General features: G+C 58.9%; 4 protein-coding genes across 6 annotated transcripts in view; 2 read left to right on the top strand and 2 right to left on the bottom strand.

Moving 5' to 3' along the window:
* PXDN (peroxidasin) overlaps positions 1-6,972 on the top strand; it is a 59,919-nt gene extending 52,947 nt beyond the window's left edge. For both annotated transcript variants that reach the window (XM_054728326.1, XM_054728325.1), the window contains 7 exons: positions 1-1,128; positions 1,637-1,771; positions 2,615-2,823; positions 3,707-3,821; positions 3,959-4,091; positions 4,753-4,866; positions 5,211-6,972. The exon at positions 1-1,128 is cut by the window's left edge and continues 376 nt beyond it. In XM_054728326.1, the coding sequence (XP_054584301.1) occupies positions 1-1,128; positions 1,637-1,771; positions 2,615-2,823; positions 3,707-3,821; positions 3,959-4,091; positions 4,753-4,866; positions 5,211-5,330 (1,954 nt within the window). In that variant the 3' untranslated portion in view covers positions 5,331-6,972. The remainder of the gene's footprint in view (positions 1,129-1,636; positions 1,772-2,614; positions 2,824-3,706; positions 3,822-3,958; positions 4,092-4,752; positions 4,867-5,210) is intronic.
* Positions 6,973-16,174: 9,202 nt separating this feature from the next.
* TPO (thyroid peroxidase) lies at positions 16,175-40,704 on the bottom strand. Its single transcript, XM_054728101.1, has 15 exons — positions 40,587-40,704; positions 38,641-38,725; positions 37,880-38,031; positions 36,613-36,745; positions 35,402-35,531; positions 34,823-35,026; positions 33,220-33,729; positions 26,457-26,709; positions 25,158-25,328; positions 23,788-24,025; positions 22,447-22,652; positions 21,583-21,753; positions 20,055-20,186; positions 19,469-19,568; positions 16,175-16,292 (listed from the first exon to the last, which is right to left on the bottom strand). The coding sequence occupies exons 1-15, from the start codon at positions 40,687-40,689 to the stop codon at positions 16,229-16,231; spliced, it is 2,652 nt and encodes an 883-aa protein (XP_054584076.1). The 5' UTR covers positions 40,690-40,704; the 3' UTR covers positions 16,175-16,228.
* Positions 40,705-52,815: 12,111 nt separating this feature from the next.
* SNTG2 (syntrophin gamma 2) lies at positions 52,816-56,988 on the bottom strand. Of its 2 annotated transcripts, none has more exons than XM_054728069.1 (2): positions 56,758-56,988; positions 52,816-53,464 (listed from the first exon to the last, which is right to left on the bottom strand). In XM_054728069.1, the coding sequence occupies exons 1-2, from the start codon at positions 56,825-56,827 to the stop codon at positions 52,884-52,886; spliced, it is 651 nt and encodes a 216-aa protein (XP_054584044.1). In that variant the 5' UTR covers positions 56,828-56,988; the 3' UTR covers positions 52,816-52,883. The 2 variants fall into 2 exon arrangements, 1 of the variants encoding a protein (XP_054584044.1); XR_008558513.1 differs by lacking the exon at positions 52,816-53,464 and adding an exon at positions 56,166-56,325.
* Positions 56,989-62,474: 5,486 nt separating this feature from the next.
* Positions 62,475-65,461, top strand: TMEM18 (transmembrane protein 18). Its single transcript, XM_008162442.3, has 5 exons — positions 62,475-62,639; positions 63,718-63,838; positions 64,514-64,568; positions 65,072-65,165; positions 65,248-65,461. The coding sequence occupies exons 1-5, from the start codon at positions 62,583-62,585 to the stop codon at positions 65,341-65,343; spliced, it is 423 nt and encodes a 140-aa protein (XP_008160664.3). The 5' UTR covers positions 62,475-62,582; the 3' UTR covers positions 65,344-65,461.
* Positions 65,462-67,566: the final 2,105 nt, after the last annotated feature.

The raw sequence follows: 67,566 nt of genomic DNA, 5'->3' as shown, positions 1-67,566 counted from the left end.
CGACCTGGACTCCACGGTGGTGGCGCTGAGCCAGGCGCGCTTCTCGGACGGGCAGCACTGCAGCTCCGCCTGCAGCAACGACCCGCCCTGCTTCTCGCTCGCCATCCCGCCCAACGACCCGCGCGTGCGCAACGGCGCGCGCTGCATGTTCTTCGTGCGCTCCAGCCCCGTGTGCGGCAGCGGCATGACCTCGCTGCTCATGAACTCCGTGTACCCGCGCGAGCAGATCAACCAGCTCACCTCCTACATCGACGCCTCCAACGTCTACGGGAGCTCGGAGCACGAGGCGCGCGCCGTGCGCGACCTGGCCAGCCAGCGCGGGCTGCTGCGCCAGGGCATCGTGCAGCGCTCGGGGAAGCCGCTGCTGCCCTTCGCCGCGGGGCCGCCCACCGAGTGCATGCGGGACGAGAGCGAGAGCCCCATCCCCTGCTTCCTGGCCGGCGACCACCGCGCCAACGAGCAGCTGGGCCTCACCAGCATGCACACGCTCTGGTTCCGCGAGCACAACCGCGTGGCGGCCGAGCTGCTGGCGCTGAACCCGCACTGGGACGGCGACACGCTGTACCACGAGGCCCGCAAGATCGTGGGCGCGCAGATGCAGCACATCACCTACCGGCACTGGCTGCCCAAGGTGCTGGGCGAGGTGGGCATGAAGATGCTGGGCGAGTACCGCGGCTACGACCCCGGCGTCAACGCGGGCATCTTCAACGCCTTCGCCACGGCCGCCTTCCGCTTCGGCCACACGCTCATCCACCCGCTGCTCTACCGGCTGGACGAGGCCTTCCAGCCCGTGGCGCAGGGCCACGTGCCGCTGCACAAGGCCTTCTTCTCGCCCTTCCGCATCGTCAACGAGGGCGGCATCGACCCGCTGCTGCGCGGCCTGTTCGGCGTGGCGGGCAAGATGCGGGTGCCCTCGCAGCTGCTGAACACGGAGCTCACCGAGCGCCTCTTCTCCATGGCGCACACGGTGGCGCTGGACCTGGCGGCCATCAACATCCAGCGCGGCCGCGACCACGGCATCCCGCCCTACCACGACTTCCGCGTCTACTGCAACCTGTCGGCCGCGCACGACTTCGAGGACCTCAGGAACGAGATCCAGGACCCCGAGGTCCGGGAGAAGCTGCGCCGGTGGGTGCCGCCCGAGGCCCCGGGTCGCATGTTTGTTTTTGCTTGTTTACTTTTTCCTTTTTTTCACCTTTTTGTTTGTTTGTTAATCCTCACACGAGGATGTTTTTATTGGTTTATTTAGAGAGAGTGGGAAGGAGAGGGAGAGGCAGAGAGAAACATCCATGTGAGAGACACGTGGATCCGATGCCTCCTGCACGCCCCGCACCGGGGATCGAGCCCGCAAACCGGGCATGTGCCCTGACCTCCTGGGTCATAGGTCGACGCTCACCACTGAGCCACACCGGCCGGACAACTACTGTATTATTTTCCATACAAACAGGGATACACGAGGAGCAGGAGGGGTTACTGGAAGCATAAAGAGGAGTGCGTTAAGGGGAGACATTTGACGTCTGTGTTAAGGGCGGTCTGAGGAACGTAGGAGCGTGACGGAAAGGGGCTTTCTTGTGCTGTTCGCCGTGCTTCCCCAGAGAAGCCGGTCAGCGCATTGAGGGCCTCGCTTGTCGTCTAGGTTATACGGGTCCCCCCTCAACATCGACCTGTTCCCCGCCCTCATGGTGGAGGACCTGGTGCCCGGCAGCCGCCTGGGGCCCACGCTCATGTGCCTGCTCAGCACGCAGTTCCAGCGCCTGCGGGACGGGGACAGGTGAGCGCGGGGGCGGAGAGGCGAGGCCGGGCTTCGGGCTCCTTGTGGGGACTCGGGAGCGAGGAACCGTGGGCAGCGGCCGTGTCCCCGCCGAGTGCTGGGAGTGAAGGCGGCGTCACGCCCGGTGCTGTCTCTTGTGTGGGTTTTTAATGACTTCTTCTTACCAACGTCAGAGAGGAAGGGAGCGGGATAGAGAGAAACGTCAGTGATGAGAGGGAATCCTGGGCCGGCTGCCCCCTGCACACCCCCTACTGGGGATGGAGCCTGCAACCCGGGCCTGTGCCCTGACCGGGAATCGAACCCGGGACCTCTTGGTCCACAGGACGACACTCCACCCACTGAGCCACGCCAGCCAGGCTGTGCTGTTAATTTGTGGCCACGCCCGGCTGCCGGCCCTGCCACACGCAGAGGATTCGCCCTGACGGCTCAGCCGCCTTCCCGCCCCTGTGGCTGTTGAGAGGGTTTCTGTCCCTCGAAGTGGACGGTCTGCCGGTTAAACCGCGCCGGGTGCCGAGCCGCCGGAGCTCCTGGCGGGATGGCGAGGTGCGGCGCGGTCGCTGTGGCCCGTTAGCTCAGCAGGTGGCAGGCAGTCCCCCTGTCGCCGAGCCGTCCGGCTGGGGCCACGGGCCGGTCACCGCTGCTGCAGGGCCTGTGCTGCCGTCAGGGCCGCCTCGGGGGCTCTCGGTCGTCCTGCTTTGTTTCGAGCGGGAGTGTGAGCCGTTGTCCACCGCACGTGGCCCCGGTTAAACCAGGGGCGTCGGCGTTGGGAGCGAGCCGAGGATGCGGAGTTCGGTCGCTGGGGTTTGAGTCCCCGCTTCTCCATCTCGTTCTCCCGGGACACAGGCTGTGGTACGAGAACCCGGGGGTGTTCTCGCCGGCCCAGCTGACGCAGATCAAGCAGACGTCGCTGGCCCGCATCCTGTGCGACAACTCGGACAACATCACGCGTGTGCAGAGGGACGTGTTCCGGGTGGCGGAGTTCCCCCACGGCTACAGCAGCTGCGAGGACATCCCCCGGGTGGACCTGCGGGTCTGGCAGGACTGCTGCGAAGGTAACGCCCGGGCCCTCCGCCTGCCCGCGACGGAGACGGCTCGCGAGCTGGCGGACGGCGGTGCCAGCAGAGGGCTGGCGGGGGGCAGGCGCGGCTGCGACCTTGCTGGGTTGGGCGTGTCCGTGCCGAGGCATCCGTGGGACCTGCACCAAGTCGGGGGAGGGTTTTCAATGACGGCTCGTGTTTAGCGTGACGGCTCGTGTGACAGCATCTCTGTGCTTCCTTCGGGGTCATCAGTCGTTCACGTTTTACCTCGTGTTCCGTGTTGCTCTTGTGTGTGTACACGTGTCTGTATGCCAGGTTTAATTTTTAATATATTTTTATCGACTTCAGAGAGGGAGAGAGAGAAACATCAGTGATGAGAAGGAATCATGATCAGCTGCCCCCTGCACGCCCCACACGGGATGGAGCCCACAACCCGGGTTCATAGGCCGATGCTCAACCCGGAGCCACAGCAGCCAGGCTGTGCGCGTGTTTACGTAAACGTCACGTTCCTTTAGGGGCTGAGGACGCTGTAGGCATCGTGCTGCTCCTCCATCATTTACTCCCGTTTTAGGCTCAGAACCGAGAGGTTCTGTGTGGACAGAGCCTTGTTGGCCGTCCGGGGCCACGGGCTCCCTTCCTGCCGTTTCACCGCTCGCGGCAGCGTCCTGGTCTGACCACCAGTCGATCTTTCCGTGGCACCTCCCTCCGCAGACCTCCCTCCGACCAGACGCAGCCCTGCCCGCCCTGACGCTCTGGGGCGAGCAGGGCTGTCGCCAGGCCCCCGCCGGCCGTGAGGATCGGGATTCGTCCCAGGCGAGCGAGAGACCGGGACGCTCTGACTTTGTCCTGAAGTCGGAGCTGCTAACGCCTTACCCTCCCCCCGCCCCCCCCCCCCCAGACTGCAGGACCCGCGGGCAGTTCGGCGCCTTCTCCTACCATTTCCGAGGCCGGCGGTCCCTTGACTTCAGTTACCGGGAGGGCGAGCCCCCCACGGAAGCCGGGAAGACTCTGAGGTACGGCGTCCCCGAGGGTCAGACCGTCCACACCGCGGGCCGACCTGGGCCCTGGGTAGGGATTTCCTGCCGGCCGCCGGGTGGGTCTTGGCCTGCGGCGTGAGTGTGTGCGACGCCTCCTGTCTCCCCTCCTGCAGCGTCGGGAAGCCCGGCCAGCGCCCCAGGAACGCCACGGCTGCCTCCGCTGAGCACCCCCAGGCCCTGGGGCCCAGCGACTTCCGGGACTTGGTGCTGGGGATGCAGCAGACCATCACGGACCTCCGGACACAGGTGCCGCCCCGCCACGCCCCGCTCCTCAGCTCGCGTCCCCCACAAACTCATCTCTGTGACCCCGGTGTGACCTCTGCAGTGCCCCTGACCTGGGCCAGGGCTTCACCGCCTGCTGGCTCTTCTCCTGCTGGTCCTGGGCTGGCACATCGAGTTCCTCCGTTTCCGGTGATCAGGACCCTCAGTGGGACCCAGGCTCCCGGGCAGGACCTCGGGGTGACCCCAGGCTCCCGGGCAGGGCCTTGGGGGCCCCAGGCTCCCGGGCAGGGCCTTGGGGGCCCCAGGCTCGCAGGGCAGGGCCTCCTTTCCAGAGCCCACAGCTGCGCCCGCCTGGCTGTGGGCCCCACGTCCCCCTCTTCCTCCACCTGTGAGACCCGAGTGTCTGAGGCCGGGCGACTTGGGTGCAAGGGGGCTTCAGACTTCCCCAGGAGCTTCGTTCTAGGAACCACTAACACTCGGGGTGGGCGCCCACCTGAGGCGACGCGGGCAGGGCCGTCCCAGAGCTCGGGTGAAGCCATCGGCTGTCAAGGGAGCACATTTGAGCCCCACAGCATCCTGCAGAGACGTGCCTGCGTCCCTGCCCGTCGCGAGACGCCGTGTCCCGGGGAGGGCAGGGCGAGGGCCACACTCCCGTGGACTGACCGCGCACACGCTGGCTTTGCAGATAAAGAAACTTGAGTCTCGGCTCAGCACGGCCGAGTGCACCGGTGTGGATGGCGAGCCCCACGCGGATGGCGCTCGGTGGAAGCGAGACGTGTGCACCGTCTGTGAATGCCGCGTGAGTACGGCTCTGTCTCGGGGACCTGGGGCCTGGACCACGGACTCGGCTGCAGAGTCCCGGCCGCCCACTGGGTCAGCGAGGCCCGGCTCACCGGTGGGGTCTCCTCCCTCTTCCCTGGGCAGCCACGGGGGTGCACACCCGCAGGGACAGTGGGCAGGCGCTGGGCGTCCTCCGTGGCCGGCGTCTGGCTGCAGCCGGGCCGGGCAGGCAGCTCTGGGAAGACCCCTGGGGACAGGAAGAACCGAAGGGTCAGACCCGGGCACCGGCTGGAACACGGGCGGGAAGCGAGGTGATGCTCGGGGGTCGTCGGGAACTGACCCGCTGGCGCCGTCTCCCTCCAGGACGGGCAGATCACCTGCTTCGTGGAGGCCTGCCAGCCCGCCGACTGCCCGGCCCCCGTGAGAGTCGATGGCGCCTGCTGTCCGGTCTGCCTGAGGGAGCCCGCGGGAACGCAGCCGTAGATCCCCCGCTCCTCGCCGGTCCGCAGGCGTCCCCCCAGGTCACCGGCCGGTGCAGGGAGCGCAGACTGGCGGGCGCCGAGGACTGCACGGCTCACGGCCGGACCGGGGCGTCCGGGAAGCCGCACGGGCTCAGACTGGAGCGTCCACGGAGCCGAGGCCACGCAGTGGACAGACACGAGTCCTAACTTCATGTTAGATTCTCAGGTTTTTATTTAATTTTTTTAATGAAAAAGTGGTGCTACTATTAAACCGCACAGTTAAGTCATTTAGGCTCCCAGAGTGCTGTCCCCCATCCCACCGCTTCCCTGGACCCTGGACGGAGAGCCACTCCGCTCGGCGGTCCGGAGCCCGCGGACCCGCCGCCAGAGGCACGCACGTGTGAAGAGAACGTCGGCGTTTGGCAGACGGAACAGGCTCCTGGCGCGGAGCCCCGACCCCTTCCCGGCCTCTGCCACGGTCCACGCGCACCAGCAGCTCCTCACGGCAGATCCCCGCTCCCCACGCACTCCTGTCCCCGTGACTGAGGCTGCCGGCCGCTGAGAAACAGGCCTGTTTTCCCGGTAACCCTGCCGCCCCGTGGTGGGCCGGGAGTGAAACGCCCTTCACGGTGGCCACGCCGGGCTCGCGCTCCCCGGAGCCGCCGCCCGGCGGGACGGCCCTCCTCCCTGACCCAGCGATGAGTGCCTTAGAGACAACGCCCGTACCTCGTCCATGTGCAAGCGCAGGCGTGTGTGAACGCCGACCGAGCGTCTAGCGCTCGATGCGGCAGAGAAGCCGCTGCCCCGCAGGCCTTTGGGGTTCAGTGAAAAGCACCTCGTACCTCATGGCCGCGCTCGCCTGGACCCACCAAAACCTCCCATTCTGTCTGAACGCAGAGATCCGTGTCCTGAGACGCGTGTCCCTGAACACGCAGGTTCCGGGCGCTGAGTGGGATCCGGAGGGGCCCGCCCGCCCGCCCGCCCTCCCCGCAGGGACACGGCGCCCGCCCTGGGCGTCGAGGTGCGGCGTGGGGGCGTCTCGCAGCATCCCGCAGGCAGCGAGCAGCTCAGAGCCGGCTCCGGTCCAGGGTGGGCGGCAGGCTGCCCCGTCCCCGGGGTGGTGTGCGAATATCGCCGCCGGAGCGTAAAGCTTAAACGCGGCCCGCTTGACCTCGGCCCCGGGTCGCGGCGTGGCAGGGAGCAGCTGGCGCCGTAGCTCAGGACATGGGCTTCCGCTGAAATGCCAAGTCCGGTTGAGTCAGGACCTCGGACCCGTGTCCGGAACTAGAAGGTGGAGGCGGTGGTTCTGTGAGGTGCTCGGTGTCAGGCGGCGGCAGACCATCCGTGAGGGTGTCGGCGCCTCAGGGTTACCTGTGGCTTCGGGCAGAGGTGACGGGCACGGCGTCGGGGGAGGCCAGCCCCCAGGGAAGTCTGCGGCTGCAGGTGGCGTGTCTGCGGGACCGAGGGGGAGTCTCAGCGCGTGGGGCGCCGTGGACAGGGCGGACGCGCCGCGGGGCGCCGTGGGGGGAAGCCAAGTGTACATGTTTATTTTCCTGCCTGACTGGCAGCAGCCAGATGCCATATCTGTCCCTGTAACCAGTTCATTACCAAAGAAACGTTTGCACTATGTAACGACGCCTTTCGTTCGAATAAACGGCCACGTGTTCCCACGGAGGAGGCACGGCGTCTTCTTTTGCGCAGAGCCATGCTCGGGCTGCGCCCTGCGGGGTCAGAGCGTGGTGCAGAGGAGGCGGCGTCTGAGAGATTTTAAGTACATTTTCCAGGTATTTGATATTTAGGGGGAAATGTATTTTCTGACAAACTTTGAGGAAGTCACCCGATTTGCACAAACTGAGTTTTATAAAAGTAACATTTTATTCTGGTTTCGCCACTTCCCGACCAGCTACAGCCACGAGACCCGGGGGTCGGGGAGGAGGATGAGCAGGGACGGCCGCAGCCCCAAACCCGCCGGAGGCTTGAGGAGGTCTGAGGTGTAGCCTGTGGTTACAGGGCGGGGACCTGGGCCTGGTGTCGGCAGCCGCCTGACCCACGGGCCCGTCTGTCCACACTGGTTCCCGTCTCATTGGCCTCCCTCCCTCCCTCTCTTTTCTTAAGAACATATGTTTATTGATCTCAGAGAGGACGGGAGAGGGAGAGAGAGATGGAGACACCAACGATGAGAGAGAATCATGGATCAGCTGCCTCTTGCACGCCCCACACTGGGGACTGAGCCCACAACCCGGGCCTGTGCCCTGACCGGACTCTACCTGACCTCCTGGTTCAGAGGCTCAACCCCTGAGCCGTGCCGCCGGGCGGTGTCCGGCTCTGCAGAGGCCCGTCCCCCACGCGTCCCGTGTCCCAGCCTGAGCTGCTCGCATCATCGTGACGAGCAGCCCCGCGTGGACCACGTCCTCCCTCCCGGGTGTGGAGCTGGGCCCCAGCGGTGACCTCGGCCAGTTGTGTCCGAGGAAGGAAGCCCAGCCCGGAGGGCCCCCCTTCCCCATCCTACCCCTCCCCCCCCCCGCCCCCCGTCCCTCCTCTCGGCCTGACCGCTTCCCTGACTGACAGTCTGAGCGTCGCCTCATGGTTGGGCTTTTCCGGGGGGGGGGATCGCCTCGTCCTCATCGCTCACGCTTTCCTTCTCCACATCCGAGCACAGGTTCCATTTCCTGCGAGATGTCGTTTCCAACGGGAACGTATTTTTAAAAATATAATTTTATTGGTTTCAGAGAGGAAGGGAGAGAAACACCCATGATGGGAGAGAATCACTGATCGGCTGCCTCCTGCACGCCCCGCACTGGGGATGGAGCCTGCAACCCGGGCCTGTGCCGTGACCGGGAATCGAATGGTGTATAGGTCAACACTCAACCCCTGAGCCACACCAGTCGGGCCAGAATCGGATCTATTTCATGGCTGCTAACCCTCCTTCAAAAGGCTGGATGTCCCAGCCCTGGCCGGTGTGGCTCAGTGGATAGAGCATCGGCCTGCACAGGAAAGGGTCCCGGGTTTGATTCTGGTCAAGGGCACGACCTCGGTTGCAGGCTCTTCCCCGGCCCTGGTCGGGGCGTGTGCAGGAGGCAACTAATCGATGCGTTTCTCTCACATCGATGTTTCTCTCTGTCTCTCCCTGTGTCTTCCTCTCTCTCTCAAAATCAATGGAAAAACGTCCTTGGGTGAGGATTAACAACAACAGTAAATAAAATAGAAGCCTGAATGTCCCAGCTGCACGGCACACGCTTCTTAAATCATCTGCGTCCTCACGCACACGCTGGGTTTCTCGTTCTGTCCTCACTCGCAGCACAAACCAGGACACGGCCGCGGAGGCCGCGGACGGCTTAGCGCACAGCTGTCCGCGGAGGACATGCCGGAATCTCGAGTGTCTGTGCTTCGGAAATCACTGCACCGACAATTAACTGGGTGAACGCCACCCCTCCTTGTCTGAGATTCGGAGCAGACACACAGGGAAGGGAAGGGGCGCTATGCCCGCCGCGTGTCCCCGGCCCATCTGAGCGTGGCCCGCCGTGTCCCCGCCCCTCAGGTTCGTGGCGTCGGGTCTGAGGCTGACGGACCAGCCTCTCCGTGGAGGCCGGTGATTGCGAGCATTCGTCAGGCGGTGTGTCACGTGCAGTCGCTGTGACTCGTTCACTAACGAGTTCACCGGCTCCTCTGTGTGCTGGTCCGCCCTGCCCTTCACAGCGCGTCGGTGAGTCTCCCGAGCCCCGGGGAATCGAACTTCCTCCGATAAGGCCACGTGTGCCCTTTGCTCCACAGGATGTTAGTGACCCGTGGAGCCCGGGAGCCGGAGAGGATGTCCGCTCCCATCGCAGTCTTCCGGAACCTTCCACCAGGGCCGGTTGCCATGGGTACTTCTCTGTAGGAGGAGGAGGCCCTGCACCTGGGAGCCTGGGGTCTCGAGTTTTGTGGCCGCGGGAGCCGCTGGGGCTGAGGGTCAGCCTGGACCCCGGGGCTGCTGGGCGGGTTCCTCCCCAAGTGGCCCAGGCTCCTCTCCGGCCCCGGGTCGGCCGGGTGGGGACCGCCCATGGGCAGCAGCCGCGGCCGCAGCTCCTTGTCTGCAGGCGAGGCTGCTAGAGATGACCTCTGACCTTCCCAGCCGTTTCTCAGGGTCGGGCAGCCGCCATCGGCCGGGAAGCCAGGCCCCCTGCCGGGTCCCCCGTCACAAAAGCCCGTTGTGTCTGTTCCCTTCGGCCCGAGGGCTGTTCCGGCTGCGGTCTCAGCGGCGCTGCCCCCGGGCCACGGGCAGCCAGGGGGCGGGGCTCAGGGACAGAGGTCACGGCCACACGGAGTGAGTCTGCAGACAGCAGTGGGGCCGGGTTGGGGAAGTGAGTGGCCCAGGGGCTGATTAAACACCGCTGAGCACACGCCTGGGTCAGCTTGAGACTGGGAGGCAAGAGCAGACGGCGAGGCAACCCCGAGACCCCAGGACGCTCGGCACTGAGCCAGGGGGCCGCCGGGCGGCCTGGCCCCTTCGCTGCTGCTGCTCCCCGGGAGGCGGGGACTCGCTCACCCGCTAGGAAAGCCTCTGGGCCCACAGGAGAGTCACAGATACCAAGCGAGGCCAGTGCCAGGCTCAGCCCGTGGCCACACAGCTGGTCACGGCACCCGAAGGCTGGCCGGGCACCGTCGTGCGAACCCCTCGTGTCCGGCACCTGCTCGAGCCCAGCAGGCACAGCTCCCCCCAAGGTCATGTGGCCTCCGGGCGGGGACTCATCCCCCCGAGGCACGCCCTCCCTCTCCTGGGTCAGCTTAACTCGGTAGCAGCGATGGCTTCACATCGACCCGGAGGAGTAAGCTTCTCCGTCACCGGTGTCCCAGGGCAGGGCCGGGTCCCGTGCCACACGCTTCTCTGAGGAGCGGCCCCACGCGGCTCCACCCCTTGGTCACGTGCAGGCGGCCGAGGGGCCACTGCGGTCACTGCCCCCGAGTCCTCCATTCGGGTTCATTCTTAACAACTAATCCTCCCATTCACACGCATGACCTGGTTCTGCCTTTCCTTCTTACTTCTTTGTAATGTTTACTGGAGGCTCGGTGCACGAAATTCGTGCACGGGGAGGGCCCCTAGGCCTGGCTGATCGGGGCCTGCCGGCTTCCGGACGGGGCCTTCCTTTGTCCCATGCCACCCCCTGGTGGTCAGCACACGTCACAGTGAGCAGTCGAACTCCCGCGGGGACAGTTTGCACATTAGCCTTTTATTAGATAGGATAGTCTTTTCTAAAGGCTGTGCACGTTTTTCTGACTTACTGTTATGCTGTTGTAAACACTTTTTTAAACAATGTACTTCCTAGTTGTGTGTTGTTTGTACATAGAAATGCAATTGAATTTTGGGTGTTGACTTCATATCCCCAAGTCCTGACACATCCAGTTACTAATGCTCATAGCTTTGAAATGATTGTTAGATTTTCCACATCTACAGTGACTTTGGGGGTAATTAGTGACTGTTTGTTTCCAAGCCTCCCTGGTGCGGGCGCGCGCGTGGCGGTGGCCGGCAGGTCTCCCCGGGGGAGGGGGGGGGGGGGGGCGGGGGGGAGGCCCCGCTGGCCCAGCTCGCGCAGTTGGTGCTCATAGAGCTTGTTGCGCGAGTATTTTTGAATCTAAATATTGAACGTGGGATTGTTTCTGTCCCGTTAGCACAGCTATGAAGGGTTTCCTCTGGGGTATGTGACTGCACGGCGCTCGGCACAGCCTTGTCAGGATGCTGAGTGTCCTGTGCAGAGACCAGGATTCGGGACCAGGACAAGCCACAGCCGCTCGTCAGCCCCCAGGGACCCGCCAAGTGGCCGGCTCTCTGCTCTGGACCAAGCCCGCAGCCTGGTCCCCCTGCAGAGCACGGAGGTTGGTCCGGCCGGCGTGGCTCAGTGGCTGAGCATCAACCCAGGAACCAGGAGGTCACGGTTTGATTCCAGCGCGGGGCGTGCAGGAGGCAGCCGATCAATGATTCTCTTTCATCGATGTTCCTCTCTCCTCTCTCCTCTCTCTCTCTCTCCCTCCCGTCCCCGCCCCCTCCCTCCCTCTCTGAAATAAATAAAATATATTTTTAAAAAAGACTAGAATCTGAGGTCATCTTTACCAAGAAGATTTCCCTGACCCTCCCTTCCTTCTTAAAAAAGAATAATTTTTTTTAAAGTGTGAGGCTGTCACCATACAGCCATTTGCTGTATTAGAGGGGCTGTCTCGGGGGAGGGGTGTGGGGGAGGGAGAAGCCGGGCCCCCGGGCGCTGCTCCGCTCCAGGCCCTCACACAGCCCGTCCCCCAGCCACTGCTGACTCCCGCCTCCAGCTGACCAGGGCTGCCCCAATGAAACCTGCCGTGGGGCCGCAGGGGTGGTGCCCATAGACAATGGAATGTGAGGGCAACAGGAAAGCGTGACACCTCACATCTGGGAGCATGGACGCACCTGGGTGTTACACGGAGTGAAGTGAGGGAGTGGGAGAACGACACCGGATTCTGTGGAATCTAAAGGAAAAATAAGTGAAAACAAACTCACAGGCACAGAGAACAGACTGGTGGGAAGGGGAGTTGGTAGTTGGGTGAAAGTGGTGAAGGATTAGGTTTTACTGTTAAAGTTGCTTTTAGGGTTAGGGTTCGGTTTCAGTGTTAAGGTGAGAGTTAGCTGTTAGGGTTAGGGTTAAGTTTTAGCTTTAGGGTTAGGTTTTAGCAATAGGGTTAGGATTAGATTTTAGGGTTAGCTTTTACTGTTAGGGTTAGCTTTTAGAGTTAGGGTTAGGGTTAAATTTCAGCATTAAGGTGAGAGCTTTTAGGGTTAGGGTTTGCTTTTAGGGTAAGGGTTAGATTTTAGAGTTAGATTTTACTGTTGGGGAAGGAAACAGCATTAGGGTTAGGGTTAGGTTTTAGCATTAGGGTTGGGGTTAGGTTTTAGCGTTAGGGTTAGGGTTAGGTTTTAGCAATAGGGTTAGCTTTTAGGGTTAGGATTAGATTTTAGGGTTAGCTTTTACTGTTAGGGTTAGCTTTTAGAGTTAGGGTTAGGGTTAAATTTCAGCATTAAGGTGAGAGCTTTTAGGGTTAGGGTTTGCTTTTAGGGTAAGGGTTAGATTTTAGAGTTAGATTTTACTGTTGGGGAAGGATTTAGCATTAGGGTTAGGGTTAGGTTTTAGCATTAGGGTTGGGGTTAGGTTTTAGCATTAGGGTTAGGTTTTAGGGTTAGGGTTAGGTTTTAGGGTTAGGGTTAGGTTTTAGCATTAGGGTTAGGGTTAGGGTTAGGTTTTAGCATTAGGGTTAGGTTTTAGGGTTAGGGTTAGGTTTTAGCATTAGGGTTAGGTTTTAGCATTAGGGTTAGGTTTTAGGGTTAGGGTTAGGTTTTAGCATTAGGGTTAGGTTTTAGCATTAGGGTTAGGGTTAGGGTTAGGTTTTAGCATTAGGGTTAGGTTTTAGCATTAGGGTTAGGGTTAGGTTTTAGCATTAGGGTTAGGTTTTAGCATTAGGGTTAGGGTTAGGTTTTAGCATTAGGGTTAGGTTTTAGCATTAGGGTTAGGGTTAGGGTTAGGTTTAGCATTAGGGTTAGGTTTTAGCATTAGGGTTAGGGTTAGGTTTTAGCATTAGGGTTAGGTTTTAGCATTAGGGTTGGGGTTAGGTTTTAGCATTAGGGTTAGGGTTAGGGTTAGGTTTTAGCATTAGGGTTAGGGTTAGGTTTTAGCATTAGGGTTAGGGTTAGGTTTTAGCATTAGGGTTAGGTTTTAGCGTTAGGGTTAGGGTTAGGTTTTAGCATTAGGGTTAGGTTTTAGCATTAGGGTTAGGGTTAGGGTGTTTCAGCATTAGGGTTAGGTTTTAGGATTAGGGTTAGGGTTAGGGTGTTTCAGCATTAGGGTTAGGTTTTAGGATTAGGGTTAGGGTTAGGGTGTTTCAGCATTAGGGTTAGGTTTTAGGATTAGGGTTAGGGTTAGGGTGTTTTAGCATTAGGGTTAGGTTTTAGGATTAGGGTTAGGTTTTAGCGTTAGGGTTAGTGTTAGGTTTTAGCATTAGGGTTAGGTTTTAGCATTAGGGTTAGGGTTAGGTTTTAGCATTAGGGTTAGGTTTTAGCATTAGGGTTAGGTTTTAGCATTAGGGTTAGGTTTTAGCATTAGGGTTGGGGTTAGGTTTTAGCATTAGGGTTAGGGTTAGGGTTAGGTTTTAGCATTAGCATTAGGGTTTAGGTTTTAGCATTAGGGTTAGGGTTAGGTTTTAGGATTAGGGTTAGGTTTTAGCGTTAGGGTTAGCTCTAGATTTTAGCATTAGGGTTAGGTTTTAGCATTAGGGTTAGGTTTTAGCATTAGGGTTAGGGTTAGGGTTAGGGTTAGGGTTAGGCTTTAGTGTTAGGGTTAGGGTTAGGGTTAGGTTTTAGCATTAGGGTTAGGGTTAGGGTTAGGGTTAGCATTAGGGTTAGGTTTTAGCATTAGGGTTAGGGTTAGGGTTAGGGTTAGGGTTAGGGTTAGGTTTTAGCATTAGGGTTAGGGTTGTCTTTTAGGGTTTTAGCATTAGGGTTAGGGTTAGGGTGTTAGTATTTTTGTTAGGGTTAGGCCTAGGGTTAGCTTTTAAGGTTAGGGATAGGGTTTGGTTTTATAGTTAGGGTTAAGGTTAGAGTTAGGGTTACATTTTAGTGTTAGGGCTTTGTTTAGAGGTGGTTTTTTGTTTTTTGTTTTGTTTTTTTTAATTTCAGAGGAAGGGAGAGGGAGAGATAGAAACATCAATGATAAGAGAATCATGGGTCGGCTGCCTCCTGCACGTCCCACACTGGCGATGGAGCCCACAACCCAGGCATGTGCCCCGACCAGGAATCAAACCGTGAACTCTGGGTTCACCAGTCGACTCTAAACCTCTGAGTCACACCGGCCGGGCTTTTCCCACTTTTGAAAGTTCTGAAGTCTGACCTACATCCTAAAGGTGTCAAACACGATGCGTGTGTGTACAATGAGGCGTGAACATCCGGGCAGCTGCCTGCGTCCCAGGTGGACGTGGGGTGAGGGACCACAGCGCTGACCTGTGAGCCTGGATTTCCGGTCCCCTCACCGAGAGAAAACACTTCGTGCAAATAAAATGAACGACCGTCGCTGTACGCGTTGCTTTTATAGACTCACCAGGGGTTCTCTGAGCCCAGCAGGGCCCGTAAGACGTGGACTCAGGCCATCTGTGTCTCCCCGCAGGGCCCGGTTGGTTCTGAGGGCTCCCGTGTCGTCTGGGTTTTAGCCCAAAGACACACCTGCCACGTGGGCACGGTGATGCCCGGGGAACCACAGACCCTCGTCCCTCGCTGCTCTGCCCCCCGTGCAGGGCCCACGCCCCTGCCTGTCCGTGTGAGCTGACACGACACCGTGTTTTCGTCACAAAGCTGCCTTGTGGACCGTTCACCCAGTCGGACAGCATTTTGTGTTTTCTGCCGAGAGCCCGGGCGTCGGTGTTTTGTCCGAATTGGAGGCAGACTGAGGGCTGCAATGTGTTATTTTCCACCTGCTGTTTGCTCAGGAGCCAGCCTGGCAGACGTGCGATTCGGGGTAAAAACTCGTGACCTGCGGCATTGCTCTAAGCCGACCGAAAGGACCAAGTGGCCTGTGGAGAATGCAGAACCGGCAAAGTCGCCTTTTTCTGTCTAAAGGAACGAAGCCTCAGTAACGCTCTTTCTCCACCACAAGGTGCGACCACGTGAACTGTGACCAGAAGGAAAGCTGTCGGACGACTGTGGTGAGAAAAAGCTAATAACGCCATGTTTTATAAGACCTTTATTTTTGTTTTTCACAATTTGTGTTACTGCATCCACAGATCCAGACTGTTCTTTCTCCAAATTAAAAACAAATGCAGAACGATTTAAAGAAGACTCTGTTCAAACAGATTTGGCCGTTAGGCCCTAGAGGCATCTAAAAATAAAAATAAAAAGCCATGACATCCATCAACAGTTGTGTTAAAGCTAAATCACCCAGCAGCTTAAATGCTTTACAGATTGATCGTTGTTTTCCTTTAAATCTCAGTGTCTGACTCTGTGTCTATGGCAACTTGTTCTTTCATCACGAAGGACTCTCCTGGCTCTGACAGCCGTGAACCGACCGACCGACCGACCGGAGGGGCTGGCAGCTGAGTGACAGGCGGCAATGTGTCTCCAGGAAGAGGAGGCCGGGGAGGACCGGGCGGGAAATGATGGGTAGAAGGTAAGGCCCTGGATCAGGATGCGATGGCCATGCCCGCGCTCCCCACATGGGCCACCAGGTGGCGCCGTCTGCCTTTGTCATGAAGGAAAGGCCAGTCCTGTCCAGGGGACCCCCAGCCTTGTGGCCGGAGGGGAGTCTAAGGCCTGGGGGAGGCCTGGCCCTGGCTCTGGACAGTGCATGCGTCCTGAGTGGGTTTGTGAGAACAGCAGCCCACGTGGATATCGGGGCTTTGAGGGACCGTTTGTCCACGGAGCGGCCAGCGGCTCCCACAGGGGTCGCTGTAAGGGGGTGGTCATCTCTCTTTGAACCTTAATTTGCTGCGAAGCCAACTCCCTCCACGCGGGGACCCGATGGTCCCTCCGCCAACCACGGGCTGCACCGTGACCTTCAGGGTGACCTCCAGGGCTGCGCACGGAGCTGTTAGCCGTCAGGGCCAGCGCGTGCCCGTTCTCACGCTGTCAGGATTCCGAGCCACGGCACCTGGTTATTCCGGGACCCGTGGCAGGGACAAGGCTGGCTCCTTCTTGTCCGAGGCAGAAATCCATCCCCCAGGGACCCGCAGACGCAGACGGCAGACACCACCCCCGTGGGCAGCGGGCCTGAGGCGGCACAGGGCTTCGTGGGAATGGCCCCAAACGCGGAGCCGCCCCCCTTACTGGCGGGTGGTGAGGAGCTACGGGTCACCCCACCCCCCGTGGCTCCTCTGCAGACGCCAGGCGAGTCTCAGCGACAGAGGGAGGTCGGTGAACGCGGCCGAGACGTCCTCGTCGGGTCACAGACCGGCTTCCCAGGAACGACCATCGCCATTTGGGGACAGAGACGCCGTCACCGAGGACCTACGAGGAACAGCGTTCCCGGTGAGGAGGGTGCGAGCTGCTGCTGCGGAAGGTGAGCGACAGACCCTCGCCCTGTCCTCCTCCGGGTGCGGCTCACGGAGCAGCTCACCCCGTGGGGCCTCAAGGAAACGTGGAGAACGAGGAGAGAAGGGACAGACGAGAGAAACTGAGATAAAGAGGAGAGACGAGAGAGAGCCAAGAAAATGGAGAGACGGGGACAGAAGCAAGAGAGGAGAGAATGAAAACCAAAGGGAGCGAAGGGAGGAAATAGAGAGAATGAGGAGAGAAGCGGGAAATCCAAGAAAATACAGAGAATAAAGAGAGAAGACAGGGATGGGGGAAATGGAGAGATTGAGGAGAAGAGCGAGAGACCCAAGAAAATACAGAGAATAAAGAGAGAAGACAGGGATGGGGGAAATGGAGAGATTGAGGAGAAGAGCGAGAGACCCAAGAAAAGTGAGGGAATGGGGAGAGAAGTGAGAGATGAGAGAAACGTGGGAGATCGAGGAGAACAACGAGAGATCCACGAAAATGGACGGAATGAGGGGAGAAGGGAGAGATGAGAGAAACGTGGGAGATCGAGGAGAACAACGAGAGATCCACGAAAATGGACGGAATGAGGGGAGAAGGGAGAGAGGAGAGAAACGTGGGAGATCGAGGAGAACAACGAGAGATCCACGAAAATGGACGGAATGAGGGGAGAAGGCAGAGAGGAGAGAAACGTGGGAAATCGAGGAGAACAACGAGAGATCCACGAAAATGGACGGAATGAGGGGAGAAGGGAGAGAGGAGAGAAACGTGGGCGATCGAGGAGAACAATGAGAGATCCACGAAAATGGACGGAATGAGGGGAGAAGGGAGAGAGGAGAGACACGTGGGAGATCGAGGAGAACAACGAGAGATCCACGAAAATGGACGGAATGAGGGGAGAAGGGAGAGAGGAGAGAAACGTGGGAGATCGAGGAGAACAACGAGAGATCCACGAAAATGGACGGAATGAGGGGAGAAGGGAGAGAGGAGAGAAACGTGGGAGATGGAGGAGAACAACGAGAGATCCACGAAAATGGACGGAATGAGGGGAGAAGGGAGAGAGGAGAGAAACGTGGGAGATCGAGGAGAACAACGAGAGATCCACGAAAATGGACGGAATGAGGGGAGAAGGGAGAGAGGAGAGAAACGTGGGAGATCGAGGAGAACAACGAGAGATCCACGAAAATGGACGGAATGAGGGGAGAAGGGAGAGAGGAGAGAAACGTGGGAGATCGAGGAGAACAACGAGAGATCCACGAAAATGGACGGAATGAGGGGAGAAGGGAGAGAGGAGAGAAACGTGAGAGATCGAGGAGAACAACGAGAGATCCACGAAAATGGACGGAATGAGGGGAGAAGGGAGAGAGGAGAGAAACGTGGGAGATCGAGGAGAACAACGAGAGATCCACGAAAATGGACGGAATGAGGGGAGAAGGGAGAGAGGAGAGAAACTTGGGAGATCGAGGAGAACAACGAGAGATCCACGAAAATGGACGGAATGAGGGGAGAAGGGAGAGATGAGAGAAACGTGGGAGATCGAGGAGAACAACGAGAGATCCACGAAAATGGACGGAATGAGGAGAGAAGGGAGAGAGGAGAGAAACGTGGGAGATCGAGGAGAACAACGAGAGATCCACGAAAATGGACGGATTGAGGGGAGAAGGGAGAGATGAGAGAAACGTGGGAGATCGAGGAGAACAACGAGAGATCCACGAAAATGGACGGAATGAGGGGAGAAGGGAGAGAGGAGAGAAACGTGGGAGATCGAGGAGAACAACGAGAGATCCACGAAAATGGACGGAATGAGGGGAGAAGGGAGAGAGGAGAGAAACGTGGGAGATCGAGGAGAACAACGAGAGATCCACGAAAATGGACGGAATGAGGGGAGAAGGGAGAGAGGAGAGAAACGTGGGAGATCGAGGAGAACAACGAGAGATCCACGAAAATGGACGGAATGAGGGGAGAAGGGAGAGAGGAGAGAAACGTGGGAGATCGAGGAGAACAACGAGAGATCCACGAAAATGGACGGAATGAGGGGAGAAGGGAGAGAGGAGAGAAACGTGGGAGATCGAGGAGAACAACGAGAGATCCACGAAAATGGACGGAATGAGGGGAGAAGGGAGAGAGGAGAGAAACGTGGGAGATGGAGGAGAACAACGAGAGATCCACGAAAATGGACGGAATGAGGGGAGAAGGGAGAGAGGAGAGAAACGTGGGAGATGGAGGAGAACAACGAGAGATCCACGAAAATGGACGGAATGAGGGGAGAAGGGAGAGAGGAGAGAAACGAGGGAGATCGAGGAGAACAACGAGAGATCCACGAAAATGGACGGAATGAGGGGAGAAGGGAGAGAGGAGAGAAACGTGGGAGATCGAGGAGAACAACGAGAGATCCACGAAAATGGACGGAATGAGGGGAGAAGGCAGAGAGGAGAGAAACGTGGGAGATAGAGGAGAACAACGAGAGATCCACGAAAATGGACGGAATGAGGGGAGAAGGGAGAGAGGAGAGAAACGTGGGAGATCGAGGAGAACAACGAGAGATCCACGAAAATGGACGGAATGAGGGGAGAAGGGAGAGAGGAGAGAAACGTGGGAGATCGAGGAGAACAACGAGAGGTCCACGAAAATGGACGGAATGAGGGGAGAAGGGAGAGAGGAGAGAAAATGGAAAGAACGAGGAGAGAAGCGATTGATGCAAGAAAATTGAGAGAATGGGGACAGAAGCAAGAAATCCGAGAAAATTTAGAGAATGTGTAGAGAAGTGAGAGATAAATAGAGAAAATTAGGAGAGAAGCAAGAGTTGGAAGAAAATGGAGAACAGGAGGAGAAAAGCTAGAAATACAGGAAATTTGAGAGAATGAGGAGAGAAGCAAGAGATGAGAGAAAATTAAAAGAATAAGGAGAAAAGCGAGAGATCCACGAAAATGGAGAGAATGAGAGGAGAAGCGTGAGATGGGAGAAAATTTTGAGAATGAGGGGAGGAGCCAGAGATCTAAGAAAACGGAGAGAAGAGGAGCGAGGCGACAGATGAGAGAAACTTGAGCGTCCTCGTGTGCAGAGGACGCAGAGGTGGGGCCTGGCAGCGCGGTCACCAGCCTCCACGGGGAGAACGGGGGCTCCTGGTCCCTGAAGACGGGACTTACCACCTGCAAATCACCGTCCAGGCGGCGGCTGCCAGGACGCAGACCAGCAGGGCGCCCAGCGCGATGGACACCAAGGACGCCTTCGGGAGCCGCCCGGAGTCTGGGTGAGAGCCAGCCGGTCAGCAAGCCGTGGGTCTCAGGCAGTGTCAGTGTGCCTGACCCTGAGCCTGACCTGACCCTGACCCTGACCCTGAGCTGACTGTGACCCCGACCCTGACCTGACCCCAACCCTGACCGGACCTGAGCCTGACCCCGATCCCAAGTCTGTCCACCGTGCCTCTGCTGCCTTCCCTTCGCCCTCGCTCCGCCTCTGGCTGTGCACCCTGGTCTTTGCTGGACTTGGGGTTAAGCTCAGTCCTGCACGGCGGCCCCTCCCCTCTGCGGGAGGGGGATAAATCTGTCTTTCCGTTTAACATGTATCTGCACGTTGTTCTTCTTTTACAGGAGCTAGAAGCCGCGTTACGAATCCTAGATCTGCCTCAGGCTGTGTGGTCCTGAGCGAGTCGCCCACCCTCTCTGTTCTGTACACGATGAAACACCCTGCTGAGCTCCCAGGATAACTCGGGGCCCCGAGGGGTGGGCTCACCGACACAGGTCCGCCCGTCGTCTCCCAGCGCGTACGGCTCCGAGCACTCGCACCGGAAGCTGCCCTGGGTGTTCCTGCAGCGGGCGGGCGCCGGGCAGGGTGGCCTCCGCTCGTCTTCACACTCATCAACGTCTGCACAGAGCACGGAGGTCAGGACCCGGCTGAGGACCCGCCACAGCCCCCTCCCCCTCCCCGAGCCTGACCCCGAGCCTGACCCTGAGCCTGACCCTGAGCCTGACCCCGAGCCTGACCCTGAGCCTGACCCCGAGCCTGACCTGAGCCTGACCTGAGCCTGACCTGAGCCTGACCTGAGCCTGACCCCGAGCCTGACCTGAGCCTGACCTGAGCCTGACCCTGAGTCTGACCTGAGCTTGACTCTGAGTCTGACCTGAGCCTGACCTGAGCCTGATGCCAAGACTGACCCTGAGCCTGACCCCGAGCCTGACCTGAGCCTGACCTGAGCCTGACCTGAGCCTGACCCCGAGCCTGACCTGAGCCTGACCCTGAGCCTGACCTGGGCCTGACCCCGAGCCTGACCTGAGCCTGACCTGAGCCTGACCCCGAGCCTGACCCCGAGCCTGACCTGAGCCTGACCCTGAGCCTGACCTGAGCCTGACCTGGGCCTGACCCCGAGCCTGACCTGAGCCTGATGCCAAGACTGACCCTGAGCCTGACCCCAAGCCTGACCTGAGCCTGACCTGAGCCTGACCCTGAGCCTGACCTGAGCCTGACCCCGAGCCTGACCTGAGCCTGACCTGAGCCTGACCCCGAGCCTGACCTGAGCCTGACCTGAGCCTGACCCCGAGCCTGACCCCGAGCCTGACCCTGAGTCTGACCTGAGCCTGACCTGAGCCTGACCTGAGCCCGCTGTGACTCATGTGGGTGGCCCCTTCCCCCAGGGAGCCCGCTGCCCCACTCCGTCCCCTCCTGGAGGAGGACGGTCACCGCGCTGGGAGCTGTGGTCCCTGGCCCTGTCCTCGGTGTCCCGCCACCATGGAGCCAGGCAGCGGGGCCAGGCCTGGATGGTGGGCGGGCACTAAGTCTGAACCGCGCTGACGCCTCCCGTGTGCTAACTTTTGCTGCCGGAGGGTGCGCTGCAGGCGTGACCGTGGGAGCGGTAAACGGTGAGAACCAGGCAGCAGCGGCCACGTCACGGCCAGCGGGCGGCGGGGGGCGGGGTGTGGGCCTGCGCCTGGCCTTGGCCTCTTCCTGTGGACGCTTCCGTTTCGAGTCCAGAGCAACTGGCGCTGCAGCTTCTTCACCACAATCCCCCCTCCCCGCCCCAGGCTGCCGGCCCGTCCCGCCTGCACCCCCCCCCCCCCCCCCCGTGGCACCTGATGTGCCCACCGGACGCCTCGTCCGGGAAAGGTGTCCCCGGGGCCAGGTCGGCAGGAGCGGACCGTGACCTCCCAGCCACACGCGTGGGGACGCCTGTGCCCAGAGCGCCTCCCGGTGAACAGCCCGTGTTAACGGAGTCCGAAGGGCAGGTTGGGCAGAGCCACTGGAAGACGCCTGTCGGGCAACTGACCTGTGCACTCGGGGGGCTGGTCAGCCCGGCCCCGGCGGGAGCAGGCGAGCTGCTGGGGCCCCTGCAGCCGGAACCCGCGCCGGCAGGAGAACACGAGCACACGCCGGCCTGGGGGCCCGCACAGCACCGCGTCCCCGTGTGCCACACGCTCCAGGGGGCCGCACACGTCCTCTGGGCCGGGGAGAGGGCAGTCAGCTGTCACCTCATCACCTCCCGAGGGCCGCTCCCAGACCCCACACAGCCCCCCAGGCCCCTCACGCTCCACAGGGTCCCCCCAGGCCCCACACAGCCCCCCACACAGCCCCCCAGGCCCCACACAGCCCCCCACACAGCCCCCCAGGCCCCACACGGCCCTCCCAGGTTGCAGCTTCTCTTCCCTCAATGGGAAACCTGCCACCTCTCCTGGCATCTCCGCCCTCGAGTCCCCACCCTGTGCCCTTGGCTTAGTGTCTCCCCGAGGACAGGGCACAGGCCCGGGCTGTGGGCTCAGTGCCGTGTGGGCGTGCAGGGGCAGTGGATCGATGATTCTCTCTCATCATGGATGTTTCTCTCCCTCCCTCTCCCTTCCTCTCTGACATCAATTAAAACATATTTTTTAAAATGTGTCGGCGATGGCTTCTCAACCAGGGGCCTTGGGCTCCTGTGAGTCGGGAACCGTGGCTGCCGCCCCCTCGGCCCTGACCCAGCCACACGGGCAGCGTCCTCCCACGGGGAGGGGTGGGGGCGGCTGAGATATCCTGCCTCCCACGGGGACGCCACGGGGACGGCCCGGCTCCCTGCTGCTTCCTCCCAGCGTGCTGCTCGATCGGAAGCCGCCTCTGCGCTGGAGCCCGCGCCCTAACCCGGCGGCAGGGGCTCCGTCACCTGGGGGAGCTTCCCTCCAGGCCTCCAGGTCCAGGCCGGGGACGCCCTCGCACGGCGTGAAGTCCTGGGGGAACGCGGCAGCGCCGAAGGCGTCGGCGGGCACGCGGGGGAGGCCCGTGTTGTCACAGATGACCCGCGACAGGGAGTGCGTCCCCAGCTCCCGCCTCTGCGCCTCCGTGAACACCCCGCCGTGTTCCCACCAAAACCTGAAGAGGAGGGAGCAACGGAGGGGCCGCCGGTCAGTGCTCCGTCCGGGACCCCCGGGCGGTGAGGGCACGGCTCCGAGCGAGAGGACGTCCGGCATTTCTCCCCGGAGTCGGCCACTTGAGACGCTGCCGCTGGGCGTGAATGGGGGCCAGGGGCTCTCCTGGGAGAACCCCAATTGTTAAATCACCAGCGTCACGGGGAGTGAGCCTGCCGGCCACAGGCCTGCTGAGCGGGGGCCCCCCGGACCCCAGGCCTGGCTGACCCCCTGTGACCCGGACCCCAGGCCTGGCTGACCCCCTGTGACCCGGACCCCAGGCCTGGCTGACCCCCTGTGACCCAGACCCCAGGCCTGGCTGACCCCCTGTGACCCAGACCCCAGGCCTGGCTGACCCCCTGTGACCCGGACCCCAGGCCTGGCTGACCCCCTGTGACCCGGACCCCAGGCCTGGCTGACCCCCTGTGACCCGGACCCCAGGCCTGGCTGACCCCCTGTGACCCGGACCCCAGGCCTGGCTGACCCCCTGAGACCCAGACCCCAGGCCTGGCTGACCTCCTGTGACCCGGACCCCAGGCCTGGCTGACCCCCTGTGACCCGGACCCCAGGCCTGGCTGACCCCCTGTGACCCGGACCCCAGGCCTGGCTGACCCCCTGAGACCCGGACCCCAGGCCTGGCTGACCCCCTGTGACCCAGACCCCAGGCCTGGCTGACCTCCTGTGACCCAGACCCCAGGCCTGGCTGACCCCCTGTGACCCGGACCCCAGGCCTGGCTGACCTCCTGTGACCCGGACCCCAGGCCTGGCTGACCCCCTGTGACCCGGACCCCAGGCCTGGCTGACCCCCTGTGACCCGGACCCCAGGCCTGGCTGACCCCCTGAGACCCGGACCCCAGGCCTGGCTGACCCCCTGTGACCCAGACCCCAGGCCTGGCTGACCTCCTGTGACCCAGACCCCAGGCCTGGCTGACCCCCTGTGACCCAGACCCCAGGCCTGGCTGACCCCCTGTGACCCGGACCCCAGGCCTGGCTGACCCCCTGTGACCCGGACCCCAGGCCTGGCTGACCCCCTGTGACCCGGACCCCAGGCCTGGCTGACCCCCTGTGACCCGGACGTGGTGTGACGGCCCGACACCTACCGGTCGCCGTCCCTCAGGGCCTTCATCTGCCTCCCGATGAGGCAGGCGAACAGGGGCCCGGTCCGCGCGCCCGGCAGCAGGTCCTCGGCCAGGCCGCCCAGCCAGACGTCCACGTTGTCCGGGTGCCGGTACAGGCGCATGATCCGGTCGGCGACGCTGCCGTTGGCAATGACGCTGCCGAGGTCAGCCCGGGTGTGCAGCCTGCGCAGCCCGCAGAACTCCCGCCAGGCGTTGTACCCTGCACGGGGCAGGGGGCACGGGGCACGGGGTGGGCCATGGGGGCACGGGGCACAGGGTGGGCCATGGGGGCACGGGGCAGGGGGCAGGGGGCAGGGGGTGTGGAGGGGACAGCTGAGGGAGAGGGGGGGCCAGTGTGGACCCGAGTGAGGGGCGCAGGGGGACAGCCCAGGGCCCGGCCTGAGCAGAGGGGCCGGGCACACCATGGCGGGGAGGTTGGGCCAGCGGGTTAGGCACAGCCCAGGCCGGGGCGGGGGGGGGGCAGGAGGACCGGGGGGACGGGGGACAGGAGGCGTGGACCCCGACCTCCCCGTGACGTGTGTCGCGCAGGCGGCCCTGGGAAGCCTGACGCAGACTCCGCGATGGCCCGGGACAGCCAGCCTCCCTGACCCCCGCCCCCTCCCCGCCCCACCCCCCGCAGGGCCCTCCCCTCCCAGGGCGCCAGGCCCACGGGGTCCCGGTGTCTAAGGGAGTGAGCAGCTCCTCTTTGGACAGAGGAGAGGGAGGGGGGGTGGGTGAGGGGGACGTGATCACCAAAGAACTTGTGTGCAAATACGCGTCCCCCATGGACAGACAACAGGGGTGAGGGCTGGCGGGGAGCAGGGTGGCTGGAAGGGTCAATGCGGGGAAAGGGGAACATGTGATACTTTCAACAATAAAGATTTTTAAAATAAAAATAAAAGATAAAGAGTGTAAACATTAAAAATAATAATAAAGCAGGAAATATAATACCAAGGGAAAAAATTAAAATAAGTAAAAATAGCCCTAGCTGGTGTGGCTCAGTGGATAGAGCATCAGCCTGGACTGAAGGGTCCCGGGTTCGATTTAAGTCAAGGCCCAGGCCTGGGTTGTGGGCTCCATCCCCAGTAGGGGGCGTGCAGGAGGCAGCCGATCCATGATTCTCTCTCATCATGGATGTGTTTCTCTCTCTCTCTCTCCCCTTCCTCTCTGAAATAAAAAAATATATTTAAAACATAAAAATAAAAACAATAAACGCATTTCAGCCCAGAAAGCAACAACACGACACAGGAGGCAGGCGAGGCTGCACCCATCGTTATGGGAAAGCCCGGACGTGGACGGCGGGTTTGCAGACACGGTTGCTGCAGAGCCGACTCGGGGAGCAGGCCGCTCACCTGGCAGCCCGTGGTCCCGGCCCCGCTGCAGGTTCAGCGACGCCAGGTCGAAGGTCCCGGCGGGCGCCAGCACCGACAGCCTCTCGGTCAGCTCCTCGCTCACCAGCTGGCCCGGCGCCGGCAGCTTGGCCGGCCTGGCCAGGAGGCCCCGCACCAGGGGGTCCACACCTCCTGCAAGACACCCCGAGGGCGACGTGTCCCCGGCCGGGCCTCAGCCACGCGCTTTCCTAACCAGTGTCCTGGGGCCCACGACTCGGCCCCCGGAGCTCCCAGTTCTCTCAGATGCCGTCTGGGGTGCCTGGCCCTCGCCGGGACCCGCGTCTGAGGGGACTGACTCGGGTGCGGGGCGGTCGGGACGTAGGTCCGAGGGGACCCAGACCTGAGCCCCTCAGATGCTCCCGTGTTTTGTTCTTAATCCTCACCCGAGGCTCCTTTCCCCACTGATTTCCAGAGAGTGGATGGGAGGAAGGAGGGGGAGAGAGAGACACAGCGATTTGCCTCCCACATGTGCCCTGACCAGAGCCAGGGATCGAGCCTGCACCCGAGGTGCGTGCCTTTGATCGGGAATCGAACCGGGACCCTCCGTCCGTGGCTCTAACCACGGAACAACCAGGGCGGATGCTCAAGTGTTTTGCTTTATTTTTCTGCAGCAAAAACATTACAGTCAAGGGAAGCATTTGCTGAATTCGCACATCAGGAGCAGCAATGAGGACTTGGCGTGGCTGAGGGAGCCCTGAGAGGTGGGGGGCAGCCCTTCACCTCCAAAGCACCAGCCATCCCCGGGGACCCCGTGGGGACCGGTCAGACCCTCTGGTAGCCTGGCTGCACCCTGGCCTCTCCCACACGGCGTGCTGACCGTTCAGTGGCCACCGAGCGGGTACAGTGGCCTCCTCCCCCTCCTCCCCTCAGCCACTCAGAGCCAAGAGCCGTAGGAGCAGGAGAGAAGCTTCCGGACACACAGACAGAGAGAGAACAGGGGCGAGGGGGGGGGGGCGGGGGGGGGGAGAGGGAGAGGGAGAGGGAGAGACAGAGAGAGGGAGAGAGGAAAGGGGGAGAGGGGAGAGGGAGAGGGAGAGGGAGAACGAGGGAGGGAGAGGGAGAGGGAGAGGGAGAGGGAGAGGGAGAGGGAGAGGGAGAGGGAGAGGGAGACGGGAGAGGGAGAGAGGGGGGGAGAGACAGAGAGACAGAGAGAGGGAGAGAGAGAAAGAGAGGGAGGAGAGAGGAGGGAGGGAGAGAGGGGGGGAGAGAGAGACAGAGAGAGAGGAGGGAGGGAGGAAGGGAGAGAGGAGGGGCTCACACCTTCGTGAAGGACCCTCCAGGGGCTGAAGAAGGCGTCGCCCAGCAGCAGGGGGGGCAGGATCTCCCGGAAGTGGGCGTCCAGCCGCCACACCCGGGGGTGGACCGTGGCGTGGCCGAAGCGGAAGGCAGCCGTGGTGAACACGTTGGACACGGTGGGGTCCACGGCGGAGTCATAGCCCTCGTAGGGGCCCACGTGCTGCCCGAACGCCTGGGGGCCCAGGATTCTGGGGACGTAATCCCGCAAAGTGATGATCTGTGGGAAGGAGATAGGGAGCCTCTGAGGGGGGGAGGGGGAGGGGGGAGGGGGGGGAGAGGTGGAAGAGCGGGAGGGGAGGGGAGGGGGAGAGGGGAGGGGGAGAAGGGGGAGGGGAGCATGGGGGAGGGTGGAGGAGGGGGAGGAGGGAGGAGGGGGAGGGGGGAGGAGGGGGAGGGGTGACGGGAGGCAGCAGGGCTGGTCGCACCCAGGGAAGGAGGGTCTCCCCGGCACAGCCCCGGCTCAGAGGCCTGGGGAGGGCCCACACCACCCAGGATGGACACAGGTGAGCAGGCGCAGCACCCGCCGTCCGACAGTCTCGCAGCTCCCGCATCAGTGGCCTGGGGAGCATGTCAGAGCCGCCCCCACTCCCCTGGGGCACGTTAACACGTAACTCAACAGCAATCCTCCGGTTCCACATCCCAAACCCCACATGAGGAAAGGAGTCCGGCTCCTGTGGAACTTGTAATTCACGACCTCACACACTGTTTTCCTTTGTATGTTCTCCGTCGATTCCAAGGATAAACTACAAAGCTGGTGCCCAGGGTCCCAGGGGCTGCCAGGAGGGCGCACTGAGTTAAACCCCAAGGCTCTGGGCCCAGGAACCAGCGGGCGCACTGAACCTGCTCCCGCCAGACTCCTGGTCACACGCCAGCCCGCTGAGGGTGTTAGGTCCAGGCATGGAGGAAAGACCACAGCCATGCAAGCACCCGCAAGGTAGATGGTGACGAAGATAACTGGCGCCTTCCCAGACCCTTGCCAGCCTTCCCAGACCCCTGCCCGAGGCAGGAATTCCACACCTCTCATGCCCTCCACCCTCCCCTCACCAAACGGCTGTATAAAGGAAGTACCTAAGCCCCCGTTTTGGCGCGAACTCCCCTGGCCCACTCTCGGACCGGTGAGTTTCGCCCGGGAGCGCAAGATTAAAACCCCCCCCCCTTTTCCACGGCCTGGACTCTGTGTCTTGTTTCCTGCGTCGCAAACCTTTCATCTGGTGCCGAAACCCGGGTGGGGATTGAGTGTGTATCCCATTTGGGGTACCCCTCCCCACTTGTCTCCCGGAACCCTCAGGCTTCTTTCCAGCTCGGCAGCGTCAGTTGGTGAGTCCCAGTCCCTATTGATTCCTAGGGTCCTCCGTCGGCGTCTCTGTCCGTAAATCGCGGTCCGCGTCAGAGATTGCTTTCCGGGCATAGCCCTCCGGACCTTTCCAGGAAAGGTTCTGACCCTGGGGGGTAGTGAAGACGTTCCTACTCCACCTTGGTCTCCGGCCTTTTGGCCTCACTCTGATCCCAGGGGGTCGGCGAGAGACGTCTCCCACCATCCCTCGGATTCCGTCCGTAGCCTTGGCTCAATGATTGGGACGCTGATCCTTGGGCCTCGCTACTGACCCTAGGTTTCAAAATGGGCAATCAGAAATCCAAAACTGACCCGCAGGCGCCGCTGGGTGCCTGCTCACCAATCTGGCTAAGCTGGGCCTGTCCCAGGATCTGCGTCCTAAACGCCTCTTTACTTCTGTACCGTGGCATGGCCTCAGTATGAATTGGACAACAGGTCACAGTGGCCTGAACATGGGACTTTTGATTTTAACATCCTGACCGACCTTAACAACTTCTGCCAACGAGCTGGGAAGGGGCTGGAGGTTCCATGTGTCCAGGCCTTTTTCAATCTGCGCTCCCGTCCCTCCCTCTGCTCCTCTGTTCTCTCTGACTCTGCCCTCCTCTGCTCCTTCTTATCTCTGACTCTTTGGACCCAGCTGCTCTCTCGCTTCCACCCCTCTTCCTCCCGCCGAACGCTTTCAGCCCCCTCCTCCTCCTTCGCCACGGCTCCCTTTCTTCCCCGTGGCAGGTGCTTTCTCGGCAGCACCTCACCTGCCCACCCGCGGCTTCCGCGGCCCTGGGTAACACCACCGCGACCGCGCCGCTCCCTCCCGCGGCCACCGCTGCGCTTTCTTCCCCGCGGCTGCAACCATCGCCGCTGCACAGCGCGAGAGCCACCCGCCCGCCATCCCGCAAGCCGCTCCGAACAGCTGGCTCCCGCACTCCGGGGTGGGGGAGCGGAGGCGGCAAGGGAGCAGGCGTGGGGAGGGCGGGCAGTGCCGCTGGCTCAGGCACAGGACGCCCCGGTCGCTAGGGCTCAGACCCCCGAGCCCCCGGGTCCGCGGCCCCCCCTCCTCCTCCTCCTCCTCCTCCTCCTCCTCCTCCTCCCCTCTGACTCGCCGGCCTCCCTGCAACAGGGATCCTTCCGCCCTGCCTCCCTCTGCCCTGCCGTCCGCTCCCTCCCTTCCCCCATCCTCCCTCCCCGACCTCCCCAGGCCATTCCTCGTCAGGAACCAGGCTGGGTGTACCCACTAGATACCCCGAAGGGAAGGGCGAGAGGGGCGCCAACATCGCGACCAGATGCTCCAATGCCTAATAGCCGGCCTACAGGCCGTCTCCCACAAGGTGGTTAACTTTGACAAGCTGAGGGAAGTTACTCAGGGACCAGATGAGAACCCCGAGGTCTTCCTTAACAGGCTGACTGAGGCTCTGACCTTATATACTCGCCTAGACCCTGGGGGTCCCCGGCCGGAGCAACAGTTCTAGCCACTCACTTCATTTCACAGTCAGCCCCCGATATCCGAAAAAAGTTAAAAAAAGGCAGATGGCCCTCAGACCCCTGTCCGGGATCTGGTGAATATGGCATTTAAGGTTTTCAATGCCGGTGAGGAGCAGGCAGAGTACGCCCTCCTTCAACAGGAGATGAGTCTGCAAACCCAAACCTTGCTACCTTTGGGGCCGGCGGCAGCCACGCTTGGTCCAAAAGGGACTGTGCGTGGTGGGGGTGCAACGAGAGGATGCTTCCAGTGCAGAAACGAAGGCCACAGTGCCCCCAACCCCGGGCTCCAGCCCAGCCTTGCCCGGCGTGCGGTCAAAGCGGCCACTGGAAAAGTGACTGCCCCTGGAAAAGTGACGGGCCCTCTGCGTCTCAACGTAGAGGGGCCGTCCTTCCAGGTCATGACCCGCCGCTGGCCACGCTGGAACTGGCTGAAGGCTGAAGATGCCAGGACTCGACGACCCATCCCCTCGCCGGGCCCCCAGGTAACCGCTCAAGGTAGTGGGTAAGCAGATCTCCTTCCTGATCATACGGGGGCTACGTCTCTGTTCTTGCCGTCCTTTTCCAGGCCATTGCCCCTTCCACGATCTCGGTCATGGGTATTGACGGCAAACATGCTCTGGCCTCAGCGCCTTCTCACCCCGCCCTCTCCCCTCTCCTCCCTCCCTAGAGAACAACTTTCTTGCTAGCACAGGCTTATCAGAAACTCAGTTCTGAACTCAAGCAGTTAGAGGCCTGTTCCAAGAAGTTTTAAAGTTAACTGTTGACAAGGATTTTAAAAGGACCCACTCACCTGGACGGTCCTGCCCCAGGGGTTCCGAGACAGCCCTCATCTGTTTGGCCAGGCCTAACAGAGCCCTCCGACAATGCTCGTTAGAACCCAGCACTCTCCTCCAGTATGGAGATGATCTCCTTCTCTGCAGCCCCTTCCCTGGACACGTCTCAGAGGCATACAGCTGGCCTCCACTGGTAGGATTCTTCCAGCCTTCACCCCGCAGCCTACCTGTCCAGACAGTTTGATCCCACGGTTCGGGAATGGCAGCCCTGCCTCCAGGCTCTGGCTGCAGCTGCTGCTCTCACCAAGGAGGCCCAGAAGATTTGCCTCCAGCACCCCTTACAGGTCTTCTCCAAGATCTTCTGTCACACCGGTCCTTATCTCTCCTTGCCCCCTCTCCCATGCAGGAACTCCATCTCCTGCTCCTGGAGAGTCCTGACATCTCCCTAACTCAGTCCCCAGCCCTGAACCTAGCCACACTCCTTCCTGCTGCCTCCACCCAACCTGTAGCAAAGCACTCCTGCCCCAAGGTCGTCAGAGGCCCTCACTCAACCTCGGGCAGGACTCTCAGATCTTCCTCTCTCTAATCCTGACTTAACTCTGTTTGTGGATGGAAGCTCTTGTCTAGACCCCCAGGGACGTCAGAAAGCCTCCTACGCGATAGTAACACTCGAGCGGACCCTGGATACGGCCTTCATCCCTCTTCACCTCGCCCACACTGCCAGAGGCAGCCACAAGTGCCTGCTCCTCCTGCTCACCCCAGGGAGGAATGCGCCCCAACTTTCCTACTTATCAAATGAGGGGACACCTCCCAGGGCAGGACTGGCAGGCAGCTGCTCCGGGAACAGGCTGACAGGTGGACGGGACTGCACACAGTAATCCTCACAACCCCCACTGCGGCCAAACTACTTGATGATCCATCAGGGCACCACCTCTCCAGACTCAAGAGGACCCCGGAGCAGCATGACTTCTATAAATGTGAGGTGTTGGGCCCCACTAAGGTCCGCCTTAGCCGCCCTCCCCCTCCTCCTTCTCCTCCCAGCCCTGGGCAACCTACACCCACCCCCACCTGCTTATGTGTGGAGGTTCAAGGTCCGTGAAACCTGCGACCAGGACAGCACACAAATCACCCGGCAGGTAGGATCTCAGGACTGCCCTCTGGCCGGATGCCAGGCGGAGATCCTGATTGCTGTCGACCTCCGGTCAGTGTGCAATGGTGGCCAACCATATGCCTACTCTGCTTATGACCAGCGGAACCCAGACAGGTGTAATTGAGACCCACTGGTCAGGCTGTGTCATCAATGATGCCTACAATGAGGTCAGGTCTGGTCCCTTTTTCTGGAGGGACGGGACCTTCAACATCAGGGTCCGGGACCCCTGGGACCAGCGATGGGTTGTGGGCGTTATGGGAAAACTATATGGGGATGGTTGGAGCTCAACCCCTTCAGGGACCATCTACATCTCCCGGGAATATGTCATGGCCCAGGAGGCCCAAATCCAGGTCTCCAAAAGCATCCTACAGGCCGAAAATTCCCTTAAAGGGAAGCTGCCTGATTCCCCCCGGGTAGAAGTCCTGTCTTCTTGGCTCCAACTTATCCAACACACTCTACTATTCCTTAACGAGACCCGCACCCTGCCCAATGTCTCGCACTGCTTTTTATGTGTCTCTCTCCAAAGACCTTTGCTGGCTGCCGTCCCACTCATGACTCCTCCAGGAACTCAAGGACATGGTGAATGTCAGCCTCCCCTGACTGGCATTCCCCTCTGGGAACCCGAAACTCCAGAGCCCACCTTGCCCCCATGGATATGCTACCCGACCAGCAACCCGGTAACTGTGGGACGGGTCACTTGGAACTGTACCCAAAACCACACTGCAGCCAGTCCCACCAAGGCCAGCCCGGGTACCTTCTTTTGGTGCAATGGCACCTTAAGCAACTGCATAAACTCCTCTGATCCCGGGCCTTGCTTCGGGGTCACAGTAGTTCCCCAGCTAACCTTGTATGGAGAGAGCTTGCCTGGTTGCTCCCTTCATCCCACCCCCAGGCCCGCAGGGCCGCCTTCCTCCCTGTCATGTTGGGGGTAAGTATTGCTGCCTCAATAGGCCTCGCTGGGGGGTCCTCGGGAACAGCATAATCTCTGCTCAGGATTTCAATGACAGACTCCAGATAGCCCTGGAGTCTACTACTACCTTCTCAGCCTCCCTGCAGCGGCAAGTAACATCAGTAGCCCAAATAGCCCTGCAGAACCGAAGGGCCCTAGACCTTCTAAAGAGGAGGAACCTGCATGTTCCTTCAGGAAGAATGCTGCTACTACATCAATGAGTCCAGAGTGGTGGAACAGAACGTGCAGACCCTGACTGAGCTGAGTGAAGATTTGCGTGCAAGACACTCCCGGGACAACTCTCTTTAGAGCTACCTGGATCCTACCCCTGATTGGGCCCCTAATTCTCATCTGTGTCTTTTTATTCCCCTAGCTCCCTGCCTCCTCAAATTCATCCGCTCCGGATCGCAGAAATGTCTCGGGTGACTGTAAACCAGCTCCTGCTCCATCCCTACACTCGGCTGCCCCTCAACCCGCCTCTGCCTGACCCTGGCCTTTAACATCCCCCACCCTCTTCGCCCCTGGTCAGCAGGAAGTAGCCAGGACGATTTCGGCGCCCCCTATCACCAAAAAGGCTGGGATGTTAGGTTGAGGCAGGGGGGAAAGACCACAGCCATGCAAGCACCCGCAAGCATCCGCAAGGTAGATGGTGACAAAGATAACTGGCGCCTTCCCAGACCCCTGCCCGAGGCAGGAATTCCACACCTCTCATGCCCTCCACCCTCCCCTCACCAAACGGCTGTATAAAGGAAGTACCTAAGCCCCCATTTTGGCGCGAACTCCCCTGGCCCACTCTCGGACCGGTGAGTTTCGCCCGGGAGCGCAAGATTAAAACCTCCCCCCCTTTCCATGGCCTGGACTCTGTGTCTTGTTTCCTGCGTCGCAAACCTTTCAGAGGGGATGAGTGCAGACCAGGGGCAGCCAGGCCTCTGGAAGCTGCGGGCTAACCTGGTGCAGGGCGCCCACCGGCTTTGCGCACCCGCCCGGGACGCCCACGCGGCTTTGCGCTCCCGCCCGGGGCGCCGGGAGGGCGCTGTGCGCACCTGGTGCAGGGCGCCCACCACCTTGCGCGCCTCCTGGTAGGCGGTGTCCGCGCTCCAGTGCGGGTTGAGGGCCTTGAGCGCGGCCGCCAGGCGGTTGTGCTCCCGCAGCCACAGCGTGTGCAGGGCCGTCAGGGCGGGGACCTCGCTGGCACGGCTGTCCCCCGCCAGGAAGCAGGGCGCGCGGCCAGGGGCGCCGGGCTCGGGAGCGCAGGCCCGGGGCGCACGGGGCGGGACGAAGGGCAGGTGGGCGCGGCCGGCGTCGCTGTGGCGCGCGTTGACCCGCAGCAGCCCCTCCGCGCTGGTCCAGTTCCGCAGCTGCTGCTCGGCGGCCGGGGAGCTGCCGTACACGGTGGACGCGTCCAGGAAGGAGGTCAGCCCGTTCATCTGCTGCCGCGGGTTCCCCGGGGACAGGTGGCCGAACAGGGCGCCGTGGGCCCCGCTGCCGCAGGCGGCCGACGACCGGTAGAAGGGCAGACAGGTGGTGCCGGCCTGGGCTGAGGAGGTGAGGAGCTGTGGGAGAGGCTCGGTCACCGCGGGGTCTCAGCGCCCCCTTCACAGACACCGGGTACTGGATGGGGAAGGAGGGACCAGGACACCGGGTACCTGGATGGGGAAGGAGGACCCGGGACACGGTACCTGGATGGGGAAGGAGGACCCGGGACACGGTACCTGGATGGGGAAGGAGGGACGGGGACACGGTACCTGGATGGGGAAGGAGGGACGGGGACACGGTACCTGGAAGGGGAAGGAGGGCCCAGGGACACGGTACCTGGATGGGGAAGGAGGGACGGGAACACGGTACCTGGGTGGGGAAGGAGGGACGGGAACACGGTACCTGGATGGGGAAGGAGGGCCCAGGGACACGGTACCTGGAAGGGGAAGGAGGGACGGGGACACGGTACCTGGATGGGGAAGGAGGGACGGGAACACGGTACCTGGATGGAGAAGGAGGACCCGGGGACACGGTACCTGGATGGGGAAGGAGGGACGGGGACACGGTACCTGGATGGGGAAGGAGGGACGGGAACACGGTACCTGGAAGGGGAAGGAGGGCCCAGGGACACGGTACCTGGATGGGGAAGGAGGGACGGGAACACGGTACCTGGATGGGGAAGGAGGGACGGGGACACGGTACCTGGATGGGGAAGGAGGGACGGGGACACGGTACCTGGGTGGGGAAGGAGGGACGGGGACACGGTACCTGGATGGGGAAGGAGGACCCGGGGACACCAGGTACCTGGATGGGGAAGGAGGGACGGGGACACGGTACCTGGATGGGGAAGGGGGGACGGGGACACGGTACCTGGATGGGGAAGGAGGGACGGGGACACGGTACCTGGATGGGGAAGGAGGGACGGGAACACGGTACCTGGATGGGGAAGGAGGGACGGGAACACGGTACCTGGGTGGGGAAGGAGGGACGGGAACACGGTACCTGGATGGGGAAGGAGGACCCGGGACACCAGTACCTGGATGGGGAAGGAGGGACGGGGACACGGTACCTGGATGGGGAAGGAGGGACGGGGACACCAGGTACCTGGATGGGGAAGGAGGGACGGGGACACGGTACCTGGATGGGGAAGGAGGGACGGGGACACGGTACCTGGATGGGGAAGCACGGGTTCCGGTTCTCGCAGGCCGGCTGGCAGGCGCCGCCCCCGAGTGCGGCCTGGCTGGCGTCCTGCGGCGTGAAGGCGATGTCGTGGGCGATGTACTGCCCCCACGCCGCCAGCAGGTCCGAGTACTGGCCGTCCTCCCGCACGGCCTCGTTGGCAACTTGCAGGACCTGCCGAGTCACCTCCCGGACCTGGAGAGAAAGGGATCCGGGTCGGGCGGACGTCGTAGGGTCTGTCTGGGGGGGCACCCTCACGTCCAGGGGTGAGCCGCCACCTGACCAGCAAGTGTCTGCACAGGCCTGGCCCCCCCCCACCAACCCCTCCAGGGAGACCAGGGAGACAGCAGGCGGGCCTTACCTTACTGCGGTCCCCTCCTACTGGTGACTCAGTCCCTCAGCTGCAAGGGGCCCCACCCGCAGGGGTGAGGGTGGAGGGAATCCCAGACACCCACACACAGCCCGCCACCTCCACCTCCACCTCCACCTCCACCTCCACCTCCACCGGGCTCAGGGACAGGTCACAGAGCCTAACCCTAGTACCGGTCCCGCAGCGTCGGGGGCACTGACCGGGGGCAGGGGAACCCCGTTGTATAAGAAGTCGGGGTTCCAGCCTCGGGGTTCGCTGATGCCGTCTTCGTATGCGGGCGGCAGCCACCGGGCCAGGGCCGTGTTGGAGGCGCCCCACCGGGGATGGTCTCTGGAGACAAAGGTGCCCAGGTGAGTGGGGAGGGGAGGGAGGAGGAGCAGGGAGGCAGCAGGTCCACCTACAATAAACCATCCTCAAGGGAAGCCCTCGGGCAGGCTCCCCGGGACCCTGCTCAATGCGGCCTCCAGCCGGCCTCACACCGCGGCCTCCAGCCGGCCTCACACCGCGGCCTCCAGCCGGCCTCACACCAGGGCCTCCAGCCGGCCTCACACCGCGGCCTCCAGCCGGCCTCACACCAGGGCCTGCAGCCGAGTGAACGGCCTCCTGGGGGCACATGGACCTGGATCCTCTCACGTTCCAGGTGCGCCCTTCCCTCAGCCCAGGACACACCTTCCCACCTTCCAACAGCCCTTCCCGCTCAGGTGCCCCTCACACTGGGGCCACACGGGGGGTTGGGGGGCGGGGGGAAGGCCTCCCTGCAGGACAGAGACCTGGGGTGCTCCCAGCAAAGATGCAATTTGGAAAACTGCTGGTGTCTCGCCCCTCAGGCGCCCACCACCACCCGGGGCGCTGTGCCTGTTCCTGCCCCACACGGGACGTTCAGTGCGAAGATGCTGCTGGACGCCGGGTCGTGGAACTGCTGAGCCATCAAGTTCAGGAGCGAGGTGGTGGTCCGCGACCTTTGCTCTCTGCCCCTCTCGGCACCCCAGGGTGGTCTTTGTCTGCCTCTGAGTCCCGGCCTCTCCTGGGCGGGGCCTGGCTGTGTGCCCGACGCAGGGAGGACCTGCACGTCCTCCTGCTGGTCCCGGTCTCAGCCGCGGTCCGCGAGTGGGGCCTGCCCGCAGCGCGAGGCTGAGGCCCGATCCCCGCCCATCACGCCCTCTGCTCCTTCCTCCGCGTTCCTGGTCACCCTGTGTGACCCTTTCCCCACCCCCACCCTAGGGTGTGGGGTCCCAGCGGCCCTGCATTTGGACACAGGACCGTGAGGAAGGCAGCGCCGGCCAGACGGGCGTCCAGATGACGTGCAGAGGTGGGTGAGGGGCCAGGCCAGAGGCCAGAGGACCCGGGAGCTCGGAGGCCGGGAGGGAGTCAGGTTCCAATCCACCTGCAGGAGGTCGGGGTGACCAGATACCTGTTGTTGCAGGCGCCCGTGATGAGCCGGTACTTGTCGGCCAGGCAGGTGTCCGGGCACTGCGGGGGCAGCATGTGGGGCAGGCACCCCGACACGTTGGCGATGGTGCTCAGCAGCTCCTCCGACAGAGCATCTGGGAACCGTCAGAGTAAACCCTCCGTGAGGCCACGACCCCTGACCCAGCACCGCGTGTGCTCCCGGGCCTGGGTCCCACGTAAACCCTCCGTGAGGCCACGTCCCCTGACCCAGCACCTGTGTGTGTTCCTGGGCTCTGGGTCCCACATAAACCCTCCGTGAGGCCACGACCCCTGACCCAGCACCGCGTGTGCTCCCGGGCCTGGGTCCCACGTAAACCCTCCGTGAGGCCACGTCCCCTGACCCAGCACCTGTGTGTGTTCCTGGGCTCTGGGTCCCACGTAAACCCTCCGTGAGGCCACGTCCCCTGACCCAGCACCGCGTGTGTGTTCCCGGCGCTCTGGGTCCCACATAAACCCTCCGTGAGGCCACGACCCCTGACCCAGCACCTGTGTGTGTTCCTGGGCTCTGGGTCCCACGTAAACCCTCCGTGAGGCCACGACCCCTGACCCAGCACCGCGTGTGCTCCCGGGGCCTGGGTCCCACATAACAATCCTCTCACTCAACCCCCGAGAACATCCCCAAAGACGGGCTTTTAAATTTTAGTTTCTTCCGATCTTTCGGAAAAGCAGTTCTCGAGCTCTGAGCTGGGGAAGGCCGGTTCGCGGGTGACCCTGACCTCACTGGGCACGTCTTCGGTGGCACACGGCCCAGCTGAGGCCTGTGTCCGGCCACATGGTGGTTCAGTGGACGGCGACCCCCTGGTAGCTACCCTCCCTGCCTAAGTCCTGCCGGGCCAAGTCCTCTGACGAGACGGGTGTGTCCACCTACAAAACCTCCCTGCTCCTTCCTGTTGATTTCGGTGAATGTTCGAGGTCAGGACCCCAGAAAACAGGCTCTTTCGTTTTTGTGGGGTTCTCTTTTGCCAGTTCTATTGCTGTTTATTCACCAATTAATTTCGAGCTGGTTCTCCAAATCCAATTTGAATAGCAGAGCAATCGTTCATCCTCAGACGAACAAAAGCAAAATACCATGTGTTACCAGCTGCTGGGCTAGTCCTGCGTGTGTGAGTAGGAGTCACGCCTTCCTGGGGGCAGCGAGACAGACCCCTGGGGCCCCCACCCGGCCCCTGAAGAAGGTGTGCTCCTGGCTGGCACTCCTGGGGGGACCGGGACCCCGAGCGCTCGCTCACCTGTTGGAGGCTGTGACGGCCTCCGGTAAAGCCTTCGTACAGACGTCTCCATGATCTCTGCTGCTCGGGAAACAGCCCGGCTTGTCGGCTCAGGGCGTTTGGGAAAAGACGGAAGCTGAGATGGAGAAACGATTTCTCTCTTCCTGAGGTTTCTGGGGCACAAAGGGGAGATGTAAAGTCACTGCTTCTGGCCCAGCTGGTGTTCCCAGTGGTAGAGCATCGACCTGTGAAGCAGGAGGTCACGGTTCCATTCCCGGTCAGGGCACATGCCCAGGTTGTGGCTCGATCCCAGAGGAGAGGCAGCCGATCAATGGTTCTCTCTCATCATGGATGTTTCTCTCCCTCTCCCTTCCTCTCTGAAAAAAATTTTAAAAGAGAGACCATGGGCAGATTTAGACCCACAGCCCCGCTGAGCCTCGGCTCTATCCCAGCAGCCACCACAGGAGGGTGACGGTGGCACCCTTAATCCTGTCTCCGCAGCTGGTGCCTAATTCTTGGGAGAGAAACCGCCCACCCGGCAGGACTTCCAATCCTCCACCCCCACCCCCACGCCGGGATCGGTCATCGGTCATCGGTCGGGCGATGGCTGTGCTTGGCTCTGTTTTGCTAGAGGAAGACTGGGAGACTGAACATTGCCAAACGGAGACTCTGGGGCCAGTTTTGGAGGTGGCTGTGAGGTTAAACTTGGGAGACAGGAGGAGTCACAGGGCCAGGCACACCGGGCACGGGCGGGGCAGGTCCCTCTGTGGGCTCGGGCGTACCTCTCCCTCCTGCTGTAGATGGCCACGTCCACCAGGCGCCGGCTCTCCTCCAAAAGGCTGAGCGCGTGCGAGTCCTCGGACTTCCCTGCGGAACCAGGGCCACCCTCAGCGCCGCGCCAACGGGCAGCACCGCCATCCTGTCAGCCTCTCCGTGGAGCCAGCGGGAGGCTGTGGGCAGCGCTGGCCGCTTGCACCTGGGCCCTGCGTCTTCCCACCTTAACCTGTGGCAGCTCCCGGCGGGCAGAGCGCGGGTGCCGGGCACCGGGAAGGGCCCCCTGCTCTGGCCGCACGTGGGTGCCGTGGGCTGTGCCTTTTTCTCACCGGCCCGGCCGCTATGATTCTGTCTCCTTGTCTGAATAGTTTTGTTACCTGAACCAGCAATACAGAAAATCCATGTAATATTTGCCTCTTTCAACTTGTGCTTTTTTTTTTTTTTTTAATCCTCACCGGAGGATTTTTTTCCATTGATTTTTAGAGAGAGTGGAAGAGAGAGGGAAAGAAAGATATATTAAAATATTAATGTGAGAGAAACACATCGATTGGGCGCCTCCTGCACGAGCTCCAACCAGGGCCCTGGCCAGGGAGGAGTCTGCAATCAAGGTATGTGCCCTTGACCAGAATCGAACCCAGGACCCTCGGTCCACAGGCCGACGCTCCATCCACTGAGCCACACCGGCTAGGGCTTAACTGTGCTTTTAACAAGATAAGTCACTCCGATGCACCGCAGTTCCCAGTGAAGAGAGTCCCCTTTTATCTTTTAGTCGGTGCAATGGTCAGGAAGCGCCATGCTCTGGGGCTTGTCTCCACATTCGCAGGTTGACATCCCGTCGCCCCGTTTGAGGGTGGGAGGAGGGGGGGCCTACGCACAGGGTCCCGGCCCTGACAGCAGAGACCCCGGGGGACGCGGCCCTCGGCAGACCCCCCATTGAGCCGCCAGAGCTGGAGAAATGAGCACCTGCTGGTTGGGAGCCCCAGTGCACATGGTCCAGACCCAGTGAGACAACGTGGCAAACCTATTTCTGGGTTAAAATGCGAGGCTCCAGTGAAGGGTACAAAGTCCAGGAACTGGAATGAATTTGCCAGCTTTTTCCTTTTTAAACAAAGGCTGCTTCCTGCTTCTCCCGCTGTAGGCTACGCCCCTCCCTACTGGCCACCCTCTCCCTGCTGGCCACCCTCTCCCTGCAGACCACGCCTCTCCCTGCTGGCCACCCTCTCCCTACTGGCCACGCCCCTCCCTACTGGCCACGCCCCTCTCTACTGGCCACGCCCCTCCCTGCTGGCCACGCCTCCCCTCTGCAGGCCACGCCTCCCCTCTACTGGCCACGCCTCCACTCTGTAGGCAATGCCCCTTTACTGGCCACCCTCTCCCTGCTGGCCACGCCTCCCCTCTACTGGCCACCCTCTCCCTGCTGACCACCCTCCCCTCTGTAGGCTACGCCTCTCCCTGCTGACCACATCTCTTCCTGCTGGCCACGCCTCTCCCTATTGGCCATGCCTCCCCTCTGTAGGCTACACCTCTCTCTGCTGGCCACACCTCTGCTTCCTGCTGTTCATCTGCATCTTATTTTCTTTCATCAGCCAGGACTTTCTGCTTTCGTCACCTCGTCTGGTGATGTAACACCCTGATTCCCCAAGGGCACCACAGGAGTTACTTAACGGAAGGACTTCACGGCAAAGGAGCAAGCAGATGCTCCCCAAGAAACACTCCTGCTCCAAGTAGCTGAGCAGGTAAATGGACACGTCTGTCGTGTACTCCTGGGAAAATCGGTTCTTTTCCAGAAAGAGCTGTGTTTTCATTCTCTTAAACTCGAGTGGCTCTTCTCTTTCTGGGAAAGGGACAGGACCCGAGGGTCTCGCACCTGCCTCTGAGCCACCAGCGCCTTCTGCTCTGGAATTGAGGGCGGGGACTCTGTCGGGTCCTCAGAGCCCATCCAGCTGTCACTTACCCCAGAGGGCCTCGCCCCTCAGGAAGGGGAAGAGCAGGAGGCTGCAGAGCAGGAGGCTGCAGGCCAAGACCAGCGTGACGCCCGGGGCGGCCGGCGCTCTCATTCTACAACCAAAAGAAGAGGCACGCGGTCAGGGCCTGGGGCCCAGGAGCCGCCTTTTGGGGCAACTTGTCATCAGGCCCTCGGTCGGCTGGCGCTCACTGCCCCTCCGCGGCGACAGGTTCCCAGAGGCTGGCGTGGGCTGCGAGGACCCGAATCCCTCCCGGAGCGGGAAGACCGCTGCCCCTGCCGGTCAGCAGACCAGCTCAGCGACACCTGACCCTGTGGCATGCTGACGTCCATTGTGTCAAGTTCCTGGGAGGAAGCACTGGGAATAAATAATCTACGTCCCATGGCAGCTCCAAGCAGGAAAAGTGACCATTAGGACCTTAGCCATCATGACCCCTAGAGGCCCATGCCTGCCTCAGCATTCTCTCTCCTGCTCATGCAATGACCTCAGCATCACAAAGAAGACCGGACGCCATCATGCTACGCCCCACACCCAGGTCCTCCCCATCACGGGCTTCCTGGCGCTTCTTGGATGGGCTGCGTCTGTCCGGAGTTAACTGACCGGCCCCTGAGCAGAGGTTGGAGGTCACGGAAGCCGCAGTCAGCAGGGCTCGGCGAGCGCCCCACATTGGCCCGAACCCCAGCCTCCCCTGGACCCCGCACAGGTTCCCGTGGCGCATTTCCCCAGAAAACGGAAGCAGCGCGTTTACAACCTGACCGTCTCCTCTTCCCGGCCGGAGACGAGCGTGAGGACCGGAGCTCCCGTGGCCGCCGCTGTCGGAACCCCGAGCCTGGCCGCGTCTGCTCCGGGCCTGGCTGCGCCCCTATAAGCTGGCTCCACGCTCCGGCGCCCGCTCGAGTGGCCGAGTCGAGTGGCCATCCCTGGGGCGACCAGAGGTCCGGGCGGCGTCTGTGGGCCCGGAGAGGCGGAGCCTCTGGCCACGCGTCCGAGAAAGGAAAACGCATTGAGGACGAAAAGCCAGCTGACGTCGGCCCACAGCACCTGCTGCTCCTCTCGCCTTCCTGAGTGGATGCTGATGGAGGAGAGGACTCGGATGCTCGCTCCGCCAGCTGAGGGGCTGCCCCAGGGACCAGGCTGAGGACCTGGCCAAGCTGGCTGGTACCTCCTCAGTGTCCCAGCCTCAGTCTCCCCTCCCTGGGCGGTGACGCTCGCTGGGAAGGCTGTCTGCCCCATTCCCACCTCTTCTCAGGTTTCCTATGAAATCGCTCCCTCCTCCTCTCGTTCCCTCCTTTTCAGGAGTTAGTGGAGCGTAAGGAGGCTGCCTCCCGGAGGGAGAGGCGAGGTGAAATTCTAAAACAGGACACAGAGGACCCCAATCTCAGACCACAGGGCCCCAATCTCAGACCACATCCTGGGTGGCCCTAATCTCAGACCACAGGGCCCCAATCTCAGACCACAGGGCCCCAATCTCAGACCACAGCCTGGGTGGCCCCAATCTCAGACCACAGGCTGGGCAGCCCCCAATCTCAGACCACAGGCTGGGTGGCCCCAATCTCAGACCACAGGCTGGGCAGCCCCCAATCTCAGACCACAGGCTGGGCAGCATAACAATGTCTCCATCAAGGTCCCTCCACAGGGGACAGCGAGCTTGGAGGGAGCAACCCCCGCCCCCAGCCCAGGGGGTTACACTTGTACTGTTGATAAACCATGAAAAATCAGCCAGAATCAAAACTTGGATTTTTCCTTGTAATTGGACCTTTTAATGGGCCCGCTCTGGTCTCGGGAATATTTGGTCCCAGGTGCTGACGCTGGGTGGGTTTGTGATGGACACCCAGCCCCTCTGGGAGGAGCTGGGGCACCTGGGGACTGGCCACCCTGGTGGGAGGTTGGGTTAGAAATGACAACTCTGAGGTCTGGGAGGAGAGAGCCAGGCAGCAGGCGGGGCCAGAGCGGGAGGGGCTGGGCTCTGGGCCTTGGGACTGCGTCACCAGCCCTCAGGCAGGCCCCCCAGGGAGGCAGGGAGGTAGGGCAGTGCCCCAGGTCCCAGCCAGGCCTCAGTCCTGGAGATCTCGCTGCCAGACTCCCCGTGGGGAGGGAGGGCGGGTAGAGACGGGACCAGGCACCAGGAGCCCCTTCTTGCCCTGAATTAGATGCTGGGAATGTTACCCAAAGGTTTTCCTATCAAAACTCAATTTAAGCCTGGCCAGCGTGGCTCAGTGGTTGAGCGTAAACTTATGAACCAGGATGACCTATGAACCAGGAGGTCACGGTTCGATTCCGGGTCAGGGCACATGCCCAGGTTGCAGGCTCCATCCGCAGTGTGGGGCGTGGAGGAGGCAGCCTATCAATGATTCTCTTCCATCATTGATGTTTCTCTCTCTCCCTCTCCCTTCCTCTCCGAAATCAATAAAAATATATTAAAAAAATATTTGCTTTAACAACAACAACACAGGAACTCATGGTCTGACGCCCTCCCAGGCCAGTCCGCAGAGGGGAGTGAGGCACGAGCTCGAGTCTGGGGAAGGGGCACACGTCACCTCAGCCCCCTCGGCAGCCCGGAGCCCCGCCCGCTGACCTGCCACCAGCCCCTTCGCTGAGCCAGGGTGAGTGACAGCCCACGAGCCCCGCTTCCATGTCCATCCTGGGACCACTTGGGGCTTCCTGCCCGTGACCGGGACATCCTGGCATCAGTGCTGACGTGTCTGCTGATGTAAGTGGCTTGTTGCTTCAGGACAAGTGCCCACAGCCAGGCACACATGCAGCCTCTGCCCATACATGGCACCCCTGTGTGCACGCCCCGCACACGGGACACGGGTCCGTGGTCAGGTGGCAGCAGGATGTCCTGTGACGGCGGGGCTCTGGGTGCCGCTGGACCGTGACCGGCCGCTGCGGTCCACTGGGCCCTGGAGCTGGTCGCACGCTCATGAGAGGGTTCAGAGCATCAGCAGAAGCCACAGAAAGCACTGGAATAATGGGGTCCTGGCCCCAACTCTGCACATTCGTTCGCTGCCTCTGTTTTTTGTGTGTTTTTTTAATTGATTTCAGAGAGTAAGGGAGAGGGAGAGAGTCAAAGATGAGAATCATTGACCGGCTGCCTCTTGCACACCCCCCACTGGGGATCGAGCCTGAAACCGAGGTACATGCCCTTGACTGGAATTGAACCTGGGACCCTTCAGTCCACACACTGAGGCTCTATCCACTGAGCCAAACCAGCCAGGGCTCACTCGCTTATAAAGATTCAGGCAGAGAAACCAAGATGGCAGCATAAGTAAACACCTAAACTGCTGCCTCGCACAACAGTATCAAAACTACAACTAAAAGATGAAAGGGACACCATCCAGAACCACAGGAAAGCTGGCTGAGTGGAAATTCTACAACTAGAAGGAAAGAGGAAAGCACACTGAGAATCAGAGGAGCTGCAAAAGGCTGAGGTACAGAGGCGCATGTGGAGAGGACAGGCATCTGTGTGCACAGGCGGCTGAGTGCACAGGCGGCTGGCTTTCTAAAGCAGGAGGGAGACAGAAGTTCCCGACTGCACTGAACTCCAGTCCTGGGCGAGTCTCTGGGAAACCAGACTCATTCGGGGGTAATCTGGACTGTCAGGAAAAGAGAAAGCACACTGAGACTCGGGAGCTGTGGAAGGCAGAGGTCCGGAGGCACGCGTGCGCAGAGAGGACTAACTGCTGAGTGTGTGCCTGGCTTTCTAAAGCGGGAGGGAGACAGAAGCTCCCGACTGCACTGAACTCCAGGTCCGGGCAAGTTTCTGGGAACCCCAACTCATTTGGGGAGAAACTGGACTGTCTGGCATCGGGTGAAACACAAGGACGGCTTTCTCTCAGAGGTGCTTGCAGCGATTACCGAGGGACACTGAGACCCAGGGTCCTCATAGGGCAGGGCTGACGGGAAACCAAGGTTGTCTGCTCCGCCCTGAAACTCCACCCCATCCAAGCTGAGCACAGAGGCTTTTGCAATTTTGCAAGTCTTGTCTCATAAGGGTGTCTCCAGCACAGTTCTCCCAGCACAGGCACAACTGATCCTCACAGCCAGTTGGCCTGGAGGTCAATTCCTCCCAGTGATACCAACAACAATCAAGGCTTAACTACAACAAGACTGTGCACACAGCCCACAAAGGGGTGCACCAAGAGTGTCCACCTCAAGTAACTGGGGAGGCTGAGCCACTGGGCCCTACAGGACACGTAGCACACAAAGCTACTCTATCAACTCAGGGAAGCAGCGAAAATGCGGAGACAAAGAAACAGATCACAAATGAAAGAAATGGAGGAAAACAAACGACTGGATATAGAGTTCAAAACCACGGTTATAAGGTTTTTCAAGAATTTCCTAGAAAAGGCCGATAAATTTAGCGAGACCCTCGAGGATATGAAAAAGGACCAACCAGAAATTAAACATACACTGACTGAAATAAAAAATATTATACAGAGACCTAACAGCAGACTAGAGGACCGCAAGAATCAAGTCAAAGATTTGAAATACAAAGAAGCAAAAAACACTCAACCGGAAAAGAAAAAAGAATCCAAAAATTTGAAGATAGTGTAAGGAGCCTCTGGGACAACTTCAAGCGTACCAACATCTGAATTATGGGGGTGCCAGAGAGAGAGAGCAAGATACTGAAAACCTATTTGAAGAAATAATGACTGAAAACTTCCCCCACCTGGTGAAAGAAATAGACTTACAAGTCCAGGAAGTGCACAGAACCCCAAACAAAAGGAATCCAAAGAGGACCACACCAAGACACATCATAATTAAAATGCCAAGAGCAAAAGACAAAGAGAGAATATTAAAAGCAGCAAGAGAAAAACAGTTAATTACCTACAAGGAAGCACCCATACGATTGTCAGCTGATTTCTCATCAGAAACTATGCAGGCCAGACGGGAGTGGCAAGAAATATTCAAAGTGATGAATAGCAAGAACCTACAACCAAGATTACTCTACCCAGCAAAGCTATCATTCAGAATTGAAGGTCAGATAAAGAGCTTCACAGATAAGAAAAAGCTAAAGGAGTTCATCACCACCAAACCAGTATTATATGAAATGCTGAAAGGTATTCTTTAAGAAGAGAAAGAAGAAAAAGGTAAAGATAAAAATTATGAACAACAAATACATGTCTATCAACAAGTGAATAAAAAATCAGATGAACAGAATAACTGGTGAATATAATAGAATCAGGGGCATAGAAAGGGAGTGGACTGACAATTCTTGGGGGGAAAGGGCTGTGGGGGGTGCGGGAAGAGACTGGACAAAAATCGTACACCTATGGATGAGGACAGTAGGGGATGGGGTAAGGGCAGAGGGTGGAGTGGGAACCGGTGGAGGGGAGCTATGTGGGGGAAAATGAGGAACAATTGTAATAATCTGAACAATAAAGATTTATTAAATTAAAAATAAAAAAAGAAGTGAAAGAAAGACACACACACACACACACACACACACACACACACACAGATTCAGGCAATTCACCTCAGGGCGACACCTGGGGGTCGGACCACAGCAAACTGCCTTTCATGAAGGTAAATTGCGTGGGGACGATGCGTTAGTGGTGCCAGGCGGGCTCTGCGCTCGCAGGCTCGTTCCGGGATCTGAGGACCTCGCTCCTGTCTCGTGTGCTGAGAGCACCAGGTCTGGTGAGACAGGACAGAAGCACCACAGGACTTCCTGACAGGCCTGTACTGTGACCACGTCGCAGGGATGAGCTGGAAGAGGAAACGGGAGGATTACAAGGAAAGCCCCATTGGAAACAGGAAATAAAGAGAACGTTGTGGCTATTTGAGGAGCACACACCAGGCACCGCCCGCTGTCCCGTCTGTGACAGGCCCAGGCGTGCGAGTCTGAAAGCCCAATGTGAAAGCCCGGGTCACACGCCTTTTCTCAACGTTCAGAGCGAATATCCCACAGCGTCCAGTCAGGCCTGACATCGCTTCCCCACAAGGCCCGGCCCGGCCTCGCTGGGTCCATGGGGCCCTGGGACTGGAAACGCCTTCGCTGACGGGGACTTCTCTCTGGACGTGTTTGTCCGTGTTGACATGGGACAAAGGCCCCAGGGAACAAAACAGAACAAAAAGTGTATATTTAATGTTGATTTGAGCAAATCTCAGTTTGAGAGAATACATGTTCTCTTTCTAGGTAGTTTGGGGTTTTGTGGTGACAGTTAAGAGTCTAAAAACCAAGGCCTGATTTAGAACACAGTCCAGGTAGATTTAGTCTTGGGTTCGACACATGCCAGTGAATGCCTCTTCAGGGCCGAGCTCGGTGCTGGACGGGTGTGAACCTGAGGCCGGGGTCTCCCTGGGTTTACGGACGGTGCCGTGTACTCAGGAAGGCAGGCACCCAAGTCACTTCCTCCAGGTGATATGCCTCCTGTAGGGTCCTGGGCATGAGCCTCGGGAACCCGGACTCTGGTGCCTGACGATCTGACCCGACGAGGAGGACAATCGGGGGAGAGCGTGAGCGGGGAGTGATCGGGAGAGGACAGGCTTCTGGCTGATGCAGCAGCAGGAAGCCTCCAAGTTGTGTCGGTTTTGTTTCTTGTTCTGTCCAAGAAAAGCCTAGCAAATATCAGCAACCAAACATGTTTGTAAGTGGGTGGGTAGATGGGAGGGTGGTAGGTGGATGGGTTGATGGAGGGATGGATGGGTGAGTGGATGGATGGGTGAGATGGATGGATGGGTGGGTGGGTGGATGGGTGGGTGGGTGGATGGATGGATGGATGGATGAGATGGATGGATGGATGGGTGGGTGGGTGGATGGATGAGTGGATGGGTGGGTGGGTGAGTGGGTGAATGGATGGTGGATTATGGATGGATAGACAGTTACATGGATAGATGGGTGGGTGGAGGGAGGGAGGGAGGGATAAAGAAAGGGAGAGAGAACACTGCTGACAGGACACCTCGGCTCCCTGCAGGGCACCCTACACGATGCTTCTATTGCTTGAATTTCCCCCCACAAGGGCACATGATTAGAAAGCCATCTATTGCCCTAACTGGTTTGGCTCAGTGGATAGAGCATTGGCCTGCAGACCCAAGGGTCCCAGGTTTGATTCCAGTCAAGGGCATGTACCTTGGTTGCAGGGACATCCCCAGTAGGGGGTGTGCAGGAGGCAGCTGATCGATGTTTCTCTCTCACTGATGTTTCTAACTCCCTCTCCCTCCCTCTCTGTAAAAAATCAATAAATATATATATATATATATATATATATATATATATATATATATATATATAAAAAGCCATCTTTTTTTTTTTTTTTTGGTAAAAGATAAAAGGCATTTAAAAAATATCTCCTTTAGGCTTATTCATTAATGATTGATTTGCCAAGACATGAAGAAAACTCTACATGGGGCTCATTCAATTCTCACTGATGAAATTAACTGAATAAACTCCCCACAGTGAGAGTCCACATCAGTTTCCCCAAGACGGGAAGGAAATTACATTTCCGTTGCTCAGCTTGGAGGGATTCTCACATCATAATAGAATTTCTGAGGCACATGCACAGAGAGCGGCAAATACCTTTGGTTTTTAAGTAATTGCTGGTTACAGCTCCGTGCATTTTCTGTGACCCAGGAGACACCCGCCAATGTTTAATAACATTTCAAAGGTAAGTTTTCTAACCGTAAGAGGGTCGGCTGCCATAAGAAGAGCGGAAATAAACATGAAGGTGGGTCCGGGCTGGGCCAGGTGGCCACGGCAGGGACGGCTCACCTCGCCGGCGGACACGGCGGTTGTGCAGCTGTCTTTCTCCTCGGCGGTGACCAGCATTTGCCATCTCGAGTGTTTTATTCGCAGGCTGCCCCTGGAGTGGACCAACGTGGCCCCAAAATTCCTCCCATCAGCGGGCTACCTGCAGTGACCTCCTCTTAGGGGCCCTCGTAGACTGTGCCTGTACGACTCCATCATGAATAATTAGAAAAGGAGTCGCCCTGGCCGGTTTGGCTCAGTGGATAGAGCGTTGGCCTGGGGACTGACGGGTCCCAGGTTCGATTCTGGTCAAGGGCGCATGCCTGGGTTGTGGGCTTGATCCCCAGTGGTGGACGTGCAGGAGGCAGCCGATCAATGATTCTCTCTCATCATTGATGTTTCTATCTCTCTCTTCCTCTCTGAAATCAATAAAGATATGTTTTTAAAAAGTGCCTATCATTTTACTCTCTGCCCACTCCCAGAGGTTTCCCTGCTTTTCTTCTCCCTAATCCATCACCCATGGATTTCATGGAACCGACTTAGATCTCCTCTTTTGGCTGTAATTTATAAAACAAGGTGAAAAACCGCCGTTCTCGGGGTTTTTTTTATCTCAGTCCGCTGAGATCCTGCTTCCTGGCAACTGTGGACAGTTTGGCACAAATAAACTCACACAAATTCTTCCCAGGTGTGGGTGTTTCTGAGTTAACACAACGCCATGTCTGCCGGTGAGTTTGGTGGTAGAAGTAAAGCCCTCGGGAGACTTGTTTAAAGTGAGTCCATCTAGAACATCACCCAGAGGGTGCTGGGGTGGCAAAGCCTCCCACGGGTGAGGTGTCCATTCCTGGGGGTGACAGTCCCGTGACGGGGTGACTAGCAGGAGCACAGCTAAGAGCCACGTGGGAGCCGACACCGCCTAAATCTACGCAGTCGGTCAGCCGCGCTGGAAGCTTCCAGAGGCTTCCGACCGCGAGAGCCACTCACAGGCTCACTGAAGCCAAGTGCCCGTGACGCTCTGTGCTGGTCTGATCTACTTGCAAAATGAGAAAACAAAACAAAACAACAACCTCTCCTTTTTGTACTACCACCACTGTGTTCCAGAACATTCCGTCTCTTCCCAGAAACCAGGGGCCCAGGTGAGTGAGCACAGACTTGTCACATTTGGTTGGCTGCTTCCTAGAGCACAGTTTGCAGTCCGCACTCCCAACTCCGAGAGGCGCTGTTGGCATTTGATAGGATGCTGGTCAATCGGCTCCTGATTGTATGCAGATCAGGGCTTAACTCATCCAGCCCTGAGGTCCCACACACAGGCCCCTGGCACGCAGGATTCCTGCTCAGTAAATTCTTCTTTAAAAAAAAAGGTATGCCCTAACCGGTTCGGCTCAGTGGACAGAGCATCGGCCTGTGGACTGAAAGGTCCCAGGTTCGATTCCGGTCAAGGGCATGTACCTTGGTTGTGGGCACATCCCCAGTAGGAGGTGTGCAGGAGGCAGCTGATTGATGTTTCTCTCTCATCAGTGTTTCTAACTCTATCCCTCTCCCTTCCTCTCTGTAAAAAATCAATAAAATATATTTTTTTAAAAAAGTAAACTATATACTTTTTCCTTATTTTCCTTTTTTATCACCATTTATCCCCCCTATACCCTTTTCCACTTCCATCCACCCTCCTCCCCCTGCTCAGTAAATTCTTATTTGAATGTAATATCTTCCATACTGTCCACCCAGGGTTAGCAAGCTTTAGAAAAGTGACTTGTCCTCCTTTATCTGCATTTCATCAAGAAAGACGGGCTGAGCATCTGAATAGACACCGAGGAGGACACACAGATGCCGAGAGACACATGAAAAGATGCTCCACGGCACTCATCACCAGAGCACCGCCCATGAAAACCTCAGTGAGGCACCCCCTCGCACGGGTCAGAACGGCCGCCATCGATAACCAGCAGACGACAGTGCAGGCGAGGCTGTGGAGAGAAGGGGGCCCTTGTGCCCTGCTGGTGGGAGTGCATTTGGCCCAGCCACTGTGGAAAGCAGCGTGGAGGTGCCATATGCTACGTCATTCCACTGCTGGGTATTTATCCAAAGACAAGGGGAACCCTCATTCAAACAGGTACGTGCACCCCGACGTTCACTGCAGCCTCAGCTACAGCAGCCAAGACAGGGAAGCGGCCCAGGTGTCCATCGATAGATGAGTGGATAAAGAGGGGGTACTTAGGTACACTGGGAATTACACAGCAAAAAAAAAAGAATGAAGTCTTACCCTCTTCAATAACACGGACGGACCTAGACAAATGCCACATGATTTCCCTTATACGTTGAATCTAAAAAACAAAACAAGACAATGATGAAGCAACAAAACAGAAACAGGCTCATGGACGTGGAGATGGTTGCCCCAGGGGAGGGGGCGTGAGAAAGAAAAATAACAAACAGGGCGGACAGAAAACAATTTAAAACAACAACTATAAATCCCGGGCAAAACAGAACAAGCGAGTGTGTGAAGGCCCTGGGAGCAGCCCGAGGTCGGGAGGAAAGGAGACGTGGCTTCCGGACCGGACTCGCGGACTGGATCCCACAGCGTCAGCAGGTGGCACCAGGGCTGAGAGGCCGTGGGCCTCGAGTGGAGAAGCTGGCACGCCGTGACGTTGTGTGAGTGTACGTAAAGGTGACTTTAGTTTCTACGTGAAATAATCGGTGCATCAGAGACGTTGTCTGTTTCCCCCCAGATGAGGCCTGTTCTCCACAGCCATCTACTCTACCAACTACGCACAGACCGTCCGTCCTACGTCCTAATCCAGCTGGGGGTGTCACCCGAGCTCTCAGGTAAGTGGCTGAACGCTGCGCGGACACAAAGGGGCCACATCCTAACCTGCAGCTCAGGGGAGGCCTGCGTAGTGGCTTTGCAAACTCAGAGACCTAAAGTAACCACAGAGGATGGTCTGAAATGACCAGTGAAACGTCACCTAAAAGCAGTGATGGTTGTCCATCCTAGGCCGGCATCTTCTAACCTTAGCTGAGCCTGTTGTCTTTCTGCATCTACGACAACGCCCTTGGAAGGTCACAGTAATTTTTCTTTTCCCAGACCCCTCAGGGCACAGGCACTGGCTCTGCGGAGACCACCGGTCTCTCCGTTGTTATTAATTGTGGACTGTTAACTCTCCGCACTCACCGAAAAGAAGTGCGTGTCCATCATTTTACTTTTTACCCAACCCCAGAGTCCCACCCCCCTTCTTTCTCCCGCCGCCCAATCTATCACCCATGCATTTCAGGTAACTCACGGCTCCTCCTGTGATTGTGATTTATAAAAATGGGTGAAAAACCGACATTCTCCAGGGCATTATCCCAATCCATTGAGATCCTGCTTCCTGGCGATTGTCGACAGTTTGGATCAAATAAACGCACAAACATTCTTTCAGGTTTGAATGTGTTTTACATTAACATGGTCATGTGAACACGGGGTGTGGCTGCACCAGCAGGAGGGCGTGGTCATGTGAATGTGTGGGCGGGGCCACGTGAACAGCGGAAGTGGGCCTGTGAACGAGGGGCGGGGCCACGTGAACAGGCGGAAGTGGGCCTGAGATCGAGGGGCGGGGCCACGTGAACAGGCGGAAGTGGGCACGTGATCGAGGGGCGGGGCCACGTGACCACAGACAGCGCACCCTTGGGCCGTAAGGATGCACCTGAGGGTGTTCGCCACGTCAGGCAGCGTCTGGGAACCATGGCGTGAGCGCGGCCTCCATGAGACACGCCTTGTGTCTGCAGTGACTGAGGAGCACAGGCTCCCACCGACCTTTCCGCGAAGTCCCGCCCGCCTCTCCACGCCCACCCGGTCCCGTCCCGGTCTGGAGCCGGTGCTGACCCGCCAACCACGTGCCGGCTCCGCTGCGCCTCGTGGACGGTAGAATCGGAACTGAGCCCACGACGAACTCGGACCCGCTCTCCGGGCTCCTCGCGCTCGGTGCTTCCCCGGTTACCGTCCGGGCCGTCTCCGTCCGGGCGATGAGAGACGGTCCGCGGCTTTAGTGCAGGTTTCCGGGCGGAGGAGTCACAAGGGGAAGGCGTGACCGGGTCAGACCCCAGCGAGGTCCTGGGGGTGGAGAGACTTGTTCTTCCGGGGGGCGGGCGCCTGGACACCACCGGCTTCCACACCCCAGGGCGCCCCGGGGTGGGGTCGGGGACCTCTTCAGTCTGTGTCTGCACTTACTGTTGGGTGCAAAGAAAATACACACCCTTTCCCCACCCTAACTCAGCCTTTCTGTTTGGTCACCGCCACATACAAATACATCTCCTGGCCTGGCTGGTGTGCTCAGTGGATAGAGCGTCAGCCTGCGGACTGAAGGGTCCCGGGTTCGATTCCCCGTCAGGGCACATGCCTGGGTGTGGGCTCGATCCCCAGTGAGGGGTGTGCAGGAGGCAGTCAATCCATGATTCTCTCTCCTCATTGATGTTTCTCTCCCTCTCCCTTCCTCTCTGAAATCAATATAACTATATTTAAAAAAAAAATAAAAATAAAAATGTTCTCCAGTGAGGATTAACAAAAAAAAAAAAATAATAATAAAGTTAACCTTTAAATGACGCACTATTTAATGACCTTGTAACTCATTTGTCATGTTTGATACGAAAATTGACTCCCATCCCCATAGTCCTGCTGCTCATAGCCCAGCTCACCCCTGGCTCCGCCTCCTCCTGGGCACAGGGGAGGGGACCCCTCACACCAGGAAGCACTTCCTCTCCAGGGAGAGGGAAACGGGGTGCTGGGTCCTCCGTCACTCCGTGGCAGGAAACTCGGGTGTGGCCAGTGAGGAACGAGGTGCGTGGGGCTCACCCTTCGCAGGGCCCGGGGGGCGCAGGGATGTGGCGACTCACAGGCCGGGTCCCAGCCACGGCCGCGCCTGCGCCCTGTGGGACGGTCCTCTAACAAGGATGCCCATGGCTGGAGACGGGAAGGACTTGATGGTGTCACACCGTAGGCTCGTTTAAAACCACAGAGTGCAATGCTGGCAGCAAAGGTTCGTCTCTTAAGAAAATAATTCAATTCTCGTCCTTGACAGAGCGCGTCAGCTGCCCCCAGGGGCTTTCTGCTGAGGCTCGGGCTGCCCGCAAAGCCGGGGTCCAGGGAGGCAACCTTGGCCACGAGGAAGGCGTGGACGCAGTGCAGGACGGCCGTGAGGACCGGGAACTCGACTCCTGCAGGAAGGACCAAGCGGAACGTGTGGTTGTGAGCACCAGGAGCACGTGGCCACCAGCCAGCCATGCCTCTCCTCCGTAGATTGGGTCACTCCGGCCCCGGACACAGGAGAGGAGGCAGGTGACTGTGTGTGAGTGCGTGCAGGTGTGTGTGTGTGCATCCAGATGTGTGTGCAGGTGTGTGTGTAAGTGTGCATGCAGGTATGTGTGGATGAGTGTGTGCAGGTGTGTTTGTGCATGCAGATGTGTGTGCAAGTGTGTGCAGGTGTGTGTGTGGGTGTGTGCAGGTGTGTGTGTGTGGGTGTGTGCAGGTGTGTGTGCATTCAGAAATCCCACCACTGAAATCGAAGACGAGTCAGCAAGGACGAGAAACGTGTCCCCAAAGCATAAGACCAATGGACAGCCTCCTGAGGCGGTTCCGTGCTCACACGCTCCCACACAGTAAGTGGCCTGAGACCAGGGAGTGTCTCCTACAACCGCACACGGAGAACGGCCTGGCACGCCCTCACCCAGGACAGCACACCCCTGCCTCAGGCCCTTTAAGCTTCCGGCCTCTTCCACGGAAGCAGCTCTTAGTCAAAATCAGAACATGCGCTCTCAGTACAAATCCAACATAAAGGCAGCACACTGCAGGGACGGCTCTCCACCAGGGGGCTCCACCACAGGAACACAGACGGACAGGCACACGGGTGTATGCGCTCCCTTAACTTAGCAACAGTGCAGAACAGGGAACAGCCACCCAAAGCGGGGTGGGAGGGGGAGACATTCCTATACCGAACAAGAGACATCTAAATTTGGCCAAATTCCCATTATTCAAACAAGCAGTCATCATAAAGAATGTGTGTTTACAAGCAGTCATCATAAAGAATGTTGTATTTTTTACTTCAGAAAAAAATATTTATGACTAGAAATATAACGGGTTTTAAACAACTTTCTTTTATATCACTTTTCTAATTAGAAGCACTAAGTTCTCTTTCTTAACTGGAATGATCACATGACTATTCAAGTTCAATGATGTCATGGATAGTGACTAATAAGAAAGTGAGTCCAGACAACAATCACTCAAGTACAAATGAACAGCCATGAGAGGGTCATAGGGCGTCGATATACAGGCCATTCTCCACCAGCTACTTAAGCTGTGACTGTGTGCTACAGAAGTTCATGTTTTTAAAGACGGGTGTGCGAACGGGCTACTTAACAGATTCGTTTTAAATCAGTAGGAACCTGAACCTTCCCATCCACTGGAGTTCAAGGGCGGCGCATTGAGCACCCAGTATTTCTGAAAACAAAGTTATTCTTGCTCTCCCCATGCTCTGCGTCGTTCTTCTAATCCTTGGTGTCCGATGCTGACAAAACTTCCTTGCAAATACAGGTCACTCAGGTTGTATCATACAATCGAGGCTCTCCTATGTTCACAGCAGCACAATTCACCATAGCTGAGATCTGGAAACAGCCCAAGTGCCCATCAGCAGATGAGTGGGTTAAAAACTGTGGTGCATCTACACAATGGAATACTACGCTGCTGTAAAAGGAAAGAACTCTCACTATTTGCAACAGCATGGAGGGACCTGGAGAGCATTATGCTAAGCGAAATAAGCCAGTCGGGAGAAAGATAAATATCACAAGATTTCACTCATATGTGGAATATAATGAACAACATAAACTGATGAACAAAAATAGATCCGGAGACTTAGAAGCATTGGACAGACAGTCCAACTTCAGAGGGAAGGGAGTGGGAAGGGGGAGTAAGAGATCAACCAAAGGACTTGCACACACGTATACACGCTTAACCAATGGACACAGACAGTAAGGGGGTGGGGGCATGTGCTGGGGAGAGGTCAATGGGAGAAAAAGGAGACATATGTAAAACTTTCAATAATTAAATATATACATATACATATATTTAAAAAAAGAAAAAAGAAAGAAAGACTGCAGGCTACAGAAAATAAATTAAGAAAACTTTAAAAACAAAAATAAAAAAACCCGCAAAGCAGCAGGAACCTCATCCTGCAGCCGACTGGCGACCAGCGCCACCTGGCGGCGCGCTCCGGAGCCAGCGCCCACGGAATCCACAGTCGCGCAGGCAGCGTGCTTCGTGGCGCCTTGCAGTTTATTTCTTTGTGAAAAGCTGAGTGACTGCCGACAACTCACCCGCTGGGTTCATTCCGCAGCAGGATGAACCCGCTGTACCTCTCCCTCTCCCGCTGTGAGCACAAGGATGACAGGCCAGACTGAGCTCAGGTGCATTTCCTGGCCTGGAGGGCACCCTTTCACACTCCCAGGCAGGCTTTCTGCCGCCCGTGACCGTGACCGTGACCGCGGGCTCTGCTCCCTCGGCAGCCAGCTGCTTCCGATGATGACGTCCTCAGGTGAGTCCCGCCTGCAGCCTCGGGGCCCACGCCGCAAAGCACTTCAAGAAGCAGACGCGGGCTTTACACGGGGTTTAGGTCAAGATTTGTGCCAAGACGCAAAGTGGGAAATGGATGGAAGAGGCACTACCTGTGCACAGGTGTGTGTGTGTGTGTGTGTGTGTGTGTGTGTGTGTGTGTGTGTGACAGAGAGAGAGAGAGAGAGAGAGAGAGAGAGAGAGGGAGGTCTGCACCTAGCTGAGAAGCATCATGACAAACAGTAATTTATAAAAGCTCCCCACCTGCTGAGGTCACTCAGGGACCTGGGTCTGCCCACGGGCCCCACGGGGGTGGGGTGGGGTGGGGTGGGGGTCAGTCCACCAGCGGCCCAGGAACTCGGTTCTTTTCTCACTGCTTCCAGGACACGGGCTGCGGGGGCTACTTGACCGTTTCCAGCGACTTTTCATTGTGTTTGAGGCAGCATCTCGGCTCTTCCCCACTCAAGTTCAGTTACTTAAAAATGGGGGGGGGGGGGGGGGCGCGGCCAAGAAGAGACGCAGAGGCGGGTGTTAGGAGCCCTGGAAGGCCCCTCCGCACCCGCCCGCAGAGAAGCAGGGCGGACCCAGAGCCCAGGCCCGCAAAGCCCAAGCCCTGCGCTTCGCACCAGCCCTTCAGGACGGGACGCCGCACACCACAGGCCTCCCCTGGGCTTCCTGCGGGCGGAGGGGCGCCGCGGGCCCAGGATCCCTGCGGAGACCAGCGGCTCGAGCCTCCCAGAGACGGAAGGGGCGGGCAGGAGGAGACGGTGAGGGCGGAGCGCGGGGTGGGGGGCTCAGGTGAGGAGGGGGCTCGGGTGAGGAGGGGACTGGAGGTGAGGAGGGGGCGCGGGGAGAAAAAGGGGCCCCAGGTCAGGAGAGGCGCGGAGGGGGCGCGGAGGGCTCTCACCTGTACGGGCACCAGCAGGCGGCTCGGGGCCCGCGGGAGGCGGCCGGGTTGTGGGCTTATCGCCGCTCATCACCGCCCACGCGGCGGGGCCCGCGCTCCGGGCCGGGCAGCTCAGCCCGAGGCCTCGCGCGAGCACCCACCTGCCCCGTGGGCGCAGCGTCCGCGTCCCACTCGGCTCCGGCTCCCGCTCCGCTGCTCCCGGCGGGAGGGGGCCCAGAGCACTGCTCCCCGCCCGCCAGCCCCGCCCCCAATAGTGACCCCGCCCCTAGCCCCGCCCCCACCACGAGCCCCGCCCCCCGTCCCGGGCGGAGGGGCGCGCAGGGCCGGGTCTGGGGAGCCCGGAGGCCTGTGGGCGGTGGGCTAGCTCCGCTGTGGGGGAGCTGCGGCTCCGCTGGACTCGGCGCCCCCTCCCAGGCCCTCCTCCGGGCTGACTTTGGGGCGCTCCACCGTCCTCGGCCAGCGCGCATGGACGGTCCCAGCCTGGCTGCTTCTGGGTCCTCGGGAACAAGTTTCAGCAAACTCGAGTGAGGACACGGGGGGAGTTTAACCCGGAGCCCCCCAAATCCTGCTTCTATTTCATAATTAGATGCCACGCACCGGTAACTGTGAAAATTCTCATCTTTTGCAAAACTGTTAGGATAGGCATTAAAATAGTCACTGTATTTTCACTATCAATAGTAAAAGACCTATTTCTACCACATCATTATATGCCTTCCAAAATTACATGTACTCATCACAAGTTAGATTAAAAAGAAAAACCATTTAGCAGTAATTGTTTTGTTTTTTAAAAAATATTTTTATTGATTTCAGAGAGGAAGGGAGAGGTAGAGAGAGAGAGAAACATCAATGATGAGAGAGAATCATGGATCCGCTGCCTCCTGCACGCCCCCCACTGGGGATCAAGCCCACAACCCGGCCTGTGTCCTGACAGGGAATTGAATCATGACTTCCTGTTCATTGGTTGACCTCAACCTGAGCCACACAGGCCAGACTCATCATTTCTTTTTAAAAAATTGTTCCTGTGTGTGTTCTGCAGTGCAGCTGAGGGGCTGGTGTGCTTAGTCCTGTGCTTAACCACCTGAACTATCTGTACAGTCCATCTGCCACCCACTGCCCCTTCGATGCTGACCTTGTGGAGAAACGGGTTGTCCTTCCTCCATCAGGTGTCAGAGTCGAACTCCTGGCCACAGGGCGCTCAGGAGGGAGGGAGCCGTGGTCTGGACCCACCAGTGAGTCCCGATGGGGAGCAGCTGCTCCTCGTCCCGCCCACGTGGCGCATCCACAGTCACACACGCTGTCAGCCTGTGGGGGAGACAGCAGGATTCACAGGACATGAGAAGTCTCATCTCATAACTCACCGCAGCCGGTTCTGTAATGCGTTTTCCAAGTGGAGATAAAGCCGACAGGAAATGCTCAATAAACCCTAGGGCCCTGCTTCATTCCTGATGAGTCCTAAGGCTCCTTCCTATTCACGAGGAAAAGCTTGTTTCTCGTTCTGCAAGTTTTTTTCCCTTCAAAAGCTCAAGCCCGCGATGCTGAGAGCTCATCACTCCCTGCCCCGCGGCCATGAGCCATGGCTTTAATTTTCTAAAAAGGAAGCAGTGCGGCTGACCAGTGAACCTGGGCAGCTGCCGGATTCAGGTTCCAAATTTCCCTCCCGCCCCTGCCCCACGCCACGCAGGAGGCTTCTGGAAGGGGGTGCTTATGCCCATGGCACTGGGTAGTTAATTTCAGATTTCAGTGGTTCCCGGCTGGTGTGTAGGAAAGTGATGGCTTTTGTGCATTAGGTGTGAGCCCTGCAGCCCGTGCTGTAGCCAGGTCAGTTCCGGGAGATTGTTGTTCTTGAGTCTTTGACATTTCTACATATACAGGCATCCCTTCTGTGGGCAAAGACAGTTTATTTCTTCCTTCCCAAACCGCACACCAACTCTTACTATTTTGATGGCTAACTTCTAATTGCCAGGACCAACTGTTAGATCCGATGATGATCACGTCAGATTATTAGAGTAAGTTCTATTGGACAGAGTAATTCTTAAATCAAGAGAATTTCTTAACCTCATGCCTATGTTGTTCAGTGTTAGACAATCTTGGTAAAGGTAATTATTAACAGTTACATTAAAGAGCTTGTAGTGAAAAAAATCGCATGATAGAAAGACAATAGGAACATACTTGATGAAGAGGAGGCTGGACTTTTTCGACGGTGGGACAGAGGTGAGACCCTGTGCACCCAGGGCCAGCCTTCTACCCTCGCCACGCCACGCCCCCTCGCGTGGGTCTCTTGGATGCTTTCCTTGGGACTCTGTGAAAGAAGACGGTTTCCTCAGACAGAACCGTGTCCTGTGCGTGTCTGACTCCTTTACAGAAAGAGAAACCTGAACCTGGCAAGTTAAAAAATCAAGAAATTTACATCTTCCATAAAAGATCTACTTATTAGGCAAACGCAACCTCCAGCTTCAGAAAAGACTTGTGTAAACAGCTGGTTTAATAGAGCAGAAACATCCATATTAGGAAAAGTAATTTGAATTGCACAGCCACACTGATTGGGCCTGAATCAGCTGTAGATTCTCAGACAAAATGTTTCTGGCCTTTAAGCCTTTTCAAGACGCAATATTCAATGTGCAATGCAGAGCAAAAAGCAGATGGGCTATAATGACACCTCTCAGACGGAAATAAAAGCGCTGTGCTGCTATACATGGCTGACGCACACTTCTACCGTGTGCAGGACGGAGTGGGAAGCAGAAGGAATGTTGTCTGTGCATTAAAAAGAAGAGGGCCTGGGGAGAGTTGGGTTGGGACATTATAGAAGTAGTAATAGTTATCATTTATTAAGCAAAAGCATTCACTCGGCACAATGCACGGCCTTTGGGGCATATTATCACAAATCCTAGAACCCACCCATCAGAAAGGCATTATTAGCCACTTTTACACACAATAAACTAAGACTTGGGTAATTAAAAAATAATAACCAACCCCCAGGCCACGCTGCTGAGAGGGAAATCGTTCATGTTCAAATCCAGGTTTCCCTCATCTAAAATTCGTTTTCCCAGAGCCCGCCTTCCAGGGGCTGGGAGCTGTCTTCAGCCCCTGTGCTCACCTCTTCCCCTGATAACATATCGTTACTGATCGATGCCCCCGAAGAAGACGGACTGCACTTGTTTCCTGAACTCTTCTTTCTCCTTTTGCATGGAAGGCCTTGTCTACTAACAGAAAGTTTTGCAGTCACAGCATGTGATTATGTGTTGTCCTCGGGGTCTCTATACAAATACTAGAGGCCTGGTGAATGGATTCGTACACCGATGGGGTCCGCTCGCATCACTGCCCTGCGTCAGGCACCCGTGGGTCAGCTGAGAGACGCTCCCACCGTGGGAGCGCACTGGCCACCAGACAGCAGCTTCTGTGTTGTGTCTTCCCCCTGGTGGTCAGTGCATGTCATAGCAACCAGTCGTTCGGGCTTTTATATATATAGACTAGAGGCCTGATGCATGAATTCGTGCACGGGTGGGGTCCCTCAGGGATCGGGCCCCAGCTTGCACCCCCAGCCTCGCAGTCCCGCAGCCCACCTGGCAGCCCGCCATGGCCTGGTGCCGCCCCTTCACCTGCTCCACCATCCCGCCTGTGGGGTGATTGGTCGGGGCCGGGCACCCTGCTGCTGCCACCAATCACTGTCTGCGGGGCGATCGGTGGGGCGATTGGGCCCCCGCTCACATCCGTCTTGGCCTGGCGCTGCCCGCTCATCTGCTCCACCATCCCGCCTCGGTCCTGCTCTTGTTGGGGCCCACTGGGACCGGCAGCGTCACCACTGCCGCCCACTGCCAACGCTGCGTCGCTGACACCTCGCTGACACCCGTCATGTTCCAGGCCGCCCCCTGGTGGTCAGCGCACGTCATAGGGAGCAGTTGAACTCCCAGTTGAGGGGAGAATTTGCATATTAGGCTTTTATTATATAGGATAGATAAAACCCAAAAACATCTTCGTCACTAGTTACTATATGAGCTGTCAGGACAGACTCATCAGTTCATTCACACTGCAAATGTTTCCACAGATAACACATGACTAATGCCCTAGAGAGGCTCAGATCACACCGGCAGAACCATAAATCCACCAAATCGGCAGAGCAGTACGGCCATGCAGTCACAAATGCCTCTGTGAGCACAAAGGTAGAGATGCACTGACAGATTTTTACTGATTTCAGAGAGAGAGGGAGGGAGAAATATTAATGATGAGAGAGAATCATGGACCAGCTGCCTACTGCACGCCCCCTACTGGGGATCAAGCCTGCAATCCAGGCATGTGCCCTTGACTGGAATCAAACCCGGGACCCTTCAGTCCACAGGCCAATGCGCTATCCACTGAGCCAAACCAGCTAGGGCCGCACTGATAGAATACTGAAAAAATGAAGTGGAAATGAGGTATTAAATTTGTTGGGTTTTATCTCTAAAGCTTTTATTACCCATGATTATGGATTTTTCACAAGCACATTTTAATTTTTTAAAGGCAATCTAATAAAGAACTCCCCAAAATAACACATTTAGCTATTCCATGGTGTACAATTTTCTTGCCTAAAATTAAATGGTGTTGACTAAAACCTCTCAGTTCAACAGGTATGAATACATGAAAACTCATTTTGTTGCAAACATCATGGAAAAGGTGGACCGGTTCCTACAGCGCGGTACCTGGCACGGCCTCGTGCTGCCGCCTGCTGGCGCCTCCGTTAAACTGCGGCCCAGCTGTGAGCCCATAGCCGCCAGCCCCCTGGCGCTCACCTGGCCCCCGCTGGCGCTCCCCGGCTCTCCCCGGGCCGGAGCACCGCGCCCGGGACTGGGGTCGCCTGCAGGAGGGGTAGTGTCACCTCCTGGGGCGGATGTAGGACGAGAACAAGAATGTCAGCTTTGTGTTAAACACACTCTAGGTTGCACGTGCGGGATCATTTTGGATCTTCCCACTCAGGTGTAGGCAACACTGTGTGCCTGACTTTGGGAAAAGGAAAAAAACTTTTATCGAAAATTAGGTGGACACTGAACTCAAAGGGGCAGCCGCGATGACAGCGAGAGGGCAGAGAAGGCCGTGAGGCGGGGGGAGGAAGCCGGCGGAACCCTAACAATACCCGACGGGAGGCCACACCAACAGAGAACCCGGGGCGCTTTCTCCACCCGAGAGCACGTGGCCGGTGCGCCCACCCGCCTTCACCCATCAGTCTCAGGAGGGAGAGCGGGAGCCTGGCTGTCAGACCGAGGACCGCAGTGTCTGCGTTTGGGCGGGAAGACAAGAGATGGGAGGGGTCCGGGGTCCGGAGGGGGCAGCCCGACCCACCTCCCTTTCTCCGGGGAAAAGTGCCATAAACTCGCGGGGCTCTAGGTGCTTCGCCGTGACCTGCCCTGGACTTCCCATCGGGGCACCCCGGGCAGCCCGCCGCCGCGCCCCGGCTCGGTGGGAGGACGGGCCGCGCGCACAGACCGGGCACAGGCCGCCTCCGGCAGCAGCACCGCCCGCCGCCCCGGGGAGGCCGCCGAGGACCGTCAGCCGTCGCCCCGGCGGCCCCGCGAGCTCGGGCCGGCTCTGCGCCCCCACCCGGCGTCCCGTTGGGAGGGCACTCGGGACAGACGGTGACGCTCTCCGGACCGGCTGGTACCGGTATTCATGTCACCACCACGAAATACCGCGAGATGTGCGCTCGGGCCGCGTTCACAGGGTCGCCCGCCCACTTCCGACGCCGCAGGTCTCGCGACACACGAGACGCCGGGAGAGGCGACGCTGGAGGCACACCTACCGGCAGTCGGGCGGGAGCAGCCGGACGGCGGTGGCGAGGGCGGGTGTTTCTGGGCACGATGCCGTCCGCCTTCTCAGTCACCTCCTTCCCCGACAGCATTCCCGCCGTCATCACGGTAACTTGGCGGCCAGTTCGGTGCTGGCGGTGGGAGCTGCCCCGGACTTCCCATCGTCCGCCTTGGCCGCCACGGCACCGGCCCGGGCGTTGGGGGCGGGGCCTGAGCGGGAGGGGGGGGGTTGGTGGAGCTTCCGGGGCGGGGCCTGCGCAGTGTGGGCGGGGCCTGCGCAGTGTGAGGCGGAGCTTGGGGGCAGGGCCTGGAGTGTGGGGCGGGGCTTGGGGCGGGGCCGGGAGGCGGGCGGAGTGGCGCGGCGCTGCCCTCCCCCAGCTCCCTGCCTCCGGGAAGCGTGCCCCGCCCGCCCCGCCCGCCCTCCCCGTGTCCCTCGCTCTGGGCCCTCGAACGCGAGTGGGTGGACAAGGCTCGCGGCCAGCTTACCTGCCCCGCTGCATGGTCCTGCGGGGCCCGGCGTGCGGGGGGGCGGCCACACTAGGCCTGAAGGCTTCAGGCTCTGAGTCCCATGGGGCCGGGTCAGGGCAGGGCGTGGATCTGAGCACAAGGGGCATCTGACCGTGGGCGGAGGACCTGCCCCCCGTGAAGCTGAGCAGATCTGGGCTCGCAGCACTGTGTGCAGGCTGCGTGTAGGGCAGAAGGAATATGGAGTCTTGCCAGTAGGGATGGCTGAGATTTCTCAAGGCCTTAAAGTACTAGTTTAGGGGCTTGAAATAGGGGCTCTGAGGGGGAGTAACCAAATGCATCTGAACAAGCCACTGACTTCCTCCTCCCTCCTGGGACAATGGCCCTTAGGTTCCACTCACCTCATAGTGTGACAGCGCCACAAACCCGAGGGCGAGTCGGGGAGGCCGCCCCTCTGTGCTCCAGCATTAGACCCCGAATTCCTCTTCAGACCCCGGGGGCCCTGGTAGCCATGGAGGGTTCCTGGTTCCCTCCTCCCCTTCCCTCTCCTCCCCCTCTTCTGTGAGCTGGGGGTCACGGCCTCTCTGGACGCCTTGCTCAGTAGCCCCAGAAGTAAGGTACTCAGGAGTGAGGAGCCATTGACTCCCCACTGACCCTGGGGACCTGAGGCTGGGCCCCCGAGGGAGCCGATGTTGACGAGTGTCCAATGGTGTGTCCACAGCAGACAGACTGGACGGAGCCCTGGCTCCTCGGCCTGGTCGTCTTCCACGCGCTCTGCCTGCTGCTCACGTGCGTGTCCTCCCGGCGGTACAAACTGCAGGTCGGGCACTTCCTGTGCCTCGGTGAGTGGAGTGGACCGAGCTGCGTGATGCACCTGTGCAGCGTGTTCTCAGCATGTAGTGTGTTCCCGAGACCCCGCCCTCCTGTCTTAGGCTCTACTCTTAGTCTCGGGGCTCGCCCTGATTTCTCTCTTGGGAATTCTAGAGATAAAGTAAATTTGTGGATTTTGTATTTGAAAGGAATACACCAAGCACCTACCTTACCAGGGAGGGTGCAAACGTGCACAAAGCAGCGTCCCTGCGGCTGGGTTCCTGCTGCCCACAGGGCGGCCCTTGTTGTCGGAATCCTGAGGACCGGCTCCACGGCTCTAGGCCCTGCTGCCCAGCGGCCCGTTGGCCTGACCGGTGCCTGGGACATGTAGGAAATTGGGCAAATAGCCAGCACGGCGGCTCTTGGTTTTCGGGCAGAAGACTGGATTCTCGTGGCTGCGTGTTGCTGACCGCTCTGCGTGTTGTCCTCGTGGAGACTGACGTGTGTGGACCTGGTTTCCTTTGGGTAACTGGGTATCCTGACGTTTAGTTTTATAATTGTTGTCTTACATTATATCAAAGGAGAAATGCCATTTCCCTCAAACTCTTGCTGTCTTGTGTGTTTACACTGAACATGCATCTGTAGAGGATGTGTTTCCACATGACGAGTGGTCAGTCACGCAGGTTCTAACGCGGTTTCTCTTGCAGTAACCTTGGTCTATTGTGCTGAGTACATCAATGAAGTGGCCGCCATGAACTGGAGGTGAGCCGGTCGGGGCGGGTCGCTGTCCGGCTTCTGCTTTTTGGAAAGAGCACCCACATGCATCACAGCAGCCCCCGCTCGGACAGGTTTAGGCTGAGAAGCGCTCCTTACGATTCTCACTGGCGGTGCCAGCTGAAGACTGGGTGGTGCTGGTCATGACCTTGAGGGAGAGAGAGGTCAGGGGCTGTTGAAAGTGCTGTTCGCGTCAGAGTAAGGAAGTGGGGTGATGGAGCTGGGTGTGCGTGGGCCGAGTGGAGAGCACGCTGAAGCCTCTCCCCTCCCGGGACCACTGTGTCCAGTGTCTGGGCCTCAGCTCCGCCTCCCCCCGCAACGTCAGGGTCTGACCATGAAGGCCTCGAGGGCTGGTGCCCTCATGGGGGGTTGGGGGATACGGGTTCTGCCTTCGTGACCTAAGACCTCCAGAAGCCTCACACTAAGTAGGGAATGGCATTTAAAACATTGTTTCGCTACGCCAAGTGATTTTTAAATTTTTCTTAAAACAGGTCGTTTTCGAAATACCAGTATTTCGATTCGAGGGGGATGTTCATTTCACTGGTCTTTTCGGCGCCATTGCTCCTCAACGCCATGATCATTGTGGTGCGTACTTACCACTGCTGTGTCCTCGCTTTCCCTCTGTACGTGTCCCCAGTGTGAGCGCTCTCCAAACTCCTGCTTTCAGATCATGTGGGTCCGGAAGACACTGACTGTGATGGCCGACCTCAAGGCCCTGCAGCAGAAGGTGAAGGAGAGGAGGAAGAGGAGGAAGGAGGAGTAGTGCACAGCAGCCGCCGCGTTCCTGAGCGCTTTCCTGCTGCCATCGTGAGAACTAAGTGCTGGCGTGGCAGGCCCGTTCCAGCAGCCACTGTCATTTGTAAAGATGGTTTTCCTCGCGACGCTGTTTTGTCTGCAGCTAATTGTGCTCAGACTCAGGTTGTCTTTGCCATTTGGTTACTTGGCCTGGGGTTCCGGCAGGATTTACGATGTGTAATCATAATCCCTCACAAGTCATAGCATCCAGGATATCATCTCAGTCGCCAGTGACTGGACACGCTCTGACCAGTGACAGGTGGGTCACGAGGCTCCGGCACGAAGCCCCTGTGGCGGGTGGAGGTGGGCCTTTCTGGAGCCAGCCCTCGGAGGAGTGGCGTAGCCAGCTGGGAGCTGGCCCAGCTGCAGCGTGAGCTGAAAGCCCTGTCGCTACAGCGCGATGCTGGTGGGGCGAAGGCGCCGGCGTTGGCCAGGGTTCTCCTTCGCAGGCCGCTGCCCGGCTTCCTCCACCGGCAGAGTAGCGAGGCCGCGGCCACCGCTGAGGCCCCGGGGGCTTCGGGGCCTTTGAGATCAGCACAGTGGCCTGCCCAGACCGGACACTCGAGTCCTCACAAGCCCCTGGTATGAAGCTAAGTCCACACGTCTCGGCCCCTCTCCACACGCTCCGTGGGGATAAGTCCCCTGTGGTGCCGCCAGCCGCTGGGTGCCTGGGTGATTGACAGCAGGTGCCCTTCAGAACAGTGTCACTCACGTCACACACGAGGATTTGAAACCAAAAATCAACACACAGCAGCCGCCCACGCTGTAGAACACATCCTACCAGGCGAAAAAGCAAACACCCGTGGGTTGTGTCCTGGGCCTGGAGCCTCCGGTTAAACTGTGAACAGACATCGCTGAGCTAAGCAGTTCCCAGCGTGTCTGTGATTAGTGTTAACTCCATATAAAACCATCAGACTGATTCACACGCCTGGGCACCGTCACGTGTCACCGCTTTCCCGGGCCTTGGGAACATCAGGCTCTGTCCTGGGACGAAGCAGACCAGGGCTCCTTTGCTGCTTCGTTACAGCTTGATTCCCGGTCAGGACTCAGGCCTGGGTTTCGGGTTCAATCCCTAGTGGGGGGCGTGCAGGAGGCAGCCGATCAATGATTCTCTCATTGATGTTTCTCTCTCCCTCCCTCTCCCTTCCTCTCTGACATCAATAAAGATATATTTTTTAAAAAAGAACTCAATTTATACTTGGCATGTAATATAAAGATTCACAGTTTTGAAATCGGTTTAGTAGACATTTGTGGAATTTTGTCTTTTTAATTTTTTGTAGCGTAACATTCAGCCTCCATCCACATTGCACTTCCTTTTGTAGTGAAGCTGATACCGGCTTGAGTTGGGCTGGGGACCAGAGACCAGGTGCCAGGGGAGAGGTAGATGAGATGTTCACTCCCTGGAATCTGCTCTGAGCGGAGGGACTAAGACTCCTGGGCTTCGGCCCTTTCCCCTGGCCCCAGGGTGAGGGGAGCCAGGTGAGAGTGTGGCTGCAAAGGGTCCCGCCCTCTCCCTCCCCTGACTCCCTGTCTATTGGCTGCAACGGGAACCAGAAGAGTAGGCAGGGAGGTGGCAGGGCCCTGTGCTGTTTGTCACTGCGATAGAGGAGGGTAGGAATAGCAGGAGTTAGAGGAAAGGGCCCCAGGACACAGGCTGTTTCTCGCGGCTCCTGCTGTTGTAGGGATCCCGTCCTCGGGCACAGACCGCCCACCTCAGACTCCGACAGGACGGCGACCAGTGAGCTGAGTAATGCCAAAGCCGAAGAAAATCGCACGTATCATTTGGGATTTCCCCCAGATTGAACTTCAGAAACTAAATCAGGTGGGGTCTGTGCCCCAATATCCCCGCTGAGAAAACCAGTTTCCAGGACATGAACGGTAGGTGGCGCCCAAGCTGCAGTTTCCAAAGAAAACACTTTTCCGTGACCTCACATCCCACTGGTGTGTCACCTGCTTCAGACCTTCTAGCAGCATCTCCACGCTGAGGAGGACCTGCTGTCCGAGGCCACAGCCTGCCCGCCCCGGGCCCAGTGGCCGCCCCTCCGGGAAGAGGGCTGGGCCCTGCCCTGTGGCTGCTCCCGGTCACAGACCAGCAGCCCCTCCTCCCCAAGGCTCTGCTGCTCAGCAGCCGCTCGTGGTCCCAGGGGCCTCCGTTGACATCCTACGGAGTTTCCTTATCGTTTTGCACGAA

This window comes from Eptesicus fuscus, chromosome 16, assembly GCF_027574615.1.
Source record: "Eptesicus fuscus isolate TK198812 chromosome 16, DD_ASM_mEF_20220401, whole genome shotgun sequence".
Taxonomy (NCBI): Eukaryota; Metazoa; Chordata; class Mammalia; order Chiroptera; family Vespertilionidae; genus Eptesicus; species Eptesicus fuscus.
Note: the sequence above shows the minus strand (reverse complement) of the source record. Positions and strands in the feature narration are given on the sequence as shown.

What these genes read in the sequence shown, in the direction of transcription:
- TPO (XM_054728101.1), bottom strand. Translation starts at nt 40,689, where the DNA reads ATGAGAGCGCCGGCCGCCCCGGGCGTCACGCTGGTCTTGGCCTGCAGC. An exon ending in ATCTACAGCAGGAGGGAGAG is followed by an intron (nt 38,032 to 38,640) that starts GTACGCCCGAGC and finishes TTTGTGCCCCAG; the next exon opens with AAACCTCAGGAAGAGAGAAA. An exon ending in CTGGAGGGTCCTTCACGAAG is followed by an intron (nt 25,329 to 26,456) that starts GTGTGAGCCCCT and finishes GGTGTCTTGCAG; the next exon opens with GAGGTGTGGACCCCCTGGTG.
- SNTG2 (XM_054728069.1), bottom strand. Translation starts at nt 56,827, where the DNA reads ATGAGCGGCGATAAGCCCACAACCCGGCCGCCTCCCGCGGGCCCCGAG. An exon ending in GCCTGCTGGTGCCCGTACAG is followed by an intron (nt 53,465 to 56,757) that starts GTGAGAGCCCTC and finishes TCCTTCCTGCAG; the next exon opens with GAGTCGAGTTCCCGGTCCTC.
- TMEM18 (XM_008162442.3), top strand. Translation starts at nt 62,583, where the DNA reads ATGCCGTCCGCCTTCTCAGTCACCTCCTTCCCCGACAGCATTCCCGCC. An exon ending in GCATTCCCGCCGTCATCACG is followed by an intron (nt 62,640 to 63,717) that starts GTAACTTGGCGG and finishes GTGTGTCCACAG; the next exon opens with CAGACAGACTGGACGGAGCC. An exon ending in TCAACGCCATGATCATTGTG is followed by an intron (nt 65,166 to 65,247) that starts GTGCGTACTTAC and finishes TCCTGCTTTCAG; the next exon opens with ATCATGTGGGTCCGGAAGAC.